Here is a 72,089-nt window from a genome sequence, read left to right as displayed (position 1 = left end):
ATGTGAATCTATCAGACCTTAAAGATAAAAATAAATAAATGAGTACAAGTCTCAAATGTCTTATGTCAGAAAGTAAAGAAGTGCCTGAGAGTAATGAAGACCCACAAAAGGAGCCAAGAGCCAGTTTGAAGGGGTTACCACTAGCCAAATTTGGAAAACTTGAACTTTAAAGTAAATAATGACAACAATAATGGTTTACAACTTTGGATAAAATGAAAATCCATGAGACCTTAATAATATAAATATAAACAAATAAATGGGAGAGAAGGTAAGCTTTTCCTTCCAGTGAATGCCAACCAATAAATGTAGATGGAATGATGGAAATAGGAAATAACCATTTGGCAGCCATCATAAAGGAAGCATCATGATGTCTAACGCTGGTGAGTTGGGGTTCAATGAGGACAGGATGTTGGTATGGTATAATGCTAGAATATCTTACCACAAAATACTTTCTTATAACAGTGGGGGGAAAACCAGTGACCTTGTGGTGGAGAAATATGACAGAAACCAACTTGACAAAGTGCCGAGGCTAATATCGAGGGAGGAGTTAGCATCTTGTGCCTCCTGACATGATGCACCAAGCAGAGCACAGCATCATTGCTGCAGAATCCTGCCAAGAATGCACAGCTCAAGTCTGGCCATGAGGATGCATTAGGCAGTTCCAGGTCAGCCAAGTCAGTAACTTTTAGGCCTTTCCAGGTCATGCCAGACAGAGAAATGCTGAGGATCTATTCCAGATTAAAGGTAACTAAAAAGACATGATAATAAATACAAAGTGAAATGCTGGGCTGGATTCTACACCAGAAAGGTAAAAAAATGACATTATTAGAACAGTTGGGTCTATCAGTCTGTAGAGGGAAATGTATTAATGTTTATTTGTTTGTTTGTTTGTTTTATTTGGAAGATTATTATATAGTTTTTGGGAAAAATGCTTTTTTCAGAAAAATCCAAGGGTGTATTTAAAAATATTGAGTTTGCTGCTTGCCCTTAAATATTCATTTTAAAAGAATAATGACTATATAATAATACGCACTTTATTTTTAATTACATAAGATGGTAGATATAAAGCACCTGGCACATGGTCCATCCTTATTACAAGTTAGTTGTCTTCCCCAAAAGAAAGGGAAGAAGTGTTAAGGCTGTGTCTACCACTCCATCCAAAATAAAGATCAACCTCATGTAAACTCTCCTCAATGTAAGAGAGTGAAGTCCACATGATGACCAAGTCAGCCAACCACCCACAATACCTGGACAGCAGGGATCATGATAGATATTTAGCAATATGCCTGTACAATGATAGTACTTTCTGGATTGCAAAGCACTTTTGAGCTCATTATCACATTTTATCTCCATCGTACCCAGTGAGATAGGCAATTATGATTCTTGTTGCTAGTATTTTTATATTATTGTTACAGTTATTATTATGGTGATTAAATGACCATAGAGAGACTTCAGAGTAGGGCTAAATAATAATTAAAATGATGGTCTACCTTTTCAGGGAGAGAGGGAAAATTGTATTCATAACATGTGTGCAAACATATTGAACCACACACCCTAATATTTTCTGGACTCCAAAGGCATCTCCCAGGTATGAAGAAAAATGCTAGGATTGACACACAGCCTTAGCATGGGTCTGGCCCAACCTGACCTTCACATTCTGGGAATGGGCTCTGTGGCCTTCAGTGTAGAGCTCCCATCTCTCTGGTTTCTACCTCTGCACGTTTGCCTGTGTCATCTCTCTCCTAGGACCCTCCTACAAAATATCACACTTGCTCCAGAATGTTAGTTCTTGAAGTGAGTTTGGAAGAATATGTCTACGGCAACCAGGAAGTTTACAAATAGAGGAATGAAGAAAATAAAGTTGGTTTGAGCAATTCTTCTTGAAATAACAAAGGTCTCTAAACTCAAGACATTTTACTGGGTTTGTCAGGAATTGAGGATTAAAGAAAGAAGCCAAGGGAGCTAGCAGCTCTATGGACAACCAGTATTTATCCATGGATTTACTGATTTATTTACAGCCATTATCCTTAATTTTAACACTTGAGGAGAACTTTTAGTGCAAAGCACTGCTCATGTAGAGAACCCCAAGGCTCTAAGGCATTTAGACAGGCATGGATCCTAACTCCAGTTCTGATGCTGGAAACTTTGAGAGTCAGTTGCCTCTCAAAGTCTCAGTTCCATCACTCAAAAAATGGATATAATGATAGCAACTTCAGGCTAAAATATACACATGCCAGCCCCATCTATTTTATAACCAGTGAGTATCATTGTTCACAAATCAGACATTTCATCATTGAAATGTGCAGCTGGCTTAAACTTGGAATGACATTGCTCTGCTTGATTTTATTGGCTCAAATTTCTAATTGCATTTCCACCTGCCCAGTTTGCCATTTGTCCAGTTGTGTGGTTTACATGAAGCGACACCCAAGATTTCTTGATGCCTATGGCATTGTTTGCACTTCTGGCTTCACTGATTCCCCCACTGGTGGCTGGCCAGGAAGTAAGCAAGAGCAACCCTGGCTCATCTGCCATCAGTTTTTCTTAGTAGAAATGGCCAAATACACAGTCACAGTCATCACAAGGAAACACTGCAATATGAGGTACATGATTTAAAAAAAAAAAAAAAAAATGGGCGGGGGGGGGGTTTGTATCCTTCAAAAGCATCAATGTTATAAAAAAACAAAGAAAGGCAGTGGAAACGTTCCAGATGGGAGGAAGCTAAAGAGACAGGACAATTAAATGCAACCCGACCATAGACTAGATTCTGTACAGAGGGAGAGATTGCTATAAAAAGTCGTCTTTAAATTAACTGATAAAAATGGAACATGGACAATAGATCAGATGAAATATATCATCAGTTGCCTCTCAAAGTCTCAGTTCCCTCACTCATAAAATGGATATAATGATAGCAACTTCAGGCTAAAATATACAAAAGCCAGCTCCATCTATTTTATAACCAGTGAGTATCATATAATATCATATATAAATTTGTGAGGTTGGCAACTATACTGTGGTTCGTGAGGTTGACAAGTGTACTGTACTAGCTCTGCTCTAGTATTTAGTATTCCTAGTATTGTAGTTTAGAATTTAGCATAAGGCAGTATTGAGGGTTAGAGGCCATGATGTACGTAACTTACTCTTAAGTTATTTGGAAAAAAAATGTGTATACATACATAGAAATAGTATATATAAAAATGTGTGCATATGTATAAATGTATGTATTTGTATATAAGTATATTACATATATTTTATAAATTTAGAAAGATAGGAAGAAAGATGAACACATACAATAAAGTAGATGGGCATAAAATTTTCCAATAGGTAGACCTGAGTAATGGTCATTTACTTACTCCTTGCATTACTTGGTGTTTGCAAACTTTTGTAAGTTTAAAGCTATTTCCAAATATAAAGTAGAAAGAAATAAATGGCAGTCCAGTCCTGGTTCCACTGCTGGGTTCTTGAAAGGCCAATGGACAAGAGGAGTTCTGGTGTATCTTTGGACTTCATCACTTTCTTTTTTAATGTCCCAATCTTTGCTAATAATAATTTAAAAATTGCTTAAAAATAGCTGAGACTTTCATGATGCTCTTGAGCAATTCAGGTACTAATTTATATGCCTTGCATGTATTAATTTATTTAATAATGATTCACACACTATTATTCCATGTGATACCTTGAACCCAGTTTTATAAATGAGAAAATTGTAGATGTAAATAAGTCAGTAACTGAGCCTCACCCCATCCCAAGGGAAGTCACCTTGGAGAGGTAGTGGTACAAGAACTCACACCTGTCTCAGTTCTCTTTCCACCCCCCCAGTTAATTCCTAAGACTGGGACAACATTTGATTTACCTCAAGGGCTTTCAGAAATGCAGATTTACAAGTCATTCCTCATTGGTGAGAACCACCAGAGAAGAGAGAGTGGCTCTTGAGTTTCTGGGTTTTGGGGAGCTGTTTGCCACCTCCTTCTACCCCCTTGTACTCCCACATTACCTCCACCCTAGATGTCTTAGTGGCCCATGCACATTCTTCCTAGCCCAAGCTCCTACTTCACTTGGCCCCCAACCTCCTCTGTGCAAACACCTGCATTCAGCAGGCCTGAGTGTCTCTGGGGGTATTGTCTAAAGGGCATCTGCAACAAGCTAATTCCAGATGAAGGGTGAAAAGCCACTATAGGCCACTCCAACCTCTGCCAGCTCCCAGGTGACATGGCATTTAGCAGGTCCAGGGATCCTGTGCTCAACCATTTTTGCACCTTCTTCACTGTAAAATTAGGCCTCTGGTCTGAAAAGCTGTAATGTAGGATCCCATATCAGTAATCAGACACTCTGTGAACCCTTAAATGATACAGCAGAGACACAAGAAAGGCAAACTGATATCTGATGGGGTCAGTTCCAAAAAGGACAAATCACTGTTGGCTGTAGGATGAAAAAGGCCTAATGGAATCAATCAGGCAGCAACTGTCTCACTGAACTCCCCAAGAAGTGGTACCATACAGGGAGCTTGTCTTTAGTTTCTGCCACCAACCCACTAACTGGACCAGCTTTTGTCAAGGGAACCCTTGCTGTTCATAAAGATCCTCCATACCCTTACTCGTCTCCTCCATCCATGGGCACCTTGAATGAGGGCTGGGTGATCAATGACACAGGCTGACAGCCATCTACCAGATAGGGCATTTTGTCCACCTGGTGACTTCTTCACTGTGCTTACCCTCTGCTGAGTGTAGGTGGTCAACATAGGATCTATATGCTTTATGCCCACTCCTGAAGCTTCAACCATGTTTCCAAACTCCTGATCTTAAGATTTTCTACTCCAGCTCTTTCCAAACTCCCAACCAAATCATTCACTACTACCTGGCAATCCAGCTAAACTACCTCAGGCCACTGAGGTGTGTGGTAGGGCTAAAATCCATTTTAAGCCCCTACCAACAGATCCAAGCTTTTCTCCAAGTGTCTTATGGAGCCCCCTCCTCTGCCCCCATGAAGCCATGATATGAGCTGGAGGAGAGATCACTGCAGCAGAGGTAGATGACATAGTGATGGGAGCCACCTGCTCATAACACGCAGGCTTCTACCCAAACCAAGCTAGACAGAATCTCAAATAAAGGTCTGGCAAAATGTATTTGAAACAAGCTGATTGGTACCACCAGGTTTGGGAACCACAGACATGCAGTTACCCAATATTAAGCCCAGGATAGATACAAAGTAAGGCTTCAATACATACAGTAAACAGGTCTTCATCCTCCAAAAGCCTAAAATCTGGTAAATCAATGTTTACAAAAATGCCTCAGAAAAGGTTTGAAAGCTATCACTTTTAATCAATTGATAAACAGAAACTAGAGTGATTACTCACAGATGAGATCATCAGAAAAGGCCAAGACTCCTCTGCAAAGAATAAAAAGAATTTAAATATACAGAGTTCTGGGGATGTTAACACCAGGGACAGCAGGAGAAAATACTCAGAGGTGAATGAGGCCTCAAGCCCAAATGTAAACAGGGAAAGGCAAGAACCCAGGAGCAACCCCAGGAAGCACTGGGTAAGTGCATGCTTGTGTGTGCCCATACAGTGTGATCCTCCAACTATAGCTCATAAAGGCCTCTCATAGCTTTACAAGTTTCATCCCTGCGTAATATTGATAACCAGCACTGCAGATTTTACAAGACTCCAAAATTCAAAATTTTTGCTTCACAGTAGACCAATGTAGCCTAAATTCCAGTTTTAGAAATGTCCTTATCCTATTTACAACCTGTATTTCCAATGCTGCCCATCTCCTGAAATAAACAAAGAATCCAGGAAATCAGAAAAGGGAATGGGGACAGGGGATAGAACATGAGAACAAGAGAAAATCTAGTGTTTACACAAGTTCTACACTTTATTTATCCAAGTTGACCGGGAGGAAAAGCAAGGACCACAGGACAATATCGAAAAGGGAGGCTGCCCTTCTGTGGCTCTGATCTGACCTGTGGCTTCCTAGCACAACCCCAGCGAGTTACTTCTCTTTAAGCCTCAGTCCTCTGTACAACAAGAGATAATGCCCTCCCTCAATGAGGTCCTAAGGATTAAATAGGAAACTGCATGCAAAGCTCCTGACCTGGTATCTGCCTTAAAGTGTTCAATTAGTTTTAGCAACTAGCATCATTTTGATTATGATTGTGATACTGATTGTGACTGAGCAAACTTGGCTCAGAGGGAAATGGCATTGCCCTCCTCCCAGCACCCACAGAATTTAACCAAAATGGCCATATTTTACCTCAAGTTAGTTTTGTTCTGTACTGTTGCCCTTAAAGTACATTAAATGTCACCTACTGAAAACATAAGCCCCATGTCTTATTTAAAATACTGGTTTATCTCCCAAGCATCATGTCTCACTTTAGAAGAGAAATTAGAAATCCATGTTAACCCATTTTGTCCCATTGTTCCAGACATGGAACACATAAAAACATAAAGATAGCATATAATATATAATAAAAAGAACATCATAATAATATCATGATTATAGTATAACATTAATATAATATATATAAGCTCCAGATTTTTTTTAAAAAAAAAATTAGTTGTAGTTCAACACAATACCTTTGTTGTATTTATTTATTTTTATGTGATGCTGAGGATCGAACCCAGGGCCTCACACATGCTAGGCAAGTGCTCTACCGCTGAGCCACAACCCCAGCCCCTAAGCTCCAGATTTTGAACTCTCACCTTTTTTAATATTTCACCGAAATATTCACAGAATTGAAAATCTGGAACTTAATGGGTCAGCTTGTGACTACTGTGTCCATAAATGCCTTATAATGTAACATGAGGTTGAAGTAAAACAATAAAATCCCACATTGGTATACATTTGTAAAGCAGTAAGCACTACCCTTTCCATTGTCTCATTGATACATTCCTTTATTGAAGCACCTTCAGGGGTGAGGGGGAAGCAAGGCCTCTGCTTTCTGGGGCTGGGACCAGTGAGATCCAGCAACACAGCAGTGTGATCTGGATTTTAAGGACAATTCCCTGAGGATGCAGAAGAAGTCTTGAAGAATGAATAAGCTCTCTGGACAGAAAATCAGGGGCATTCCAACAGTGTGTGCAAATGGGAACAAAAGACAGCCTGTGTCACACATGGAGCCTCCATATCCTTGTTCCTGGTAAGCTGTTAAGAAGGTGGCTGGAGACACAGCCAGGGGCTCTCTGTGACTGTGAGTTTGGTTCCTTTACTCAGAGCTGACTGAGCAGCCAGCTAACCAGGCAGAAGAGGTAAACACCCACATCATGGCGTGACTTCTAACTGGTCAAACCAAGCATCTTTAGGCATAGTTTACAAAATAAGGTCAGGAGGAAGGACGAGGACTCCTGGTTTCCATGGCAGGCAGGTGCTCCAGTTTTCTGGAACTGAACACTCACAGCCCAGGCTCCAGCAGTAAGCCAGGAGGGCTGTACCCTTGCTGCTCCTTCTTTGCATACCATTACTTCTTTGGTTCTGTCACAAAGCCCTTGGAGAGGCCTGAAAGGCTATTATAAGCCAGCGCTGGCGGGAGCCATGGTGTCAGCAGGCCAGAGTCCACTCTCCCTGGAGGAGCTGTAGTTCTCCTGCCTGCTCAGAACGATGCTGTGTTGAGGACTAAAAGATCCCTCTTTAAGAAACTGACTTCCTTTAGTCTACAAGCTCTTCTTATTTAGCTGAGGGCCCCTAGCAGCCAGCCAGGCCCCACACAATCTGTAACTGCAGAATGAGCAAATGACACTGATCATGAATCAGATAGGATGTATCCACTTTTTTATCCTTGTAAACATGGGGTTTTTTAACCCCAGTGTCTCCTGGGAGATGACCTATGACCCCAAGTCTCAGAGCATGTAGCTCACACAGGACTGAGATACCAGTTGTCTCTCCTAAGGATGGATCTGTGATTGATCCAGGGAAGGCCACCAAGAGCTTGGGTCATCAAAGCTCTTATCAGGTATTCTGTAACAGAAGACACAGCCTCTGGGACCATGGGCACTAAAGACCAGGAAAGTCTAACCCTGCCAGGGCCCATTTTTGTTAACATGCATCTATCTGAGAAAGGAACCATCCCAAAGAAAACTGAGAGATCAAGAAAGTAAGAAATTGGCCAGGCGTGGTGGCACACACCTGTAATCCCAGTGGTTCAGGAGGCTGAGGTAGGAGGATCTTGAGTTCAAAGCCAGCCTTAGCAACAGCAAGGCACTAAGAAACTCAGTGAGACTCTGTCTTTAAATAAAATACAAAAAAGAAAAAGAAAAGAAAACCCCACTGGGAAGGTGGCTCAGTGGTCTAATGCCCCTGAGTTTAATCCCCAGTACCCCTTCCCCCTCCAAAAAAAGGAAAGTAAAAAAAAAATAATAAGCTTCTTAATACAATCATGCCCGATCTTTCAAGACTTCCTAAATACTTAAATCAGTAAATTCTTTTTTTTTTTTTTTTTTTTTTTTTTTTTTTTGCTACTTGGCAAATGAGAAGATGCTATAGTTTGGATCTGGAGTGTCCTCTAAAGGCCATATGTTAAAAGGTTAGTACCCAGCTCATAGCACTATTGGGAAGTGATGGAACCTTTAAAAGGTGAGGCCTAGTGAGAGTTCTTGGGTCTCTGGGGGCATGCCCTGAAAATGTATGGAGCCCTAAGCCTTTCTCCCTCTTTCAATTCCCAGCCATGAGGTAAGCAGGCTTCTGTCACCATACACTCCACCATGATGCCCTGTGTACCACTGGCTCAAACCAATGGGGCCAATCAGTCATGGACTGAAACCTCTAAAACTATGAGCCAAAATAAACCTTTCCTCAGGTACTTTATACAGTCACAGACAGCTACCTAATACAGGAGATTTAGAAAAATACAGTCTTCCCATTTCTTTTACACCTTCAGCTGAAACAGGACAGTGCTGAACTGGAAGAAAACTTCCAAAGCAATCCTGACATGGGCAAGTTTCCCAAGACACTGTGAGGACAGACCAAAGTTCAAACCCCAGTTCCATTCCTCATCTCCCATATTTATCTCCCATGAAAATGCTTCAGGCCTTCTAACAATGAATACATTGTTCCTAGTCATAAATGACTGCTGCCCTTTTCTAAATTTATAAATTTCTTCAAAAACAAAATTTCATCTTAACTACACCATTGAATTTCTATTTTACTCAATTCTAACTACTATAACCAAATGCCATAGTCTGAGTGATTTAAGGCTATGGTGTGGGAATGTCCCTCCAAAACCCATGTATTTGAAGGCTTGATACCCAGCTCCTGGTGTATTGCAAGTTGGTGGAACCTTTAGGGGTAGGGCCTAGTAGAAGGAAGTTAAGTCACTGGGACCATGTCCTTTAAGGGCATACCTTTCTTTCTCTCTTCACTTCCTGGCCACCATGACCTGAGCAGCTTATGCCATGATGTTCTGCCTCACCAAAGGCCCAAAGTAATCCGACCAATCAGTCATGCTTGGAAACCTGTGAAACCATGTGCAAATAAATCTTTCCTCCATATAACTTGATTATCTCCAATATTTTGTCACAGGCATGGAAAACTAATATACTTAAACAACAGAAATAGATTTTCTCATTGTTCTGGTAGTTAAAAGTCCAAGATTAGGGTTCTAGCTTTGTCAGATTCTAATAAGGACTCTCTTTCTGGTTTTCAGACTACTGCCTTTTGTGTCTTCACATGGTGTAAAGAGTGCTTTCTGATGTCTTTTGAAATAAGGGCACTAATGATTGGACCAAGGCCCTACCCTTATGCCTCATTTAACCAAAGTTTCTTGTAATGGCCCTCTCTTTAAATATGCCCACATTGGGGGGACACAAACATTCAGTCCATAGTGTTTAGCTATGTTGTTTTTATAGTCATTGATGTTTAGGCACTTGCAATATTGTATTTGCACATAAAAACCATTAGAAAGGATTTCTCATTTAAAGATAATGACTAATTAGTTGGATATAAGGTGTCATAGTAGGATGTAAATGTGGATTTGTGAGTTAGGTAATACCAAATGGGGGGAGTAAAGCCAATAAAATCATCTTTGCTAGAGTAAAAAGAATTACAATTGAAGTCCTTGCATCTCTGCTCAAATAGGGCTATGGGGTAATAGTTTTCTGCCACAATATTGTGAAAATTCAGAGATGGTACCCAGTTCAACAGTAGGAAGGCTAAGGAAGGAGAGCCCTGACTGACAGTAAGCAACATGGGAAGAGAGGCCTAAGGCAGTTAGCATGTGCAGTCCCAATGCCCTTTCCCCATATCTTCACATTGTTCTCATAAAGGGATTAAGTAATTTCTTCCCATTTTAATGGGGCCCATCCACAGGGGTACCACTCTCTCTCCTCTCCACCCTCTGCCTCTTACCACCACCCCTCCTATCCACTATTCTCAGTTCATTGCTTGCTTCTTGCATCCATGAGCCTGTGCCTACAAACAGGGCTCCTGTGCCAAAGAGTTTGCCAATGTTTTCCAATTTCTGGAAGGTCTCCTTTAAACCTGCCCAAAGGAAGATTTACAGCTGCTTTAGCCTACAAGTTGGATATTCATCAGCCACGGCAAGATCCGTTAAACCCAGGCTTGGAATACCAATTTCTTTGTATGTCAAAACTACTTTATAGTTTTACTCTGTGAATAAATCTGAGTAAAATCCCATTGGGGCAGATGGCCATGACTCCACTCCATAATTGGCAGGGATTTGGGAATCTAACCTGCTGACAGAGTCTCTGTTCTTTTCCAGAGCCTTCTTTTCTACTCTTCTCTGTGAGCAGCACCACAATTCATCACAGTCATCCATGGCTGGGAGTCATCTCAGCCTCTAAATCACTACTCTCAGTAATCACCCCAAAGTTCTAGGCTTTCCTATCTCTGTTCTTACTGCATTCACCTCTGTATCAACAGAAATAGCTGGAAAAAATACAACTGGTTTTAGAATCAGCAAATAAGTGGCATTCTCTCCTGATGCCTTGGTTTCTGACTGGGTCTGACCACAGCTGTGTGATAAGAGATGGGACAGAGGGAGTAGCCTTCTCAACAAGAAGTAGATGACTCAGTCAAATTAGGATACCTCAAGACGGGCCTATTTACCAATAGGGGGCCCAGGCTCAGAGGAACCACAGGAACATGCAGTCACTCAGGGCTCCTACTATGCAATCCAGTAATCTCTGCTGAAGAAACTAGCTTGGGGCTTTGATTTTCATTTTGCTTGTATTTTTTAATCTAATTCTTCTCAGACTGATACTTTCAGCAAATACAATTTTTAAAATTACTAAGAGAGAGAGAGAGAGAGAGAGAGAGACAGAGAGAGAGAGAGAGAAAGATGCAAAAACATTCATAAAATAAAACCCTTGCTTAGCATACTTAAGGTTCTGGGTTTGATCCTCAGCGCCACAAAAATATATTTTGAAATATAAGCCCAATATTTTAAAGTATTAGAAAATTTTAATGTTTAACCTATCAAATTTCTATAGAAGTCAATAAATTTCTAGTCATAATTACTATTCTTACCTCATCATGAAGATAACCCTGCAGAGAGGGAACCAGAAGAATAAAAAGGTCATCCTTAGTCCTCTTTCCCATCTCTTATCACACCCCTGTTGGTTAGACCCAACCAGAAACCAGGCAGCAGGAAAGACCATTGATACAGGGCATCCATACTCATCAGAGGGTAGAGGGCAGAGGACAACAGGTGGAGGATAGAGCTAAAGGAATAAAAGTGACAGAAAAGATCCATCCCAAAGGCCTCCAGCAACCCAATTCCTACCCCACTTCCTTGGGGTCCAATATTTGATCTATACTAAATTAACCATAGCACCCAGATCTTTTCACCTCTATCCCATGCCTGGGGACCTTCCACTCTTCTGTCTGTCTAGGTCTAGCTCAGGACCAGAGAGATAATAATGGTTTGCAAATGCTTAGAACATTTTTTTTTTACCAATTTTCTTCTTTGTATTGCCAGCCCTATTCCCCTACATGTGGAGTGAGAAATGACCACAATTTAGCTAAATTTTGACTGAGTACTTACAATGTGCCTTACCTTACTAAATTCCAGGTCCTACTGATAAAGAACTAGACACAAGAAGACAAATCCCTGCACTCATTCAGATAAGGAAAACACCTTTATTTGTTTATTTTTTTTTATTGGTCGTTCATAACATTACATAGTTCTTAATACATCATATTACACGGTTTGATTCAAGTGGATTATGAACTCCCGCTTTTACCCCGTATACAAATTGCTGTATCACATCAGTTACCCTTCCATTGATTGACATATTGCCTTTCTAGTGTCTGATATATTCTGCTGTCTGTCCTATTGTCTACTATCCCCCCTCCCCTCCCCTCCCCTCCCCTCCCCTTTTCTCTCTCTACCCCTTCTACTGTAAATCATGTCTTCCATTTGTATTCTCTTGACTTACCCCTCCTTACCTCTTATATGACATTTTGTATAACCCTGAGGATCGCCTTCCATTTCCATGCAATTTCCCTTCTCACTCCCTTTCCCTCCCACCTCTCATCCCTGTTTACTGTAAATATTCTTCTCAAGCTCTTCGTCCCTACCCTGTCCTTGTTTACACCCCTTATATCAAAGGAGTCATTTGGTATTTGTTTTTTAAAGATTGACTAGCTTCACTTAGCATAATCTGCTCTAATGCCATCCATTTCCCTCCAAATTCTATAATTTTGTCATTTTTTAATGCAGAGTAATACTCCATAGTGTATAAATGCCACATTTTTTTTATCCATTCATCTATTGAAGGGCATCTAGGCTGGTTCCACAGTCTTGCTATCGTGAATTGAGCTGCTATGAACATCGATGTAGCAGTGTCCCTGTAGCATGCTCTTGTTAGGGCTTTAGGGAATAGACCGAGAAGGGGAATAGCTGGGTCAAATGGTGGTTCCATTCCCAGCTTTCCGAGAAATCTCCATACTGCTTTCCAAATTGGCTGCACCAATTTGCAGTCCCACCAGCAATGAACAAGAGTGCCCTTTTCCCCGCATCCTCTCCAGCACTTATTGTTGTTTGACTTCCTAATGGCTGCCAGTCTTACTGGAGTGAGATGGTATCTTAGGGTAGTTTTGATTTGCATTTCTCTGACTGCTAGCGATGGTGAGCATTTTTTCATGTACTTGTTGATTGATTGTATGTCCTCCTCTGAGAAGTGTCTGTTCAGGTCCTTGGCCCATTTATTGATTGGGTTATTTGTTATCTTATTGTCTAATTTTTTGAGTTCTTTGTATATTCTGGTTAATAGGGCTCTATCTGAAGTGTGTGGAGTAAAGATTTGTTCCCAGGATGTAGGCTCCCTATTTATCTCTCTTATTGTTTCTTTTGCTGAGAAAAAACTTTTTAGTTTGAGTAAGTCCCATTTGTTGATTCTATTTGTTAACTCTAGCGCTATGGGTGTCCTATTGAGGAATTTGGAGCCCGATCCCACAGCGTGTAGATCATAACCAACTTTTTCTTCTATCAGATGCCGTGTCTCTGATTTAATATCAAGCTCCTTGATCCATTTTGAGTTAACTTTTGTGCACGGCGAGAGATAGGGATTCAGATTCATTTTGGTGCAAATGGATTTCCAGTTTTCCCAGCACCATTTGTTGAAGATGCTATCCTTCCTCCATTGCATGCTTTTAGCCCCTTTATCAAAAATAAGATAGTTGTAGTTTTGTGGATTGGTTACTGTGTCCTCTATTCTGTACCATTGGTCCACCCGCCTGCTTTGGTACCAGTACCATGCTGTTTTTGTTACTATTGCTCTGTAGTATAGTTTGAAGTCTGGTATCGCTATACCGCCTGATTCACACTTCCTGCTTAGTATTGTTTTTGCTATTCTGGGTCTTTTATTATTCCATATGAATTTCATGATTCTTTTATCTATTTCTACAAGATATGCTGTTGGGATTTTGATTGGCATTGCATTGAACTTATAGAGAACTTTTGGTAATATCGCCATTTTGATGATGTTAGTTCTGCCTATCCATGAGCAGGGTATGTTTTTCCATCTTCTAAGGTCTTCTTCTATGTCTTTCTTTAGGGTTCTGTAATTTTCATTGTATAAATCTTTCACCTCTTTTGTTAGGTTGATTCCCAAGTATTTTATTTTTGGGGGGGATATTGTGAATGGAGTAGTTGTCCTCATTTCCGTTTCAGAGGATTTGTCGCTGATATACAGGAATGCCTTTGATTTATGCGTGTTGATCTTATATCCGGCCACTTTGCTGAATTCATTTATTAGCTCTAATAGCTTCTTTGTAGACCCTTTTGGGTCTGCTAGGTATAGAATCATATCATCTGCAAATAGTGATAATTTAAGTTCTTCTTTTCCTATTTTTATGCCTTTAATTTCTTTTGACTGTCTAATTGCTCTGGCCAGTGTTTCGAGGACTATGTTGAACAGAAGTGGTGAGAGAGGGCATCCCTGTCTTGTACCAGATCTTAGAGGGAATGCCTTCAATTTTTCTCCATTCAGAATGATGCTGGCCTGTGGCTTATCATAGATTGCTTTTACAATGTTGAGGTATGATCCTGTTATCCCTAATTTTTCTAGCGTTTTGAACATAAAGGGATGCTGTACTTTGTCGAATGCTTTTTCTGCATCTATTGAGATGATCATATGGTTCTTATTTTTAAGTCTATTGATGTGGTGAATAACATTTATTGATTTCCGTATATTAAACCAGCCTTGCATCCCAGGGATGAATCCTACTTGATCATGATGTATAATTTTTTTGATATGTATTTGAATCCGATTCGCCAGAATTTTATTGAGGATTTTTGCGTCAAGGTTCATTAGAGATATTGGTCTGTAGTTTTCCTTCTTTGATGTGTCTTTGTCTGGTTTCGGAATCAGGGTGATGTTGGCCTCGTAGAATGAATTTGGAAGTTCTCCCTCTTTTTCTATTTCCTGAAATAGCTTGAAAAGTATTGGTGTTAGTTCCTCTTTAAAGGTTTTGTAAAACTCTGCTGTATACCCATCCGGTCCTGGGCTTTTCTTAGTTGGTAGTCTTTTGATGGTTTCTTCTATTTCCTCTATTGTTATTGGTCTGTTTAGGTTGTCTATATCCTCCTGGCTCAATCTGGGCAGATCATAGGACTCAAGGAATTTATCTATGCCTTCACTATCTTCTATTTTATTGGAGTATAAGGATTCAAAGTAATTTCTGATTATCTTCTGTATTTCTGAAGTGTCTGTTGTGATATTGCCTTTTTCATCCCGTATGCTAGTAATTTGGGTTCTCTCTCTTCTTCTCTTCGTTAGCATGACTAAGGGTCTGTCAATTTTATTTATTTTTTCAAAGAACCAGCTTTTAGTTTTGTCAATTTTTTCAATTGTTTCTTTTGCTTCAATTTCATTAATTTCAGCTCTGATTTTAATTATTTCTTGCCTTCTACTTCTTTTGCTGTTGTTTTGCTCTTTTTTTTCTAGGATTTTGAGATGAAGTATGAGATCATTTATTTGTTGGTTTTTTCTTTTTTTGAGGAATGAACTCCAAGCAATGAATTTTCCTCTTAGAACTGCTTTCAATGTGTCCCATAGATTCCGATATGTTGTGTCTGTGTTTTCATTTAACTCTAGGAATTTTTTAATTTCCTCCTTGATGTCTTCTAAAACCCATTGATCACTCAGCAACCTATTGTTCATTCTCCAGGTGATGCTTGCTTTTTCCTTTCTTCTTTTATCATTGATTTTCAGTTTCATTCCATTATGATCAGATAAGATGCATGGTATTATCTCTACCCCTTTGTATTGTCTAAGAGTTGCCCTGTGACATAGTATATGGTCTATTTTTGAGAAGGTTCCATGTGCTGCTGAGAAAAAAGTGTAGCTACTTGATGTTGGGTGGTATAGTCTATATATGTCAATTAAGTCTAGGTTGTTAATTGTGTTATTGAGTTCTATAGTTTCCTTATTTAACTTTTGTTTGGAAGATCTGTCCAGTGGTGAGAGAGGTGTGTTGAAGTCTCCCATGATTATTGTATGTTGGTCTATTAGACTCTTGAACTTGAGAAGAGTTTGCTTGATGAATACAGCTGCACCATTATTTGGGGCATATATATTTATGATTGTTATGTCTTGTTGGTGTATGGTTCCCTTGAGCAGTATGAAGTGTCCTTCTATATCCCTTTTGATTAGCTTTGACTTGAAATCTATTTTATTAGATATGAGTATGGACACTCCTGCTTGTTTCCGCGGTCCATATGAGTGATATGATTTATCCCAACCTTTCACCTTCAGTCTATGTATATCTTTTCCTATCAAATGCGTCTCCTGTAGACAGCATATTGTTGGGTCTTGTTTTTTGATCCATTCTACTAGCCTGTGTCTCTTAATTGGTGAGTTTAAGCCATTAACATTTAGGGTTATTATTGAGATATGGTTTGTTCTTCTATCCATATTTGTTTATTGATGTTACTAAACCTGATTTGTTATCCTCTTTGACTACTTTCCCCCCTTTACTGTCCTACCTCCCATTGTTGGTTTTCAATGTTGTTTTCCATTTCCTCTTCCTGTAATGTTTTGCCAAGGATTTTTTGAAGAGATGGTTTTCTAGCTGCGAATTCTTTTAACTTTTGTTTATTGTGGAAGGTTTTAATTTCATCTTCTAACCTGAAGCTTAATTTCGCCGGATACACGATTCTTGGTTGGAGCCCATTGTCTTTCAGTGTTTGAAATATGTTATTCCAGGATCTTCTAGCTTTCAGAGTCTGTGTTGAGAGATCAGCTGTTATCCTGATTGGTTTACCCCTAAATGTAATCTGCTTTCTTTCTCTTGCAGCTTTTAAAATTCTCTCCTTATTCTGTATGTTGGACATCTTCATTATAATGTGTCTAGGTGTGGATCTCTTATGATTTTGCACATTCGGCGTCCTGTAGGCTTCTAGGATTTGGGATTCTGTCTCAATCTTCAATTCTGGGAAGTTTTCTCGTATTATTTCATTGAATAGACTGTTTATTCCTTTGGAATGGAGCTCTGTGCCTTCCTGTATCCCAATGACTCTTAAATTTGGTCTTTTGATATTGTCCCATAATTCTTGGATGTTCTGCTCATGGTTTCTTAGCAGACTTGCTGAGCTGTCTATGTTCTTTTCCAGTTGAAATACTTTGTCTTCATTGTCTGATGTTCTCTCTTCTAAGTGATCTACTCTGCTGGTAGTATTCTCAATTGAGTTTTTAAGTTGGTTTATTGTTTCCTGCATTTCTAGAATTTCAATTTGTTTGTTTTTTATTACCTCTATCTCCCTGTGAAATTGATCTTTTACTTCCTGGATTTGTTTGTCAATGTGATCTTTCATTGTCTGATTTTGCTGTCTCATGTCTTCCTTGAGACTCCAGATCATCTGAAGCATATATATCCTGAACTCTTTATCTGATATTCCATCTGTTGCAGCTATTACCTCTTCTAAAGTTGAGTTGACCTGCATTGCTTGTGGTCCTTTCTTTCCTTGTCTTTTCATACTGCTCGCGTTTCTTTCTGCTTGGTGCAACTGTTGTGTTTTGAAATTTACCCCCTATTTATTTATGTTGCTCTTGTATACTTGAAAAGTCTCCCTTGCAGGTGCGGGCGGCGGCTGTGCCCCTACTCCAATTGGGGTGACGTGTCTACCACGCTGGCGGCTCTCTGGGCCTGTTCCGGGAGTGGAAGGCGGCTCTGCTCTGTCCCTATTCCAATTGGGGTGTCGTGACTACAATGCTGGCAGGTCGCTGGGCCTGTTCCAGGCGTGGGCGGTGGGCTTGGCTGGCGGGATTCCACCTAATGGCAGTCCCTAACCTCCCTGCTTGCTAATTAATGGCTTCTCTGAGGCGCCACGCCTTCTGTAGCTGCGGGGCAGGCCGCGCGAATCAGTTGGCCTGGATCTCCGGGGTCCTGCTGCTGGCTGTTTTGATGTTGCAAGCTGTTGGAGAGTGGTGGTGTATTCTTCAGCTTTCCCGGATGGTGGCCGCTGACTGCCTGGATGGAGTGTCCGCTGTTTTGATGTTGCACTCTGAAGGAGAGTGGCGGTGTATCCTTCAGCTTTCCCGGATGGTGGCCGCTGACTGCCTCGGCGGAGTGTCCGCTGTGAGGGATGGGACTGTACCGCTTCCTTCCCCTTCTGAGAACCCGTGCTCGGCCCAAGGGTCCGTGTGGGCTTGGCTGGTGGGATTCCACCTAATGGCCTTCCCTAACCTCCCTGCTTGCCAATTAATGGCTTCACTGAGGCGCCACGCCTTCTGTAGCCGCAGGGCAGGCCACTCGAATCAGTTGGCCTGGATCTCCGGGGCCCTGCTGCAGGCTGCTGGGATCCCTGGCACTCTATCATTTTGATTTTTTCTGCTTGCCCCTCCCCCAGCGCTGGCTAGCCAGGTTTCCTTTTGGCTGCTACTGGGAGGAGGGGTTGGAGGTCAGGTGTCTCTGGTTTCCCCCTAGTCTGTATGGAGGCTCAGCTTGATACTCCCTCTCCCGGCAAGCCTAGGAGAGATTTTATGCGAATTCCCGCTGTCTGGGGGGTGAGCTGAATGACACCGACCTGTTTTGATGTTGCACTCTGAAGGAGAGTGGCAGTGTATCCTTCAGCTTTCCCGGATGGTGGCCGCTGACTGCCTCGGCGGAGTGTCCGCTGTGGGGGATGGGACTGTACCGCTTCCTCCCCCTTCTGAGAACCCGTGCTCAGCCCAAGGGTCCGTGTGGGCTTGGCTGGTGGGATTCCACCTAATGGCCTTCCCTAACCTCCCTGCTTGCCAATTAATGGCTTCACTGAGGCGCCACACCTTCTGTAGCCGCAGGGCAGGCCACGCGAATCAGTTGGCCTGGATCTCCGGGGCCCTGCTGCAGGCTCCCTTTATTTGTTTATCCAGTGGTAACTATAATTCTTCCCTGGAATTAGTCTAGGGACATTTAGAAAGCAAAGTTGTTTTTTCCTTGGAGGAGGTCAAGGTGAAAGGACATGTACATAGCACTCTTCGCTGCCCACAAAGGGAATACCTATCTATAGTAGAAGAGTGGCTCAGAGGGAAAAGGACTGAGAAATAAAAAGAGAGCACATTGGACTATATTTGACTCCTGGATCAAGTCAAGCCTTAAGTCTACCCTTGGATTACATGGGCCAGTAATTTCCCTTTTTCGTTTAGGATTATTTGGGATGGATTTCTGTCTCTTGCAACCAAATGAATCCTTACTAATTCAGCACCTAAGTAATGCTTCTGGATATTTTCCTGAATGCCTAGTATATGTCAGAAGCATACTCTGAATACAATGGGAACATACTGTAACATCCATCATGGCAATCCTCATGATAGACACATAAATAATCAAGCAGAACTCACTTTCGTCTATGAATCCCAAGGGCCTTATATGTATTAGATACTCAATAAATGAAATGTTTATGGGAACAATTAATAAGGAATTTTTCTGCTCACTGATCTTCTATACCCAACAGTATATCCAATATATTCCTATGGTATGTATTTATATACCATAGACAGATGGAATGATTTGATATAAAGAAAGACTGAATACAAAGGACCTTCTGTAAGCTAATCTACAAGAAGTCCATGCACCATGAATCAGACCAGCTGCCCAGAACTCCTCCAAGAAAGGAACCCATCCATATTTATGGTGATAGATCATTGTAAATCACAAGGGACCAACCAGTCAACTTTTGATTGACTTAAAGCAATTAATAGTAGTTATACCAGTCAACTTTTGATTGACTTACGGCAATTAATAATAGCTTATACCTTGAACAGTCCTTGGCATTTCTTATATGTAAGAAGTGTTTGTCATATTTGAGCTTCACAATAACCCAGTAAAACAGGGACCCAGAGAGTTTAAATGACTTCCTCTAGGTCATACAGTTAGTGAGAGGCAAAACTGAGATTCAGACCCAGAATGGCTGGATCCAGACCTGCACTTGGCCACTCCCAACACTGGCTAATTAATCTGTGACACTGGTGATTTTTAAAGTCTGAAAGTCTGTTGAAATAACATAGAAAGGTGGGGTAGTAGCAAAAAAAAAAGAGAATCCACCCACCCTTCAGTTGGCAAAAAAATGCTGGAAAGCCTTGTCATGGTTCCATATCTGCCACACAGGCAGGAATTTTTAGCCTGGGAAGAAATTTCATTACTCCTAAAGTCAAGCACAAAGTTGCTACTAACTGCCAAACTGCTAAGAGCCTTACCTACATTTATTCACTCCTCTTACCGATTCTATAAAGAAGATATCATGAGCCTCTTTTCCAGTGAGGAAATGGTGGATTAATGCACTTGAGTTGGACACCATTTGGCTCTAGTAACTCTAAAGCCTGTTCCATTGGGTCATCCCTCAAAAAGATCTGAACCCAGCTCATGCCTAGCGCAGCCCCCCAGCCCTTGCCCTTCTTCAGCCTCTGTTCCCTGCAGGCCTGAGAGTGCTTTCAGATTATACCTGAGGGATGTAATCATATGAGTCCCACTACATGCAAATATGGAAAGTTATACTAATTTAGGGTTGTCTGTGGCATATTATACACTGGGGAAGTTACTTTTTAAAACTCAATATTGGGATAGAAAATTGTCTCACCATCCATCTTTTTCTCAACTGCATCTTGGGACCTTTCTGCCTATCTATTGCCAAGTATTAACCTTGACTTCTTCCAGCATATAGATAAGCAATTTCCTTAGTTCCTTGTCAGTTAACAAACCTGACCGACCTAGTTTTTATTAATTTATTCAGAACCCCTCATCTTACTCAAAGAATTTTTTCTGTTTTGTTGTTGTTGTTGTTGTTGTTATTGTTGTTTCTTCCCTCCCTAAGATGATCAAAATACTTCTGTCCTGAATGAATATCTGTGGTCTTATGGCATGAAAGGGAGAATTTCTTTTAGAATCAGACCAGAGTTATCCAATGCAATTTTTTAATCAACTGAGCCACTTTTAAGCATTGCATTACCAAAATCACCTTCCTCAAAAAAAAATATTCTCTGTCTTTAATAATTTCATTCACAGGGTTGTTGCAAGAATTATATGTGAAAATTACCTAGTGCCAGCTCTGTATCAATACCCTACTAGGTACATACCTTTCTTGAGCTCATTAATTAGCAGTTGTCTCAGCTGGCACACATGCCCTAAGCTCCTCAAGTAACTGCACACTAATCGCTTCCTCTCTACAATCAACCACTAGCCCTCAGTGCATATTAGTATAAAACATAGATCATAAAGCAACACTTACAATGTGATTCAATTTTTTTCTAATAACTTTATATGCAACAATATTAGATTGAAAAAGAAAAATATGCCCATACATTATTAGTTGTAACAACAAGATGGTAGATTTGGGAGGCATTTTTATTCCTTTTTTGATCTCTGTTCTTTAAATTTCCTAAAAAAAATAAAATTAGACATGAGGAAAAAAAAACATTTCAAATGTTAATTCCAAAAAATGTTCTACATCTTAAACCCTGTGTTCTCCCAGTGGACTGAAGTCTAGCTTCCTTCCCCATACCCTGGCAGTTCCTGAATTTCAACCTCAGGTCTATTATTACACCACAGCTCACCAGGGCAGACATCAAAGTGAGAATTAAGAAAAAAGCAAAGGGGAAAAAGGCGAGGTGGATCCCATAAAAACAGAGGGAAGATCAGTAGAGTAGAGGAAGGGAATTAAGGGGGAGAGAGGAGGAAAGGAAAAGGGAGAAATTGCAGAATGAAACTGAGAAGATTATACTATGTATGCATATGAATGTACCACACTGAATTCCACTTTTATTATATCTATCTATAAAGCTCCAATTAAAAATAAATAAATCAATAGAAGGAAGACTAGCAGAGTAGAGGAAGGAGAACAGGTGGAGGGATGAGGGGAGGGAAAGAGGAAGAACTGGGGACTGAAATGGAGCAAATTATATTCCATCATGTATGATTATGTCGCAATGAACCCTGTTATTATGTATAACTTTAATGCATTAATAAAAATTTTTTAAAAAGAATGTGTGACAAGGAAGACAGTAGTGAAGAATTTAAATGGAATTCCTTGAGTCGGTAGGCCCACCAGCACTTTGTCACTTCGGGACTCTGAAGACATCTTTCAGTGAGAGCTTCAACCTCACCCCTATGTTGAGGCACCACCCTCAGAGAAATCACCACCCTTACCCGGACCCTGGTCCCACCCCTTTTCCTGCAATCTGCTCCTAATTTTAAACGCAGTCCCAAGGGAAGACCTCTCCCTGGAAAAACCCCACATTGTGATAAGATGATGAGATTTCAGAGACTAAGTTTTTCTGGACTTCAGTACAATTTCTATCTTTCCTAGCTCAGAGAAATGAGAGCAGAGACCCATTGTGCTGACCAACAGTGATCACTGCTCCCTCCAATCTTCGCAATTAATTCTGTCTGGAATAATGTGCTCCCTGAAGTGATTCCCTGATGCTTGAAGGTAGTATGCATTGTCATAAACAGACCCAGGAGGCTTGAGTTAACTCTGTAAGGATTTCAAAATTACTCCACCCAGAGCTTCAGTCATGCCCAGGAATTGCAGCCCCATTCTCTGAAAATGCAGAAATCAGTGTTATAAAAATAAGGCATTATAGAGACTGTTAGGTGTTTCCCCTTGGGAGCATTTGTAAATATGAAATGTACATGGCTTCAAGAAGCCATACTAAATTAAAACTAAACTTCCACAATCAATGGATTGGGAGCAAATTATTTTGAAGCTACCACTGCACTTTAAGTAAACTGGAATATTTCCTGTAATATCTCCAGTGCAAACTCATTTGCAACCTTTTTCACCAAATTTGGAGTTGAATTGAGCAAATGCTTGCCACATGCATCAGGATTCCTCTAACCCAACTCACTGTGTGGACATTCTCTAAGAAACAGGTGCCATGAGAGAATCAGATTTGCAAAAGATTTAGTGGGAGAAACATTGGTGAAGGAGGAAGGAGAAAGAATAGGAAAAGGTGGGGTGTGCTTTCAGACCATGATGCATATTGAAATCCTGATAAAGGAGAGCCGGAAGGAAGGAGAACTGAGCAGGAAATCTCAGATTCAGCACAGTTTAGTTCTAAGAAAGCTTCAGCCAGGCTGATGGGGACTCTCAGAGAATAAATCTCACAGTATAGGAGTCCCATATCCCAAGTAATGTGCTGGTCCTCATGCCCCATAGTGTTCGCTCACTATTTGGAGAAAGCACAAACAGCACAGAGGACCGAGAAGGGCAGCAGCTGAGCTACCAGTCCACCTGCTGAGTCTACAAGTCAATGTCAAAGCTAGGACTCTAGAGAGGCCAGGATGCTCAGAGAGCATGCTTATCAGCACACAAGTAAGATTATCTGCTAAGGTGGAAAGATCCCATGACTAGGAGAAGACAACCCACTTCAAGTCCTAGCTTTGACATTGACTTGAAACAGGAAGAGTCAAGGCTGCCATGCACTGTGTTTGAAACAATCTTGTCCCCTAAAAATGACTCTTCTGTGACCCTCAATAGGCTCTGTGAAGCCATAAATTGAATACACATGGTAGATTAGCAGTAAACTATTCTACCAACACCATTTTTCTCTTCCAAATGCTATAAGTTTTCATTCCTACTGGTCAAGATAGAAATATCTCAGAAAAAAAATCAATCAATGACAAAATTTTATTTAGAAAATAGAAGTCTATTATTCTTTCATTTGAATGTTTCCAAACAACCAAGCCCACCCTGGGCAGCCCACACAGTGGCTGTTCTGAGGTACTGAAAAAGTTACCATCATCCAGCAAGAAACTCTTTATAGGGTTAGTCTTTCATTCCATTCTGGGTCAATCAGCATCTGAAATTCTGATATAGAAGCCATCCAAGGAGAGCATGGTTGAGCCATCTTTAACTCATACCCAGATGAAACAATTTCCGAAGAAAGGCTGGTCCTCCCCAGTAACCCCTAAAAAGAAATAATATAGAAGTTACTTGAGGTAAAAGAGATGGGATGACTTCAGCCTTTAGGATGTTAAAAGAGAGACGATGCTCACAGAGCATTCTTTTATCACCACTCAAAGTAAGATTTGTCCACTAAGATCCCACAACTAGGAGAAGACAACATACTTCCAGTCCTGGCTTTGACATTGACTTGTAGCATGAGCCTGGACATGCTGACTCAATTTGGCAAACCTGTATGAAGCCTCCATTACATGCAAACTGCTTTCACTTGCTCATGAATTAAATGATCAGGGTTTCTCAACCTTAGCCATATTGAGATTTTGAACCAGATAATTACTTATTACAGGGGGCTATCCTATGCATTGTAGGATACTTAGCAGTATCCTGGCCTTTGCTCACTACATGCTAGTAACATCCCTCCAGTTGTTGGCAACCAACAATGTCTCCAGATACTGCCACATGTCCCTTGGAAGGCAAAATTATTCTTGGTTTATGACCACTGATATAGATATCCTGACTTACCAATCTTATCTGAGTTTGGAAAAGTCAAAAAATATCATCAATTTTTGGAATATGAATTATTAATTTGTATTACTCTACTATTATTACATGCCTACTGTTACCTGGCTCTTTCATATGTTATCACATTAATCTCCATCTTAGGAGATGGGCAGTTTTGGGCAGATAAGGAACTTAAACACAGAGTTTAAGCAACTTACCCAGGACATAAAACTAGTAAGTGGCAGATGCATCATTCAAATAGAGGCAGGACTCCAAAGTCTGTGCTCCTAATCATTTTTATTTTTCCCCAAACATAATAAAAACAAAAGTAAAGCAGCATGTGAAAATGATTTACTGTTATTATTTATTCACCCAGCAATAAAAAAGACCAAAACATGAAAGTCAGAAGTCATGTTCACTGCCAATAATGAAGAGAAGAGGCAGCATTCCCTGTGGGTGATAAAGCCAACCCCTTTCCTCACCCAGGATATCCCTCTTTTTCTAATGTGGCTGAGGCTCTGAATCCTTCAGGGCTGCCATCACTGATGAGAAATGGCACAGCATGGAGGCAGGTGTGTGTGTGGCGGGGGGGCGCCGTCCATTAACAAATCCCATTTTAGGTGGAAGCTGCAAGGCCTCTTTGAAATCATGACCCTACATAAGGTGGTGCAGTTGCTAAAAGGGGTGCCCTCCACACCAGGACCAGGTGATGCACCTACCTTAGCATGACATTCCAATACAGGAAAGGCATCAGGTCGGCTTTCATGAGATACATGGAAAGTCGCTCCTTGCTCTGATCGAAGGGGAAGGTTTCCAGTGGCTGAGCTTTGTAGTCAAACTCCGCAAGAATCACACGGTTGTAGCCAGTCACCAGTGGACAGGATGTATAGCCATCATACTAAAATTGAAATGAGATTGTAGGACTGAGAAGTAGCATTTTTATGGGATTATATACAAACTATAGAATTTATTATTTCCTCTGAGTAGTTACAATGTTTTTCTTTTCTTTTTTTGTGTGTGTGTATCCTAATTTTTTGTATAATGAAAAATATGTTGTGTCACCACAAAACAGTACTGAAGGCAAAAACTAAAGTACTGTATTGAAGAAACTAATTAAGAAAGTGGCAAAATTGTGGGAAAACACCACTTTCACACAGAACAGAAGGTGATAATTGAGACTGATTATTGCAAGGTATACAAACCTTCTTCTTTGGTATTTGATTCTTCATAATCAGAGAAATTGTTCTATCAAGTATTCCTGATTGGGCAGCTATAAGAGAAAAGGAAAAGTCAGAAAAAAATATAAGCTTCTAGATTTTCCATGAAAACTAATTTGCAAATGACTTTAATGTAAACAAGTTAAGAAGATTCTATTTCCCATCACCCTAGAGTGGAACAAGACCCTCCTTAGATCTTGAAGTTCTATTACTAGAGGCAGAGGTGTGTATGTGGGGATGGGAGAGGGTCCTTCAGTTCATCAGAGGTCCACAGGGAAGTCTCTATTGTTTAGAAATTAAAGCACTAACTATCTTCAACAGGATTATAAAGATGGTCTTACTCCAACCCTGTTCCCTCTCTTCCTGGGGGCTGATGGCTGTCAGCTTGGTCTGCGTGCCCTGTGCCCCATAGCCATCCAGGATACCCCTGTGTCCCTGCTCACAGACAGCCTAGATTGGCAGCCCCAGACATATCTGACTCAGTAAAACACTGGGACTTCCACTCTGCAGGGTGAGGCTGGACCAGATGGATATAGATGTAGATCTATATGCATCCATCTACACATTGACCTCTCTCTCTTAGCATACCTACAGATGTGTGTTTTTGTTTTGCAATGACAAGAGCAGAACAGCTGCCTTTTTTATTATGAGAATGTTTGAACACTGCCATTCTTATTTCATCTAACCCATTGTAAATGCTGTGTGTGTGCACACACACAGACATGTGCACGCACACATGTAATATTTATATAGCAGGCAGCATACCAACTCACCATAAATATTTCTGTGTATCTCTGATAGGTATGAGGTTTTAACTCAAGAACAATAGCATTTTTATACCCAAAAATATTAGAGATAATTACTTAATATCATCTAATCCCACTGTGTGTTCAATTCTGAATAATTAAGACTACCAAAAGAAATGAGCAGTACCCAGAGATAAAACATTAGGTTTACTTTCAAGGAAACATACATTGCTTTTATATCACAAAGCTCTCATTAAAGTAACATTAATCAGGAAATTAGGGATCAGAAATTTTTTTCTGTAAAGAAAATATTTACATCTTGTGGGTCAAGACACAAGAAGCAAAGATTTTAGATAACAAAAAAGAAAAGCAACTTTCCACAAAAATCTTGTTGATGAAATTCAAAATATAATAAATTTTTATAATACAGGTCTACTAATTCTCACTAATAGAATAATGAATTTTTTTTTAGAATAAGTAAAACGTTATTGCTATATATCATTGAACTGATCATTAATTGTTCTGTCATCGAAACTGTTCTTAGCCAACTATACAAAAATAGGCAGCAGGCTCTACTTGGCCTGAAAAGTTTAGTTTGATGATGCTCAAATTAAAAAATCAATGAGGATTTTCTTTTTTCTCTAGAATAAAGAGGTTCAAAAAAAAAAGAGAGAGAAAGAAAGAAAGAGAAGGAAACAACTCCACTTAAAACTATTAAATTGCCCACTATTCATTGCCCACTATTCAATATTCAATATTAGCAATATTTCTAAATATAATGTTTCCCTTTTGGAAAACTTTGTCTTTCAGGCCATAAGGAGTCTAGAATCTATACTGAGAAGATCTGAGGAGGCCCCTGCTGCAGGGCAACATGGCCATTTGGTGTCACAGCAGAGAGGTTAGGCCCATGGCCCCAGTAAGCAGCCATACTCCATGCCCAGGCTCAATGTGCAAGTGCACAGGCAAATATGAGTTGTGCTCTTCCCTGTATTACAACCTCCTTCTGTTATGCCAAAGCCCTCAGTTAATCTTTGTTAAGTGCCACATCCTAGTCTTGGCTGTGCTGTGCTATAGGTAATTAAAGGAGACTCCTAGGGCAGAGAGAAGCAGAGAAAGGCGGGAAGCCCCAAGAAAGCCACATTCAACACAGCAAGACAAGGTCTTACTCACAATAGCATAATGGTCTGGAGAGTCTGGGAAGGAATGACTGCAGAAGAAGTGTGAACCTTGCCTCGGGACACTCAGAGGCCTGGCAGAGGGGAACCTAATGAGAAATGCCAACCTCCTTGGAGAAAGCTGGAATAGATATTCACAGATGTGAAATGACAAAGAGCAGCATTCACTGCAATACTGTTAGATATGAAATGGGTTGAAAAGAACCCAAATACAAACCAAGAGTGGATTTGTACAATAGATCTGGAAAAACCATATAATAGAATATAGATTCTAAGAAAGCAGATATAAAAACAACAGGGATGATCTCTTCATGGCTGGAGGAATATAGAAGCTGAGCCAATGGAAGACAGGCCTGAGAGCAAGGCTTTGCCCATTACAAAACAAACTGTAATTTTTGTTCAACCATATTTAATACCATCTACCTGAAATATTGAATTAAATGCATGTTTGTTGGTTGGTGGGTTAGTTGGTTGGTTGGTTGGTTGGTTGGTTTGAAATAAGCCAAATTTTGCATAATCTGGGCCTCTAGTCACAGTATTTCTACCAAATGCGGTAGGCTTGCATTAAGTGAATGTAATTTAAAGTATTGCCCCTCAAACTACATATAAATTATAAAGAAAAAAGGTGGTTTGGCCACAGGAAGTGGGAGGTGTATATCCTTTAATTAACCCAATGATAAGATCAAGCTTCACCAAAAACAAGACAAAATTAGCATAATGGCTCCTGCAGGGCCAGAGGAGATACAAAGATTCCCACCAAAACACTTAACCTGAATCTAGCCATAAGAAAACAACTAGACAATGCTGGAGATGTAAGTCAGCAGTAAGAGAACTTGCCAAGCAGGGCCAAGGCCCCATGTTCAATCAAAAAAAAAAAAAAAAAAAAATAGACCAACTAGACAATTTCTAAATTGTGGGATATTCTACAAGATAACCAGTCTAGATGTGTAGACCCCTCAGAACTGCTCATGTCATTAAAGCAAAAATACAAATTTCAGAAGGCCTGTTCCAGATGAAAGGAGATGGGAGAGTCGTGACAACCAGTGCAGCGTGTGGTCCTTGACAGGACTTAAAGGGGATGGGAGAGCTACAAAGGACATTTTTAGGAAAATTGGAAAAATTCAAACTGGATTATACATATGACATGATTTCATTAAGTAATGTTAAATTTCTTGGACATGATAATAGTCTTGTATAGATATGGAGGAAAATGTCCTTTCTCCTAGGAGATTCAGAATGAAGTACTTAAAGTAAAATATTACCATATCTAAACTGCGCTTTCAAATGACTCAGCAAAAAAGTTTCAATCGTGACAAAGCAAATGTCAAAAGCATTAATAATTGGTTAATACCTAAATGGCATGTGAGTATTCACTGTACTTGCCTTCAAATTCTTCATTGGTTTGAGATTTCTGAAATTAAAAATTTCAGATTTCTGAAATTAAAAATCTCAAACCATCAAATTACCTCTAATGATGAAAAAGACATTCAGAGGCTTTCTTAGAAAGTCTATCTTAACCCATTACATCCCAAGTTTTCAACTCTGTGGATATCTCAATGCAAATGACACAGGTGTATTAAAATAGATTGGAAATCATAACCTAGAGCTTATCTATAATTATATTAATTAATATTATAATATTAGAATTATATTATTATTGTGTGACTATACACACATATTATATAATTAAGTTTTTTATAGGTGGGACAAAATGGGGTTAATGTTGAAGAAGGGAAAGTAGTACAGTATGTTCCACAAGTGTGGAATTCACACAAATGCAACCATACGTATCAGCAGGGAGGTCCATGTTTTATAACATCCAGAGGAGACAGTTCCTGTCTGTAAAGGACACAATCTAAAAGGCAATTCTCCCCATCACTGCTAGAGCAGAACATGGAGGTGAAGAATTTAGTTTTCCAGGCTGAGGCCTTAATCGTGTACCAATCAGGGCATGCTCCACTGTGTTTGTCTTAACAGAACAATTTTCTGGTCTGCAAGCTTTCATTGACTTGCATGTGTTTTCTAGGGAAACAAATGCTTCTCCATTTTTATGGTGTTTCAGGTAAGAGAATAATAGCCAGCCTGTCTGGTGTCAGGGACCCAGAAGGCCAGGGATTTGAGTATGGCAACATAAGAAGTACCAGAATTCTAGAGAGCTAGAAAGTTTAGGGTTCTTTCCCTAAAAACAACTCCTCTGACCTAGAAAAGGCAGATAAAGCAGGGTACTATGGTGCACACCTCTAACCCCACAACTCTGGAGGCTGAAGCAAGAGGATCACACGTTCAAAGCTAGCCTCCACAACTTAGTGAGATCCTGTCTCAACATAAAATAAAAAGGGCTGGGGATGAAGCTCAGTGGTAGAGTGTCCCTGGGTTTAATCCTTAATCCTTTCTTTTTTTGAGGACAAAAAGAAAATTTTTCAAAAGAGAAAAAAGGAAGAAAAAGCAGACAAGATCACACTTTGGGGGGACAAAGCATTCAAAAGTTTACTTCTTCATACCACACTAGGTTCATTGACAACTTGTTTCGGCCTCAGAGAGGTCAAGGTCATTTTTAGGCCACAAAATGGACTTCCATTATTAATATAACACTGTTTGTGCCAAACTTTTGTTTGTGTTACAATGGAGACCTGGAGAGATGTCAGTTTGAGAGGAGATACAGAGCTGGGTATCCTACCTACGGCTGCAGCGGTCTTTGACGTAGGAAGGTTGGTGCAGTCCCCGATCCCAAACACATTCATGTATTTCTTGTGCTGCAGAGTTTCTTTATCTACATCCACCCAGCCAGCAGCATCAGCCACGGGACTTGTCTTGAGGACATCTGGTGGGCTCATCGGCGGTGTCACGTGCAGCATTTCATACTATGCAAAAGGAGAACATCCAAATTTGCATCTTTTCAATCACTCTAGAGCCCCACAAGCTTTCCCCCCACACACCCTCTTTACTCCTTACCTTCCAGTTCTAAGACTTTATGATATAAAACAGAGGTTTATATGTTTAAAACCATAGAAAACCTAGATCCGTTCATAAGCTCTCTGTTGAGGATCCAAGACTATTAGGCTATTGAGTACATTTAATTTTTTATGTGTTTGTTCTCCATCCTGGTTGAACATTATAATCATTAGGGAATTTTTGAACTCCCCGGCCTCGGTCTGCACTCCAGACCAATTAATGAAAATCTCTGCTGGAAACCCAGGAGTCAGCACATTTTAAAAGCTTCCCAGGTGATTCCCTTGCAGCCAGCATTGAAAACCACTGATTACAAGACTTTTGGAGGATTTTTAAAAATTCAGATTAAGAGTAGAAATGAAAGAATAGCTGACCTAAAATCCTACAATCAAAGGAGACACATATCTTCCTTCTTTACAAATTTCCTAGAAGAACAATAACAATTCATTTATCCAAGTCCCTACCTGCAAACTCAACTATCCAGAGAATAGTTGAACCAAAGTAAAAGAGACCAAATTACACAGTAAAGTTCCTTCACCCAAGTGTATATGCTTTGGGCACCTCACTCACAGTCCATTCATTTTTTTTTTTTTTTGAGAGAGAGAGAGAGAGAGAGAGAATTTCAATACTTATCTTTCAGTTTTCGGCAGATACAACATCTTTGTTTGTATGTGGTGCTAAGGATCGAACCCCAGCCGCACGCATGCCAGGCAGGCGTGCTACCGCTTGAGCCACATCCCCAGCCCCCATTCACTTTTTATTTCCATTCTTTACTCCTTTTATTTGTCAATCCACATGTTCATCTGCCTGTACACTCAAACATTTTTCTAATACCTATTCATTGCCAGATGCTAGTGTGGGTAATGAGGATATATAATTAAAAGACCCATCACCCCTGCCTTCTTGAGTACAGAACCTAGCTGGAGAAACAGACCAGAAACTCAATCAATGCAATTGCATTGCAAGGGAATAGGTAAAGGGAGTATTATGGGAACTCAGACAAAGAGATACTGATCCCAGTTTGGGCATCTTTGAGCTGAGCTTTGATGGATGAATGGGAGTTGTATTTATTCAACATTTGTCAATCAGCTACTATATATCAGGTAACTTATTCCAGTATTACAGATATAATCCTTTTTTCCCATATTTTATTCACTTTTACTTTATATAAAATTTTTAACAAGTTTGGTTCTTTCATATTCCAGTCTATAACATTTAAGAGCTGATGAGAGCAGAATCAATCTTTAAAAGTTGCAATTTTCTGAGAGCCACAAAAACTGCAAAAATGATACAGATGGGGGCTGGGGTTGAGACTCAGAGGTAGAGAACTTGCCTAGCATGAGTGAGGCACTGGGTTTGATCCTCAGCACCACATAAAAATAAAATAAAAAGATATTATATCCACCTGTAACTAAAAAATAAATATTTTTTAAAAAATGACACAGGGACTGGGGCTGGGGCTCAGCGGTAGAACGCTCTCCTAGCATATGAGAGGCACTGGGCTCAATCCTCAGTACCACATAAAAATAAATAAAAAAATAAAGGTATAAAAAAACCCCACAACAATCTTAAAAAAAAACGATAGAGATGGAAATAAAAACACAGACCCTTTTGTAAAATGATAACTAGCCCTTCTCATTCCAGTTGGCCCTCTGAACATCACTATATGAGGGCCCTTCAAAATGATGACTCTGAACTGATAGAACCAGATGACCAGGGACATCCTGTGACAAAAGTGCTGAAAAACAAGTGATCCAGGAACTGGCAGGAAGGCTCCCACTGACCAAATCTGGGCACCAAAATAATTAAGGCCATAAATGAATTATAAACTATTGGGGAGTAATAAAAATTCATGAGTCCATACCAGTAATTAAGAGAAGAAAGGCTCTTAATGACAGAATGCCAAGAACCTACTGGTAGAGGAGATGGAATTATGAAGTTAGAAAGCAATAATTTTCTAACCACCACAGTAAAGACTAGACTAGGCAAGTGGTTGCTATGTTTACAGGGAGACTTTAATGAGTACAGTGTTTATATGGTCTTACGGTATCCCCCTACAGACTTTCATATTAGCAGGGTAGAAAATGAATAGTAACTATTCAATGGAAAAACTGGATTATAACTTGATGATCAAAATACACATCATCCATAAAAGGATAATGAACATTGTGTGCATACAAATGAGGTTACCTAGAAGGACACAACCTTGGTTATAAAATGGTCCAGTATAGAAAGAATCACCCAAAACTAATCACAAGAAACTGTAGTCAAACCCAAAATGTGGAAGATTGTATTTTTTCAACAAGTGGTAGAGGGGGACTATATTATTCCAAAATGTCAGTGTTTTAGAAGACAAAGAAATGTTCCAGTTTAAAAGGGGCTAAAGAGACATCACAATTAAATGCAATGCTTAACTATATATTAGGTCCCTGAGGTCCTGTACTGGAGAGGAAAAGTACAGTCAATGCTATTGGGTCAGTTGACAAAAAAAAAATGCATATAAATAGTAGATTAAAATGATGTATCTGTACAAGGTGTGGTGGTACACACCTGTGATCCCAGTGACTTGGAAGACTGAGGCAGGAGGATTATAAATTATAAATTCTAGGCCAGCCTTGGCAACTTAGTTAAACCCTGTCTTGAAATTAGAAAAAAAAAAAAAAAAAAAACAGACTGCCCACAGGTTTGATCCCTAGTATCAAAAAAAAAAAAAAGTATCTGTGCCAAATTTACCAAGTTGAGAACTTCTATGTTTATGCAATAAAATTCTCCTAACTTAGGAAATGTATACTAAAGTATTTAGGGGTAAGGGGGACATAATAATATTTGATATATGTCTCTAACTTATCTTTGGTAAAATTGATAAAGGTGTATAGATAGACAAAGAGTGCTCAAATGATATAACTAAAGCAAATGGCATAAAACACCATAAATGAATCCAGGTAAAACTTATACAATTTTCTTTATGTTCTTTTTATTTTTGCAGCTTCTCTAAATTTGAAAGTTTTCCAAATAAAAGTTTTTTGAAGTTATGACCCTGAGTCATCAGTAGCATTTTTAATGATATTCGGTGTACTTCATTTAAGAAAGGGAAGATATGGGCAATCAATTTTAGAAAGACTTTGAGCTAAAATGCTTAAAATTTGAAATTTTCATGTTCAGAAGACTGATCTTTGATTCACCTCAAAATTCCTTTTTATGGAACCCTTCATTCTTTAAATGCTGAATGAATAATATGTGACTGTGTAATGCTTCCTCACTGCTAACAGCTCTTGCCAGAATGGTGTAAACTAATATTCTCCTCCAGGTTCCCTTACATCTTGTTCTTAATCCTTGTAATGCCTCTATAAAGTACTATCAACACTTCACAGAAGAAACTGAGACACATAAAGGCCAAGCCCTTACAAGAAAACTAGATCTTTCCAGAAAAGGTAGGAGTTCTGCCAGATTCTTCAAGAAGGACTTTGAAATGCTGACTTTTATGCACAAGTGAAAGACATTAACAGGCAGTCTCTTCCACAGGTGAAAGACACCCCTGTTACTCTTGAAGTACTCCCAGCATTGCTTCCTGCTCACAAGAAGGGCTTTTTCTCACAGGCCACAAGTTGAGACTACCATTGTAGCCTGCATTTCAGGAAACCCTCCCTCAGCTCTTTAGGTGATAACTAAAGTGGTGTGGACTCCTATAAACCCAGAGACTCTGGAAGCTGAGGCAAGAGGATCATGAGTTCAAAGCCAGCCTCAGGGGGCTGGGGTTGTGGCTCCGCGGTAGAGCGCTGGCCTCACACCTGTGAGGCCTGGGATTCGATCCTCAGCACCACATAAACATAAATAAATAAAGATGTTGTGTTCAACTCCAACTAAAAAATAAATACTTAAAAAAAAAAAGAAAAGAAAAACAACAAAGCCAGCCTCAGCAAAAGTGAGGCACTAAGCAACTCAGTAAGACCCTGCCTCCAAATAAAATACAAAATAGGACTGAAGATGTGGCTCAGTGGTGAGTGCCTGAGTTTACTCCCTAGTACCAATCAGTCAATCAATCAATCAATCAATCAAGTGGTGAAATATTTTTGGCTGCTTCCAGTGATGTGGTACCAGGAAAAGTAGAGTCAAAGGAATGGGATAAAAGTTCACTTGCCACTAGTAGATAAACCCTCTGCCTCCCACTGACACAGCCTCTTCCAATTTGTTCTTCCCAACCCATTTTGTTCCACCCCCCCCCCAATGCCCTCAGATGCTCATTTTAACCACTCTTCCTTGGCATGTGATGACGGTAGATAGGGACCCAGAGTCTACATCCACGCTCAGGTCAGCAGACAAGACCTCAGGCAGTCACCTTGACCTTGACACTCACTGAAAACACTTGGGTCTCTCCAGGTTTATCCAGGTTCTCAAAAACAGCCTCTTGTTTATCAGCTCGGACTTCAATGAGGTTTTGCTTGTAGTTCACAGTGAGGTTCCTCTCCTGGATGATCTCCTGCAGGGCATCTGCATACTTCTTAACCCCAAAAATTGTTCCAAGAGCAGTGTTAAAAATTATATTGGCCTTGGATCGCTTTCCAGTCTAAAAAAAATGAAAGAAGACAAACAACCAATACCAGAGCATACGTTAGCCATCTGTTTTTTTTTTTTTAAACCCAGATAAGAATTAAAACCCTCAGAAGAAAATTTGTCAGCTTTTTTTGCATCTTTACATCTCTGTAACCTGGTAGGGTAAGGTGTGGGTTGATTCAATGCCTCCTTTTTATTTTCTGCCCAAGACACAACAACTAAGTACACATCCTTGAGTTGGAGGTTTGTTCCACCAAAGAATAGAGGCAAAGGTCAAGTCCAGGTAAAGAAAGATTAGAGCTGAACTGCTTATACATATACTCACCATTCCATCACTCAATAAATATTTACTGAAGTCCTTGAACTGGCCAGGTATTGTTCTGGGTGCTGTAGGAATAACACTGAATAAAAGAGTTCCTACGGCCTTGGTGTTCTGAAGAGGACAGTATTCTCTCATATTCTAAGATCTTATGGCACCTGAGAGAGAACCTTCCTCCCAGGACTTCCAAGACATAGGAGAAAAGAGTTTTGAAAAGGGAACTCCCAGGATGGAAGAAACAGCTGGTTTCCTGCCCTTTCATTTATTCCACTCTTTTTAGGATTCGCTTACCTGGATCTCACCATATGAAGAAGATAGGTGGGTAAGAACCTCAAAAGGTTGTGTCAACCCCTTATGACCCAGAATAAACTTTCTTAGAGTCAGAAATGATAATTGGAGCTATCTCTTCATTCCCTACCCTACAGGGTTGTTACAGTTTACAGAACTCAGGTGAGTCCTGACCAGTGCCAAGTTCCAAATGCACATTCATCAAATCTTCAGTCCCAGCTTCCATACCCCTTCTCCCCATGGGTATCTTTATAGAACCACAGCCTTCTTTGAGTCCTGTCAGTGTCTTTAGTCAAACCACACTTTGATGACCCGAGTGTCCATCTCAGACATGGGCACAGTGGGTGAGAAGAGCTGTCCTCACAATCTCATGCCAGGCATAACTTGAGCTGCAAACATCCACCCTTACACAAAGGGTGTTGGGAAAAAGCTGAGAAAGCCACCCCCACCCAAAATCTCTTTCCACAAAAGTTCAAAGTTTCATATGAACATTTTTTCCTTTAAAATTGGCATTTTACCTTTATATTTGCAAAAATGCATATCAAGAGCAAGAAAATATTCAAAACCTTAAATCTGATTGGAAGCAGTTGAGGATGGCATTATATAGAAAAGTGAATGATTTGCAATTAATTGTCTAATTACAGATATGGAGGTATTTAAACAATCTCTAATATAGTTCCTCAGTGGATTTTTATACACATACTAAAAAGTATGTCATAAAGACTAATAATATGTGATACAACTGAATTGATGGGTACAGTATAATGGTAATCATATTCTTTAAAAGCCTATTGTAAAAAAACTTTGAAAGGACATGTCAAATTGATGACAGGAGCTTTATTAGAGCAAATGGAATATGAGTGACTGTTCCCTTTTTTCTTGTAAACTTCCAATTATATAATTCTGTACGTATGTAATAAAAATTTGGAAATAAAAAAGATTCTATGATAGGGACAAACATGGATTTCTGGTGATCACTGTATTGTCACTGTCTACTCCTCCCCTCTGTGCTGGAGAGGAAGCATACCTTTCTGAAGTAGGCTTCTGATAAATACATGATCTTCTGGGGGGCTCCAGCACACTTCACTGGAGTATTTGGGAAGGTAAAGATGGCATTGCCCTCCTTGAAGTCCTGCAGAGCTTTCCATGTCTTCTCTACGGTCTTAACTGAATAATTGGACCCTATTTTTGGATGAGCAAAACCTTCAGGTAGGCCTTTAATCTGCAACCAAGCACATAGAAAAACTGTTTTTAAACAAAAGTACAAATACCTTTAGAGCCTTGTTCTCTGCTATTTCTACAAATTTTCAAATATTCTAGTACTATTATTAACCCCCAGTATTCACACACATAGAACAGCCAGGTGAGTGAGGGTTCTCAGATCAGAATCTTGGTACCTGAAGCCACCTGTCCAATTGCAGAATGGGTCCAGCCTGCAGGAGCCCTCTACCTCCCTAGCCTGGGACTATGATTTGAATGTAGCTCTTTCCACCTTCAGAGTGAGGGCAGGATGGCAGCCATACTTCCTTTAAAGAGAAGCAGTTTCCTAACTGGGAAGAAGGAGGATAGGCGGGACCAAGAGCCATTTATTTATATTGCTGATAATACCAAACTTAAATTACCTTCCCTTAAGTTGTACCAGATCAAACTCTTGGTAAAGGTAAAGGCAATAAAGTCAGGTAACTGACTTTTAAAGCATGGACTTTAGAATCCTACAGACCTGATCTGAGTCCTAGGTTTCCAATTAATAGTATTATTCTCCTGAATAAATTATCTAATATTTCTAAGCCAATGGGCCTCAAAGATCAGCAGCACCAGCACCACCTGAGAATTTACATGCAGATTATCAGGCCCTACCCTAAACCTACTAAAATCAGAAACTCTGATAGCAGGCCCCCAAATCAACCTCTAGGTGATTCTGAGGCACACTGAGGTTTGAAAAGCTTATATTTAACATCTATAAAATGGAGATTTTTAAAAAAAACCTGCTGCATAGGGTTGTTGGCAGAAGTAAATGAGACTATCCATTTGCAGAGGGCTTAGGAAAATAACATGCACACAGTCAATGCCCCATAAATGGTTTATTACTGCCAATAGGATTGACTGGATGCATACTCTAAATGTTAGAGGGTTCATAGACTGTAGTGAACATTGAGTTAGGGAGACTTAAGCACCTGTTCTCAACAAGGGCAGGTTCAACCTCAACCATCAAGAAACAGTCATCAAAATGGGCTGGTCGCTCCACACACCCTCGGATCTCAAGGAAACCGTGTCATTCATCAGTGTCCTTAATTCTTTACTTTTCTTCATTCAATGTTAAGAACAGCTATTCCTTTGTTACTTATCATTCCTATTACAGTTCATATGATAATAATATTAGCAGTATCAATAATAGTAAGCATTATCATGATTATAAAATCATCTCATGTTTTAATGTTTACAGAGTTTCTCATCTATGCTGGCACAGATATTAACCACACATTATACCTCTGAGGGAGATAGGGAATAGCCCGTAGAACATATGAGAAAACTGAAGCAGAGTAAGGCTAAGAGACAAACCCAGAATCTTACCTAACTAGACACCTAGCCCTCTGATCACCCTCCCAGGGGTCTTCCCACAGGACTTCCACACCTCCCAAATCCAAGCAAAACTACTCTCCAAGAGATAATTAGACAGCTAACCTCTTATCACCTTCATTATTTTTCTCTAGTCTGAAGAAGCTGTTATTAAGGGGAAACATGTCATAAAGTGGTAACCAAGTTCCTTTCAGGAAGGTTTATGACCCCTCATCCATCAGAGTTGCTTCCTGGAGACTTTGAAGCAGAGAGATGCCAAGCAGGGAGGAGAAGGAAGGAGTGAGAGTCAGCAAAGAGATGAGTCAGAACTGCCCTTTGGCTGAACAGTAACAGGCTGTGCTCTGGGAAGCTGAGGACTGTCCTGTCACACAGCGAAGATCAGTGCAGATACCCTATGAAGCTGGCATGAGAAAGAGGCAGAGACAGATGGGCAGAGAGAGGCTGCCTAGGCCCAAGAGAACCCAGACCAAAGATTCCACCCTGCCCAGGGGCCCACCCCATTTCTGCCCTAGAGTTCCATAGACATCTCAATATTTTTATCAAATAACTCCCCCTTCTTTTCTGGTTTACGCTAACCTGAGTAGTTATTTAGTACCATCCAAGAGTGCCAAGCAGCAAGCTAGCCATGGCTAAGTTACTTGCATTCTCTTACCCCCAGTTTCCTCATCTTTTGATCATAATGATAAGAACATCTCCCTCATGAGAAGTTGTAAAGAGTCAGTGTCACACTTCCAGCATGGTTCCTGGCACACTGTAGAGATTCCACAATAATAGCTGCTTCAAAATGCTAAGAATTCTCAGCACCAGTCTCTCAGTCCTCCTCACAAGGCACTGGGGGCCGCTGGGGAACCAGTACTATAGAGATGTGCAGCCTTTGCTAAGTCAACACTGTGGGGCTGTGGGGGAGGTATGGACCTCCCAAAAATAGTTACAATGACATCTTTCTCCATACAGTCTATTCCACAACTTTTCTGATATTATATTAGACATGACCCATGACACCGTGACTCAAAATCGTCCTGCAACATTCTCACCATTGGCTTCTCCAATGAGAAGCCAATGAAACACTTTTAAGTGTAGCCAATGCTACACTTATCTTTGCATGAAACACCCGAGGACATTTTCGCCACCCTCATCCCCCACATGGAATGATTTGGGTTTTTTACTTCAGAGACCTTTCTTAGGCCACCTCAGATGAGACTCTTGCAACATCACATTCCTACAGCTTGTGACCCATGCTTTATGTGTTTCAACTATTTACCCACAGTCCCCAACAATTTCAGGAAATCATAGCAATTACTGATTTATACCATAATGTTTTAGAAAAATAAACTTGAATCTGGTTGTTAGAATCTAGTTCCCAAGCTCACTGAAAAAAAGAGCTAAGGACCTTCTAGGGTAGTGTTTTTACTATGTTTTGGTTTCATATTAAAAAATCCAGCCTCTGCACAACAAAACCCAGATGTCCTTCCAGCAGCTGATGTTCTGCCCTTAAAGTCTGCTTAAGAATTCATAATCTAAATCTTACTTCGAAAGTAAAATGTAATCTTTAATACAGCAAACTCATCCCACAAGTGTGGACATGGCTGCTATTTGGCAAGAATTACTATTAGGGCACTCACATGCTGAACTCTGATTAAAGCTTAAAGCTAAAGCACGTTGTTATCATTGATAGAATCTTAGAGAAGACTTTTTACACCATAAAAGGACCACTGGGAAATAAAACCAGGAGAGGCTTCATTAGATCTTCTTTCTTGTTAAAAATAAATACAAAGCAACCCAATGCAGTGTTTGATCTTGGCATAAGTAGGCCACTGTAACACGGGAACAATTTCAAACAGTACCTTCTCATAGTCCAGCTGGATTCCGAGAGCAATAATAAGATATTTGTAGAAGATCTGCAACACAAAAAGATGTTATTTTAGACCAGGCCTCAAAAAGCAGCAGCCCAACAAATGACTCTGGCCCCAGATGTGTGTGGTCAGTACTATGTTTCCATTTGTCACTATGAATGTCTTGGGGCAGAGGGTAGTGGGTAGGAATGGCAGGGAGGGATGCTCACTCTGACTGGCCATCCTGCCCCTTATCTATGGCCTCTCACCTGACTGCTTTACAAATACTATGTAACCTGCCTGACCTCTGAAAGCCCACCTAGGTTTTACACAATTGAAAAATAATAAATGCTACACTTATTTGTGCAATGCTTGTATATATGCTTTTTTATATTTAGGGGTGAGAGAATGACTTCCTAATCAACTTTATTTAAATCTAAAGACATGAATTGGACCAATATCATAATTGGTAAACTGCTATTTTGAGAACCATTGAAAAGGATGTGATACAGTGTATTTGTTTTTACTTAATGATCTACATATGAAAAAGTCCCCTCTTCAGATGGAGATGTTGTGATTATTCATTAGGAAGATAATAATATACATAAACATTATGATGAAAATGCAGGTTTTTAGGATAAGAAAAAAAAAGGTTGCCCAAAAAGTATGTAAATAGGGTGAAAAGTATAAGAACACCAAAACACTACAGTTGGAGAATGATTAAACTGGACTCAGGAGCCCAGCAAGGAGAAATGGGTTATGATGGCCATGATCTCATACCAAGTGGAGAAGCAAAGTTGGAAGGTTGAGGGAATGCCTGGATAAAGAAAGAAGACACCAAGGTTCAAGAATGCTCAGGTTCATCTGGAAAACCAAAGGGGAAAAGTGGCTGAAAATGTCCTGCCCTGGAATCCAGGAGACTCAGCTCTGAGGTCACCAAGCTTTCCTATGATTTAGTCACCCTTGCCACCAGACCCCAGACCCTCCTGGGGTTCCCTTAGTGCGGTATGCCAGATGTTATAGTACTCACTTTGAAACACAGAAGTTCTCCCCTTCCCACTACATGGAACACTTGTAGAAGATGAAAGTTTACTTCCTATTCCATGTCTTGCTAGAATCTAGCAGGGTCACTAAATTAAAGTGAGGAACTCAGTAATGTTTATTAGATAGATGAATGGATGATTTAAGTTGCTTGTACAAATTATAATTTATCAAAGTAGACAGGTGATATAATTATCTTCATTCATATGCTCTTCCTATCCATAGACAACTGGTGCCTTGAACTCCTTTTTTTTTTTTTTTTTTTTTTTTTAAAGAGAGAGAGGGGACAGAGAGAGAGAGAGAGAGAGAGAGAGAGAGAGAAATTTGATATTTATTTTTCAGGTTTTGGCGGACACAACATCTTTGTTTGTATGTGGTGCTGAGGATCGAACCTGGGCCGCACGCATGCCAGGCAAGCGCGCTACCGCTTGAGCCACATCCCCAGCCCGCCTTGAACTCCTTAATTCTAAAGAGACCCATTGAATGGTTGCCTGAACTGTGTGATGTCATCAGGGCATGTGAGGTGAGAGGTGGCCTGGGATCTGGGGTTGATGACCTAAAGATGAAATATAGGAACACTGTCAACTGTGCACACTTTCATAAATTTATTAGAGTGTAACAGTGATTATTTCCAAGGACTATGAACAGACAACCTTAAGATTATGGGGGAGCGGGCAGATGTGGAATCATTAGGGAGAATAAGCCCTGGACAGTAAGAGAACAAAAAATAAAATAAAATAAAAGCTTTAAGTCTTTTGAATGAGTTCAAGTTTCTGGGTCAGATGACCTAAACCCTAAGGATTGCAAAATCTGGCAGTCAAGACTTTGGAGCAATTACAGAGAACAGTTTGGACCTCACTAGAAGGCTGAATATGGATAACTATACTCTCCTCATTCAGGACTGGGGGAGGACAATCCTGACACTGAGAATTTAGTAAATTAGACTGCTAATCCCTTGAAGAATTCCAAGTTCATCTACTAAATAGATGCCACATGGTAATTTAGAAAAAGAAGAGCACCGACAAGTGCTCAGAGATGATCCACCTGCTTTCAGTCAGCATTCAAGACTGTGCTGCATACAGTGCACACGCAGGAAATATTTCCTTTTCCTTCTTTTCTTGTATTCTTTTTAAAAATAATAAAAGTCCTTGAGCATCCCCCCTGTGCTTGATACTGTTCTAAGTGCTTTCCATGTTTCCATTCAAAGAATATTCATATTTTCAAAGCTGATAATAGGCCAGTAAGGTAGATATTACTATTTCCATTTTATAAATAAACAGAAACACTATTTACTCACAAGTATTTACTGAGCACCTTCCATGTGCCAAATAGCATGCTAGGTCCTGAGTGTACAATGACTAATACATCAGACACAGTATCTGCCCTCCAGGGAAAGAGAAGTCTAGTGGGAAAGAGAAAGTTATCAGATAATTACTAAATCACAGAATGCTGTGATAGCACAATAAGAGGAACCTTGACCCAGGTATGATATGTCAAGGAAGGCTTGCCCAAAGGGGTCATTTCTAAGATAAAGCTGAGTAGGTGTCAGCTAGGGGTAGAGGAGGAAAAGACATTTGAGGAAATGAGAGGCCAGTGCAGCAGGAACAATGTAGAGAATAAAACCAGGTAAAGTCCAGAGAAGGAACAAGTCTACTACTGCGCTTATAGGAACTGTTCCAAATAAATTACTGTGTGGGGGAAGAGTCAGAAACACAGAGTCTGGTTTCCATGGTTCCTTCAATTCAGTCTTTCACCTAGTGGATAAGATAAGAAAAGTGCAAACTAAGAATGGAATGACTGGTAAATTGAATAATACTTGCTAAAGAATGCTGATTAATTTATGCAATCTAAAATAAGTTCTCTAGGGATATATTATAAAATTAAAACTTCAAATGAAGCCATCTGTGGATAACAGCTAGGAAAATTTGCTAATTGGATGACATATTCATAAATCCAAAAGATCCCAACCGGTTGGGAAGATGAACTCAAACAAGAAGATGATATCTTACACGAGATGCTATATGATGACTTCTGAGAGCGTCTATCTATGAAATACTTTTGCTTAATAAAATCCTGAAAGAAAAGTTTCACCACATTGCACCACCTTCTTCCCCAACCTTAAACCAAGACCCTACAACTTTCCTAAGTGTCTGAACCTTGGGAGTAATGAGTAGGGCACAGCCATGAGAATGCTGACAAGTGCTCTCAATCTTAAGAGATAAGACAAGTTCATGGTCCTAAGAGGAATGTGAGCCCAACCACAGAGGTTGTTGAGGGGTCTATGAGGCAGGTTCTGCTGGACCAAGGGCGACATGTGTTACACAAGAGGAGCCCCCTGTGAACAGGAGACTGGCAAGGTAAACCAGTGACTGAGCTCAATCTTGTGAACTAAAAAGAATTCAGTCTGGCCTCCTGGTGACAGGAAAATAAAGAAGTTCTCAACCATTGACAGGGGAAAATATTTTTATACATTTAAACTTTGTATACATTTAAAATTTTAACTAAAAAAAATACATGCACATATATATTTACTTATTGTATATATATATACCTGCCTGTTTTTAAGTAAAATTAATGACAAGTGCACTCTTCTAGGGTATGAGAGGCCTGACTTGACAGTGGGTCACATGAAAAAGACCCAGAGATGTGAACCAGCCTCAAGCTCAGCATGAATCAGCACTGTGGTGACTGTCACTGAAAGGGCAAAGGCAGCTTAGGCAGCATCTGATTGTGGGAGAGAACAATCCCACTCCATTCTGGGCTGTTCTGTGGAGTTTCCTTCTCATCTAGACTCCTGGTTCACAGGGCCATTAACAAGCCAGATGATGTCCCAAGGAGGATAAAGAGGGGAATGAGGGGACCAGAAACCATGAAAGGTAAGGAAGAGTCAAGGGACATGAGGACAGGAGAGAAGTCTACCTGCAGAAAAAAAACTCACACAGAATATAAGAGCCATCTTAACAGAGTTGAAGGGTTTCTGCACAGAAAAGAAAGAAGCTTTTTCTTACACACTAGTGGGCAGACCAAGGAGTAAGAAAGGGATTATAAAGGTAGTAAAATATTAAGAACAATAATACCATGGAGGCCCAAGAAAAAATAAGGAAAAGATTAAAGGAAGGTAGATTCCGATCTGGCAAGAGCAGAACTTCCTAAAATCTGCCTGCCTAAAGGCACCAAGAGGTTCTTTTGTTTTAAATTCAACCCCCACTCCCATGGGCTCCAATCTAATAACTCAACTCCATTTTTTTTTCAATAATGCTCAACACATTCTAACATAGTATATAATTTGCTTATTTTGTCTATTATTCATTATATTTATTTATTATGTCCTCCCTACACTAGGATAAAAAATCCAGGAATGTCAGGATTTTTTGTCTTTTTGGCCACTCATGTATTCCTAATGCCCAAAACTGTGCCTAGTTTCTTGTAGGTGTGTTTAATAAATATTTGTAGAGTGATGAATGGAAACGAGAGAGCCTTGGATCATAAATGCCATAAGGTAGCTACTCCTAATCTAGGTTCAAGGAAAGGCTCCAGAGAATTTCTGAACTTGTTGAAATTAAATGCAAACTATGGTACACATGTGTTTTTCTAGCAAGGGTTTTCATAAGGCACTCAGAAAGATTTATGCATGGCCCAAGAAAAGCTTAAGAAGGTGTATAGCAAATGAATCCTTGCTAAGAAGGGGGAGTTGGATTCAAAACCTTTCAGATTCTCACCAGCTCTTAGATTCTACAACTCCAAAAGTGCCAGACCCCAATTTGAAGGGAGAAGGTACAGATATGAAGGTTGACAACATCCTAGGAGCCCAAGGACCCCAGGAGACTGGAAGAGAGCATCCTGGGCTCAGCAGCGAATGACAGACATGAAGTTGTAGATGGATTCGACGCCTGTAATCTCACTACCCTCTTCAGCAGCAGTTGCTGAAAAGTTTTGACTCCTGAGTGGTGGGCAAAGGAAGAGATTTCTAAATGGGGCTGAGTGATTGTGAGTCTCCAGCTCTGGCAGCAGGCAGGACTCCCCTGGCAACACGTTCATGGAATGACTATTTCCCTACATCCCTTTCCTCTGGGAGGCCAGGTGTCAAGTAAAAAAGACAACTGCTTCCAAAGGAAAGAGATGCCTGTCCTTTTAACATGTAGCAATAGCATTTGTCCAATAAGCACTCAGATGCAAGATGCTATACTAATCAATAGGGTACACAGCAGATGTTCAACAAATACTTGTCTTGGTAGTTTATTTATTAATTTAATACCAGTAAGTCCCTCCATCTGTTTTCCATTTGTCATGCATCTTACCATCTTGTGCAGTGTTTAACACCCATACATACCTGCATACACGCACACATATGCCATTCTTTCACCAGAAAACTGTCCAGTTTGAGAATGATTGTGCACCAATACAAGACACCAGGTTAACAAAATAATCCAAAGGTCCCAGAAGGTTACCTCCTTGCCATTGTCGGTGTGGACACAGTTCTTGTCTGGGTTCAGCTCAACAACTCTAGCTTTGATCCACTCTACACCAGATGGAATCACACTTGCTGTAGGACGACCAGAGAAGGACAACTGTTTGGCACCAGCACCCACCAGTGTCCAAATTGGCTGGTAGAAATGTCTCTGAGAAACAAAGCATTCGGAGAATTATTTCAATTTGAGCCTGACCTAAAAGGTCTTAGTTAAAAGTGTTTGAACTAGACTTTCTTAATTACTCCCTCCTGATTGTTAGAGCACTGTATTTTTTTAAAAAGTAAATTTCATAGTCCAGAAAGTTCTGCCCTGTTTCTATATTCTATTATGTTAAACTCTGAAGGATAGCCACCCAACCCAAAAATTAATCCAAGATCATAAAAAAAGGCATAAGCTATCTTTAATGACCACTGTATTATTCATTGCCAAAGTATGACTTGGTGTTTATATATATAATACATGTATATATATGTATGTGTATGTATATATACGCATATATATGAACACACATTATGAATATATTTATGTGCACAAATGTAAAGAAAAATTAAGCCTTTACATCCTTCCTGAGAAGTATATAGAGACAATGCTGTCTGGGCCACTTCTGGGGAGCCTTGAAACTTCACTAACTTCAAACTGTGTTACCCAAGCCCATGGAGCACTGCAGACACTTCACATTAGCCACTCAAAGTCAATAGGTACCAAATCCTATCCCACAGTGCACTGCCTGCCCAAATTTTCACCATTTTCTGGAGTCCTTTTGTTTCAGATGGTCCAGTCTTGCTATAAGTTAGTTGTGAAAGTTCTAGATTCAGGGGCAAAGGGCAGATTGATTCAGTGGCTTCTGAGGATGCATTCGTAGGGTGGATAAGGGGACAAAGAGTTCTTAGTATTCTAAAGTACTTCAGACTGGCTGGCCAGAGCAGCCAAAACCCACAGGGAGGTGAAGAGGACACAGAATGATTTGCAATCTCCCTATCGCCAGCAATGAGTGTGATGAAGGAGGAGGAGGACAGAGGTCTCCAACTGTGAGAATGCATCAATTTCAAGTCCATCATGAATAGAAAAAAACAACAAAAATACAAGCTCAGATTTTTTTAGACCACAAACATCAGCTCTAGCAATCACTCAATCAGACACAGAAGGGAAGGTGCTAAAAGCCAAACCCCCGGCAGCTTCGTCAAGAGGCTCCTGCACTGTACTTCCTTGAGAGACAGGACAGACATGATTCTGGCTTCTGAGTGTGTCCAGTCCCCAGAAGAGCCAGTCTAATTACAAAGACAAGCCAGTGGGAGACCATCCATGGATTAGCCACAATAGAGCATGAGCCGGAGAACAGCCACCTGATACAGTTTCCAGGCTACTGTCACTTGGAGTGGTGTCCCTAACTGAAGTCACTTTAAAAGTGAAAGTGGCAGAGAGTACTCCAAAGTATTCTCTCCCATTATGGGTCTGGATAGCCTTATTTCTGGTTAGGGAGACATCTTAAGAAGTATGTCTTTCCATCCTACCCTCCCTGTCAAACCGGGTCATGGACTCATGTTGTTTTTTTTCTCCCAAGAACAGAGAGATTCCAGCTGGTGCACACTCAGTTCCTTGGGAAATGTTGTGCAAACAGCCAAAATTTTTGAATATTTTTCCGAAGTTTTTGTACAATCTTAAAATGTTTTTCATGGAACATTGCCTCACTTGATCTTCCTTCATAATATCGACTTCCTTCTCTCCCTTATAATCTGTTTATAATCCACTTACACTTAAATTTCTCAAACCCATTGACAGCCCCTCAAATCACTATCTCTCTTCCAGACTGCAACAGAGATAGAAAAGTACAATGGCAATTGATTTTCCTCTGAACAGTGAGTTGGAGTAGGAGGGTATCATGGGTTGAATTGTGTCTCCCAAAAAGATACGTTCAAGTCCTAAACCCAGTTCCAGTGAACATGACCTTATTTGGAAATAGAATTTTCACAGATGTAATCACATTAAGGTGAAGTCATACTTGAATAGACTACACCCTGAATCAATAACTGACTCCCTTATAAGACCTTATAAGACCTGTGAAGACACAGGGACACAGAGACACAGAGAACATCATGTGAAGGTAAGGAAGAGGACGGAGTGGTGCATCTTCAAGCCACAGAGTGGTAAGAACTATCACCAACCACCAGAAGCTGGGAGGGAAGCATGGGATGAATTCCCCTGCCTGGGTCCCTCACCCAGCCTTCAGAGGGAGTGTGACCCTGTCAATAATTTGGTCTGAGACTTCTGCGAGCTGTGAGATAATACATATCTGCTGTGTGAGCCAACTGGTTTGTACTCATTTGTTATGGCAACCCTAAGGAACACAAAAAGCCAAGAGATCTGTCCTCATTCTCTCCCTCCCTCCACTTTCCCCTAATCCTTTCAGATAGTATTTCTCCTCCTGGTTATAAAAAAGCAGCCTAACGTGAAGACATGCAAACCTGTACCTGACAGTCGCACCCGCATCCCTAACACACACACACACACACACACACACACACACACACACACACACTGGTGTACTCAAAAGGGGAGACTTACCTCGCTGGGCTCCACGATGGCTACATTCTCTGCACCCACTTTCCTCTTCATGCGGGCGGCCATGGTGATCCCACCACTGCCCCCACCTAGTACCAGCACCTCATAGTGGTTCTTGGATGCACAGCTGGCTCCTGTATGCAGCTGGAGGGAGCCAGTCTGCTGAGTGCCTAGCCTGAGGAAGCAGGCAAAGAGCCGGGCACGGGGGCTGGATACCACAGTGACCAGTGGGGCCATCATCAGGCTGGATCAGGCTAGAAGAAAAGAGATGAATTGGTGATGGCCAAAGAAGGACCACTCTGGAATAGAGCAAGGGGAGGCTGATGTCTGGCCAGCCCTCACTGATACCCACCATCTCCTCTCAAGACCACTTTCCCTGCTGACTGGGGTTCTGAAGCCTCCAAGCTCACATGGCTGAAAACAGACAATTGACTAAGCTTTCCTATCTCCCCTTCCTCCTACTTTCAGACCAACTAGGGCTGTGGTTGCACATGGTAGGACCTGCCCTCTAAGAGCTTCCTAAGAACTTGTCTCTACCCATCCTTGTCCATCTGTAAAAACTAGAGTTTACCTCATTGTGTCCATGTGCCTCCCATTTTCTTCTCACACACTCTTTCTTTGACTTTTCAATCCATTAAAACAAATGTGAAAGTCCACAAATAGAGAACTGTAGTACTCCTTGCCTTAAAAGATAACTGTGACCTTGCTGAAGTAGAAATAGTCCATCAATTAACCCACCTTCTGCCACTCAGAGGTCTGAGCATGCTAATCAGAGCCTCCTCGGCCCCATGCAGAGACCTCCTGGCTCTGCTTGCCCAGGGACATGCAATTTAATCAAATCACTGGCTACAGATGCACAAGCAAAAGTCCTCCACGCCTTTAGCAATTTCAACCAGATGATAAAAAAAAAAAAGCCATAAAAGGAGCCCTGCCTGGTATCATAAAGTTATATTTTATGTAAAGAGTCTGCACATGCTGCTGACCAGTCTTTTATTATATCCAATTCAGTAAACAATTTCTCCTTAATAGTTCCTCTGAGAGACCCATTTTACCTTTAGGCAAACATATTTCTATTCTGAAGTAAATGCTTTGGCGAAGAGGAAATTGAGGCTTCTCAGAGATTGGCCTTCACTTCACCCTATCCACAGCACTGGCCTACATCTAGGATACCACAGACTGGCATAATTTGTATAACCCAAGACATCACCCTCTCTGGGTGCCCAAATGTCAACATTATGTTCAGTCATTTGAGTTCAACACTACTTCATGAACCCTTTATTAAAATGCAAATACCCCACTGAGGAACAATGATTCTGGCTGCTAAGGTCACTAACTTCTTAATGGCCATGACTTAATTCCATCATATCCTCTCTGATGGGAGAAGAGGAAAGCTGTATAAGAGGATTAGAGGAAGCAAAAAAAGGGCTAGGGAGGAAGAAAGAGGAGGGGTAAGGAGGAGGAGTCAAAGGTGCTAATTTAAATTAGAATTAAGAATTAAATTAGAATTAAATCAGAGTTGGGGCACCCCTGATGCCAACTATTCCTCAATATTTCAGATCCAAGAAGTGACCCAGAGCTGGGGCAGGAAGGCATGGAGGGAGGAATATTTGGAGGTCCCCAGAAATTGGGCCAGGCTCATACACTGTTACTGTACATCTAAAATCAGTATGATCTTCAAAAAAATAACATTTATTATCTCTTGACCCTGCATTTCTGATCCTGAGGATCTAGTCTAAGAAAATAACCTCTAATTCTAATGAATAAAAAACTGTTATAAAAATATTTCTTACTTATTTATAATATGTTCAACCTTCTGTTAACTGATTTGAGGATTAGACCTCGTTACATCTTGGGCCTAAAAGAACCACTGCAGGCTCCACTCTGGTCAGGGACAATTCTGGTCCCTGGCTGTTTTAACTAGGGTTAATCTATAATTATCTCAGTTTAACAGGGGGGCAAAGAGTGATCTAAATGTCAAAATATTGGGGGAAAGGTCAAGTAATGATGATGAGATGATTCATGTAATATTTTAAAATTATGTTTACAGAGTATATAAAATGCTTATGATAAGGATACAAATGGAAATGCAATATTATCTCAACTGTGTAAAAGAAAATGCACTGAAAAAAGAAAGAAACTCCAAAATCTTAACTGTTTCTCTCTGAATTTTACAATAATGGGTGATTTTTATTTCTCCTGCTTTTCTGTATGTTATAAAAATTTCAACTTTGTAAGTATATTTATGGTAATAAAATCTTTATTTCAGTGATAATAACTATCATTTAAATGTAACATTTACATAGCTTTTTACTTAGGAGTGTGTTGCCATTATCATCCCATTTGACAAATGTAAAACTAAGGCAGGTAGCACTTAAGTAACCTTCTCAAGTTATGCCCAGATACTTCAGTATCAGAGCTTCGACTTTAAACCACTACATTATACTGCTTCTGTGATCTTAGGACAATTATACATCAACAATGTTACAGTTTGGATCTTAAATGTCTCCTAAAGGCCCATGTATTAAAAGCTTGGTCTCCAGCCTGTGGCATTGTTGAGAGGTGGTGGAACCTGTAGGAAATGAGGCTTAAAGGGAAGGATTAGGTTATTGGGGATGTTGAAGGGGATGTCGGAACCCCATACCCTTTCACACTTGTTGAGAGCCACAGCCAAAGCGGCCCCAGCAAACTTCCAGCTGATTGGCTCCTCTGCGGTGATGCTCATTGGGCTGTTTCCCTGCCCTTTCAGACCACGGAGCTGCTCATTGGGGGACTCTTTTGGCTCCGCCCACGAGACCCAGCCAATTGGCCTCAAGAGCGGGAGGAGTGGGGGTTGAGAGGCTGGCTGGAAGAGCCAGTGGTGGCAGTTGGGCTCTGAGGGAATTCCTGGAGAGCTCCTGTGGTGAGGTGTGCGTTCTAAAAATAAAGTTCGTTCCTGCTTGACAAGTGGCTCATGAATTGTGCCCAGCCAGACTGCGGCATTTGGTGGCCCTTACGGGGAACAAACCTGGGACCTTGGCATTATCAACACCCACTCCCTTTGCTTCCTGGCTGCCTAGAGGTAAACAGACTTCCTTCTCCACCCGCTCCCACCATGATGTGCTACTCATCACAGGCCCAAAGCAAAAAGGCCAAGCAACCATGGACTGAAACCATAGGCCAAAATAAATCTTGCTTCCTTCAAATCGATTATCTCAGGTATTTTGTCACAACAACAAAAAATGAACTAACACAAACAACAACAAAACAATGCTTGTGTGATGCTATTAAATGAGGGAGGGGGGTGATATTATACATAACTTTCCAGAAAAAAGAAAACATTTTTCATGATACTGACACCTAAATGTTAGCAATGGTTTTTATATAACTGCAAATAACCTTTTCCTTTTCTTGGTGTGTACTTTTCAAATTTTCTTTAATGAATCCTACATTTTAAATTTTCAAAATTATTCAAATAGATTACTTTTTCTTTTAGATTGAAGAATGGAGAGAATCACCAAATAGGATACTGCTGTTTGTGAGGGAATGAAGAAAATGGTGAGTACACGGTGAATACACAGTCAGCACAAGCGGCCTTTCTTTCTGCACACTCACATAATCACAAAATCACAGCAAAACTCCTCACTTCTCAGAAAAAGAAAAACATTTTTCCATGGCTCTAACACTACTTAGCTCTATGGAAAGAATTTTGTTTTGTTCAGGGGAAAAAAAAAAAAAAAAGACAATATAGGAGGAGGCCAGGCTGAGTTTCTGGTTTCCAGCCATTCCAGCTGAGGTTATTTGACCTCCGTCTTCTCTCAAAATTTACACAAATATTTCCCTCACTAAGTCAAGAAGGCTATTTCTTTTGGCTTATTCCTTCAGTATAAACACAAAGTACTCTGTACCAGTCTTATCGCCTTCATTAATATCAGCCATCAAGCAGAATGTCCTAGCCTTTGCAGTCATATTTCACTTTTTAACTATATACAATCTCAAAACCACAAATGCTTTAGAATAAATGTCTCAAGTTTCAAAACATCCCTAAATCTCAATTACTCTCTCATCCTAACTATGTAACATTATCTAAAAATCCAGATCAGAAAACCCAGGTCCATATAATGTTTGTGAAGAAGAAAGAATATGATATAACACTAAAGACAAAAGAATAATCCAGGGAAATAATGCCTAATCACAATTTTAATATCCCATTTTGGAACTGTCGTATAATAAAAAATATACTTGGTCTTCATTCACCATTTATAGTATGAAGTTCCTAAAACCCTTGCAATTTCCTAACTTTAGGCTATTGAGGTGGCTCAGGGTAGGACCTCTAGATAACTTCAGAATGGAGATGGTTGTCAGAAAAACCAAACATAGGTTGTCATTAGAGGGTTGAAAGTTTGAGCCCGGCCCTTGACCTTCAAGAGGGAAGAGGTACTGCATTCTCAGTTCTACTAAAACTCTTGAACAATAAATAAGATTCCATGAACTTCCAGAATACTTGAAGGTACCAGGAGAGCGAGGTGCTCTGGGAGGACATGGAAACTCTGTGCCCCTCATATTCCTACCATTTGGCCATTCTTGAGTTATGTCCTTTATAATAAATCAGGAAACATGTGTTTTCCTGTGTTCTGGGAGTAATTTAGCTAATTATCAAACCCCAGGGGGATCATGGGAAACCCTGAATTTGTGTTGACCAGACACAAGTGTGGTCCTGGGGGCTCATTTGTGGCAAGTGTCTGAAGCAGGGGCAGTCTTGTGGGACTAAGCCTTGAACATACGGGGTCTGTACTAATTCCTGGAGTTTGGGGGCTCATTTGTGGCAAGTGTCTGAAGCAGGGGCAGTCTTGTGGGACTAAGCCTTGAACATACGGGGTCTGTACTAATTCCTGGAGTTTGGGGGCTCATTTGTGGCAAGTGTCTGAAGCAGGGGCAGTCTTGTGGGACTAAGCCTTGAACATACGGGGTCTGTACTAATTCCTGGAGTTTGGGGGTGGGGCGGGGAGTGCACAGGCCTGGGGATTGAACCCAGGGCCTTGTGTATGTGAGGCAAGCACTCTACCAACTGAGCTATATCCCCAGCCCCTCCTGGAGTTAATGTCAAAATTGAACTGAACTGTTGGTACTGGAGAAATGGTTGATGTTAGGGAAACAAAACAGATATCTGTTGTTAGAAGTGGTATCAGAAAACATCACTCAGCAACCAATAAGAATTTCTGACATTAACCTAAAGCAAGTCTACAGCAACAATCCAAAAAACAGACAATTTATGGAAGTGACAGCCACACAATCTTAACCAGAAGGCAATAAATGAAAGGAAGGCCAAACCTGACCCTGAAATCAGCTAAGAAGAAATAGAAACCCCTGTCAACAAAAACAAGGCAAAAGCACGAAACTAATTTGACTTCTCAGTCATCCCAGAAACCTATATTCTTGTTTATTTAAGAAATAAACAGGCATTGTGGTACATGCCTGTAGTCACAACTGCTCCAGGGCTGAGGCAAGAAGATCACTTCGACCCAATAGTTCAAATTGTCCTCAATAACATAGTGAAATTCTGTCTCAAAAAAAGAAAGAAAGAAAGAAAAAATTAACTACCAATGACACAGAAAGATCCAGCCACTTTATCCCTACATTCTTAAAATGTGAAACACACATTAAATAATTACTAAATACGCCAAAATTAACTTTCATTTAATAAGCGGCACATGCAATATATTTTAAAATTAAATAATGTAATGCTTTTAAGTTAGACAAAAATCCCTCGATTAATCCTAAATCAATTTAGTGCCTCTCTTAAAGGATCAAAGTAAATGCTTTGAAATATCTACAGCATAAGTGAAGTACAACTCCTGCTGATGGAAAGATTAGGCAGCTGCCTGGGTCCCTCCCATTTACATCACTTACTGGCTGGCTCCAGGGTCTGATCTGTGCAGTCCACAGCAGGCCCTTCCTGAATAAACAATACAGACAGCCTGTGTCCAAAGCGCCCTAATTTTGTGTCATGTGACAGGTCACTCACTGGGTTGTAAGCAGCCAGGACACCCAGCTGAATTCCAACAGAGCTGGCATCTAAGCAAGGGTTGTTAAGAGCATTCTTTTTTTTTTTCTCGTAAATTCTGTATTATATAATATATTCTTAATGAAAGATTCACCAACCAGAAAGCTTGTAGTCAAAATTCTTTTGCTATTTTACTTTTGAGGAGAGCGTGTGGTTCATTATAGAGTGTTTTATCTCAGGCCTACCCAGGCTGACCCCACTCTGCTTTAGGTTTCAATAACCACAGGGCCAACTCTTTGGTGGTGGTGGTGGTGGTAGTGTGTTTGTTTGGGCTTGGGTTGAAGTGTTTGTATGTTTGTTTGTTTGTTTATTAGGGGTGGGGGGACAAGGCCTCACTGTGTTGCATGGGCTAGTCTCAAACTCATGGGCTCAAGTCCTACATCAGTCTCCTGAGTAGCTGACACTTTAGGCACATACTTCCTCAGGGCCAACCTTTAACAGATTACCTTTGTAAATCACTTCCAAAACCAAAGAGAAAAACAGATGACAAATAACCTCCAGCTCTCAACATCCACCTTGTCATCTCACCAGATCTGGGCACTGAACTACTAGTTGAGTTCCAGTGGCCTAGCTCCCTGTGGGCTCCAGGGTCTAGGCACAAGTGAGCTTTGTCTACACAGCATGAGTCAGGCTCTTGTCTAGTTGTCTAGGTGATGAGACTCTGGAAAACTGCTCTTCCAGAACTAAGTTCTTCCCTCAGGGGCTTGCCAGCTCAATTAATTCAGTCAGCCCTAAGGCTTATCTCTGCTCTTTATAAGTTTCCCAGTCTCAGGAAATCTGTTATAGCAGTGCAAAACAAACTAGGACAACTACATCACTAGTTAAGTGACAAACTAATTCTTCAACAATTCAGAAAAATGCCCATTGGCTTAATTGTACCCCAAGTAATGAGGTGAAAGGGAGTAAATAGTATAAAATTTTAGTTTACTAAATTAATCAAAAAGAAGTTTTTAAAAGGATGGGGTGAAATGCAATAATAGTATTGGGTTTTGGGGTTTTGGTTTGTTTGTTTTTGTTTTTAGTACCAGGGATTGAATCCACTGGCATTCAACCATTGAGGCTACATCCTCAGCCCTTTTTCATATTTTATTTTGAGACAGGGTCTCATTGAGTTACTTATGGCCCCACTAATTTTCTAAGGCTGGCTTTGAACTCACAATCCTTCTGCCTCAGCCTCCCAAGCCACTGGTATTATTAGAGCTCCCATGCCCAGCTATTGATACAATTTTTAAGAGTCCTTACCTTTTAGAAGTATATACTATGATTCTTATGATCAAAATGCTTTGGTGTTTGCTTTAAAATATTACAGTATTTGGAAATTGGTGGAGATGAAATAAAAATAGGTCATGAGTTAATAATTTGAAGCCAACTGGTAAGGATATATGGATGTTCCTTGTGGTAGTCTATTTTTGTATATATTTCAAAGTTTTCACACACAGAGGAAAAAAAAACTAAAATGAACGATGAAACAAACAACAACAACCAAAAAAAAAAAAAAACCCTGTATCAGAATGGACATTAGCTTTGCTTTCCTGTCATTGAAATATTTTGGATATATTTCAAATGATTACAAGATAAAAACAACACAAAGAATAGCAACAAGACTTAAAAATCACCCCTCCCATGTGCAGAGAATCTTAAAAGATAATTCCAATTGCATGGGGCCCACCCCCAGACTCACACTGAAGTTTTCGATAACACTGAAAAACTGAAGCTCAAAGCACAAGATGATCTTCCAAAAGCCACATAATATCAGCAGCAGGGCCAGAGCTAGAATATTTTTCTGAATGCCCTTTGCAGCAGCAGTGCAGGCATCAGCAGCAGTGCAGGCATCAGCAGCAGCCAGCAAACAACTCACAGTGGATATTATTCCCATTTTATACCGGGGAAAAAGTGAGGCTGAAGGAAACCAGGTATATCCTCCAGACCACATAATCAAAAGAGACTAAAACCAAGGTTCAATTGGAGAAGGTAGAAAAGAATGAAGGAGGACACCAAAAATAAACATTATCACCTTCCCTAATATATGGAAGACACTTTTGGGAATTGCCTCACATGGTTATGGAGGCCAACAGAATCTGTGGTCAACAAGCCAGAGTCCTAGGAGAGCCTGTGGTATAGCTGCAGTCCAAAGGCCAGCTCAGGCACAGGAGAAGTTAGTATTCCAACTGAGTCCCAAGGCAGGAGAACAATGTTCTAGCTCAAGACACTCTGGCAAGAAGGATTCTCTCTGATTCATGGGAGGGTCAACCTTTTTGTTCTACTTTGTTCAACTGATTGGATGAGCCCCACTGGGAAGGGCAATCTTCTTTACCCCATCTACCAATTAAAATATTCATGTCATCTAGAAACACCCTCATAGACAAACCCAGATACTGTCTGACAAAATGCCTGAGCACTAGATGGCCCACTCAGGTTGACACACAAATATAATCACATCCCCTGACTTACAGAAGGGCAGATCTAAATCCAGAAAAATCTCAGGAAGGAAATTGTTTGTGTCACTGATTTATCACTACATTGAGCACCAAGAAAATGTCAGACATTACCTCACGAAGGCTGTTTCCTTCACATGATTTCATTTTAATCTGATGTGCCTGCAGGTAGCTTGTGCAGAACTATTCATGGCACTTGTCAAGGGCACTGCATTGACACCTCATGAAACCAGGAAGAAGCTGGTGCTTCCTCTTCCTGGAGATATTCTTGAGTCCTGGTATTTAACAATCAGGTGTATTGGTTTGGACTTTTCCTGCATTTATGCTGGTTTAACATTTTGGGGCCTTGCTAATAATTCTAGAGAGACCACCCCTCCCAGACCTAGCTAACTCCTGGAGACAGTGCCTGCAGCATACCTTTGATATGTAAGCCAGTCAATCCAGAGCCCATACTGGGATCTACCTCCTTTATCTGGTCCTTATATCCCAGGAGGAATATTCCTCAACTCTAATCTCCCCAGGGACGGGTATCCAACAACTAGGGGCAGCCCCTTTAACCCCTAGAGTCCACTAAATTATTCCAACCAGCCCATTCCAAAGCTAGTCAGCCTTTTCCCCCTGCCTCATAAAAGCCATCATATAGGTATTTGCCCACGCTTTCCCTTCACTTTTCCTGCCTCCTGACCTACCCAGGTGCTTCCCCATATGGCCCTTACATGGCATGTTGAGCCTTCTGTCTCTTAAGAACTCTGAGTAAAAATTCATTCCTTCATGGCAGTCATCTCCTGATCTGTTGGCCTTGCCATAACCAAGTAAAACAAATTCTGGATGCATTTTAATACACTTACGTTGAAATGCATGTGACAACTGTTCAGTCAGATGGAAGATTTTACATGTTTAACAAATTTCTGCTCTGCTCATTCTCCTTACGTATTTGCTGAACTGTCAGGTGGCATTTAGAAAGCAATTTAATTACATGCTACTGAAGAGTGACAGAAAGATCAACAGAATCACAGTGATATAAAAAGTAGAATTTATAAAAGATGGCATTGAACATCTGAGAAGATTTACAAGCTCCGTATTAAAGACACAGCTTGATTTCTTCGAGCTGATTTTAGAAAATGTAAGAAAAAAGATAAACAGAGGGAATAAATGCTAAACAAAAATTAACTAGGACTACTCTGTTGCAAACACACACTACATTTTATGAAAAAGGACTGGCGTCACAGGGGGTAGAGCTGAAAACCACAGAGAATTATTCATAGGCCTTAAAACCTAATATAACTTGTCCACCCAGATTTTGAAACTTTTTTTTTGAAACTTCTTGGGACATGTGACTTCTATTTTACTCCCATTTTCTCCCCTTTTTAACCAGAACTTTTAACTCTATAACTCTATAACTTTTAACTCTATAACTCTATAACTTTTAACTCTATAACTCTATAACTTTTATCCTACACTAAACTACCATTGTACTCTGAAATCAGATAACTTGTATCCTTAGTTTCACAGATCCACAGGTGGACAGGAATTGTGTCCTAGAAGAGACCATGTCCAGAACCTCACCCACACATGGTTTAGATTATTTAGATGATGAAATTGAGACTTTTGAGCTAATGAGACTTAGATTATAATTTGGATGCAGTAATGAATGGAGTCTTTGGAAGAACTTGGACTGGAGTGAACAAATTTTGCATATGGAATGGGTATGAATCTTTGGGAACCAGTATATAGACTATGATAAACCAAATAATCACCCCCTCCAAATATCTCCCAAACCTATAAATATGTTACTTCATGTGGCAAAAGCAAATTTATGGATGTGGTTAAGGACCTTAAGATGCAGAAAGAATATCCTGAATTATCCAAGTGAGCCCAATCTAATCACCTGGATCCTTAAAAATGGAGAACTTTTTCCAGCTGGAGACAAAGGAAGACGTGACCATGAAGTGATGGTCAGAAAAGTGAAATGTTGCTGGCTTTGAAGATGAAGGAAAAGGATGGTAAACCAAATATGTGGGTAGCTTCTAGAAGCTGGAAAGTCTTCTAGAGGCAATGAAACAGATTCTTTAGAACTTTAGAACCCTACAGAACTTCCAGAAGGTTCTACCAGCACCTTGATTTTAGCCTAGTGAAACCTGTGCTACACTTCTGATATAGTAATGTAAGATAATAAATTTTTATTGTTGGATCTGGGACGATACTTCAGTGGTAGAGTGCTTGCTTAGCATGCAAAAGGCCCTAGGTTCAGTCACCAGCACTACAAAAAAATATATGTATTTTGTTAAGCCATAAGGTTTGTGGTAATTTGTTAAATATAACAGCAATAGGAAATATACATCATCTTAATTTTCATAATGGTCTTATGAGTTAAGTACTGTTATTAAAAGATATTGACAGGGCCTGGGACTAGGGCTAGGGCTCAGCAATAGAGCACTTGCCTCGAATGTATGAGGCACTGGGTTTGATCCTCAGCACCACATAAAAATAAATAAACAAAATAAAGGTATTGTGTCCATCTACAACAATAAAGGTATTATGTCCATCTACAACTAAAAAAAAAAAAGTTTTAAAAAAGATATTGACAATAAACCAGGTGGGGTGGCACTGTAATCCCAGCAGCTAGGGAGGCTGAGGCAAGAGGATTGCGAGTTCAAAGCCAGCTTCAGCAAAAGCAAAGCACTAAGCAACTCAACGAGACCCTAAATAAAATACAAAATCGGGCAGGCAATGTGGTTCAGTGGCCAAGTGCATCTGAATTCAATCCCTGGTACACACACACTCCCAAAAAAGATATCGACAATGAAGTTCAGAGAAGTTAAATAGCACGCTAGTTAAATCTAAGAGCTGGAATGAAAATCTATATTTATGGAAGCCAAGCCTAATACTTTTTCTACTAGTCTAAAGGTGATGGAGGGGTTGAAAAATAAATAATTAAATAATCAATTTAATTATAATATTAATATTTATTAAAGTTTTAACAAAGTTCATAAATTTTGGGCAACTACTCCTGAAGAGGTGACCAAAAAGCTCTTGTTACACTCTTGGTAGACTACAGAAGTTTTCTGCCTCTATCACCAACTGTCTGAACCACCTCAGGAATGACCAAAAAAAGGGCCCAGATACTCCACAAGTGACCATGGTGATAGAAGAAATCAGAGTTTCTACCATGATGAAGTTTCAATCTCTCAAGGAAACTAGATGCATCAAAATGTCAACAAATAATTGAGTGACCACAAGGAATTTCCAAGAGAGACAAATAGGTAATAAGACTTACAGAATCAATGTTAGCTGGGGGGACTAGAAAAGTTGGGACCCAGCTGGACTCTGGACCATGGCTAAGATGAGGAACAGCAAAAGACATTTCAGGAAGGTATAATTGTAGAAGGAGGGGAACCAACATGTACTCCTTTCAACTGGGATTCAAGCTTTGGTGATGGGAGGCCTGATGAGACACGTTTTCTATTTTAATCCCTGTACCTAGCACAGCACCTGACACAATGAAGAAGCTCAGTGATATTTGCTTAAAATAATAATAATAATAATAATAATTAAATGATGGGTTTTATTCAATACCTTTATATGTCAGATGTATCCTACACACTGAATGAAGGTAGAACTTCATTCCAAAATAATACTAAGTGCAGAGAAAAATACAAAGCACAAGGACACATCCCCACTCAAGTTAGAGAAAGATGTGCACACATCTAACTATCTCTAACTACCCTTAGCTCCAGTGGCAGAAGCAAAGTGCCATGCAACCAATATGAGCCAAATGCTCAGGATTTGAAAAAGAGTAATCAATGAAAGCTTGGCAAAACAGGTAAAATCTGAAAAGAAAAGACTGGAAGCATTCAATAAGTGGAAATGCTGTGGGAGAGTGCACCAAGAGAAGGGAGTAGCAAAAGTAAAAGAATCAGAGAGGGAGTACTTGCCTGTCAGAACTTTTCCACCCTCTTCTGTGGGTGCTCTGAGCCCTGAGAGCAGATCTCTAAGGTATGCCTAAACTGATCTCCCTCATCTTCTGGCTTCTCACTGAGTTCATCCAAGAGAAAGCATCAGCAGAAGATTAGAGGACAGAAAAAGAGAGAGGTCAGGATACTTATTTCCCAGCCCTTTCCCTGCCTGCCAAGCCCCACCCAAGCCTGAGCAATGAATATATTCTTCAGCTGAAATCCTGGGTTCCTGTAGGGTAGCCCTCTCCTCAGCTGCAGTCCTAACAACTAACTGCTCCCTTAACTTAACATCTCCCCAAACCAATATAACTGCTTCACCGCCTTTGGTGGTTTCCCTTGAGCCTGCTTGCACCTTTGTAAATAGTTATTTCATTAAACACTGAGTGTGCCAGCTGTTACCCAGAGACCTCAACTGATACAATGAGAAGGGCCAGAATGTGTTTGAGCAATGGCAAGCCAACCAGATTTGAGTGAAACTGAGATGACTAGACAAGAAAAGAAATATCTTAACCAGATTATAAAGAGATATGCTAGGAAACTGAGACTTTTCATGGAAAAGACAAAGTCTTGAAAGTGAGAGAACAGAAGGTAGCTAGAAGAAGACAAATCCAATCTCGAAGCAAAATTATTCAGGACGAGAAACAAAACCAGTTGACTAGTTCTGTTACTCAGTTAAGAGTCTATTGCAGTGGTGAACATGAGTGATAAGTGTGTGCCAGCATTAGAAATGTAGATAATAAAAAAAACAGAGAGGCTTGGAAAAGAGAATGGTAAGAAGTGGGATGGGCCCCTGGGAGTAAAACAAGCAGCTGAAGAGAAAAGATTTATATGTGAGCAGAAATAGGGGCATTAGATAAGGGCCCTCATTAGGCTAATTTTGCTACTTGGGTTAGAGATTTAGGAAGTAGAATCACTTGGTATAGAAATTGCCTGTGAACAAAGAGGAAGAGGACATCCTAGGGCAGGCGCATTCTGGGAAGAGGAAGTTTGGATAGACATAGGTTATTAACAGTTATTAGGCTTGAGCTTAATCCTAGACAACCATACTGCCACCTAGGGCTCACAGAGCAGCAACCTGCCCACCAAACCTGCAGACCAAGTTGTGTTTTGTTTGACTCACAGTGTTTTCTTAAAGCTTGGATTAGTTGCTAGCATTAAATATTTGGGAGTTATCACCCCCAAATTTCCATATTTTGGCCTCTTTGACAATAGCAGGCCCACATTCTCACATGGAAATATTTGGCTGGAGCTGAGTAGTCACTAGCCATCTTTGCCCTGCACAAAGTTCCTGTTCACACCCTGCCTAAATGACTCATGGAAGTTTCCTGCCCAGGCCTGGTGTGGATTTGAACCTGTAATCCCTCTAGTGACAATGAGAATTTCTGGAAGTTCTTAATGAAACTAATTTAGCAAGATACCCCGAGGAAAGCTGAGGGAATGAACTGGAAAAATTTGGTTGAGTTCAGCATTTTGAGTGTTTATTATATACCAGGCATTATGCTAGGCACTGCAGAGTCCATGGTGAGAAGAATCTGTCTACCAGATGTGATGGCACATGCCTGAAATTTCAGTAACTTGGGAGGATGAGATAGGAGAATTGCAAGTTCAAGGCCAGTCTCAGCAACTTAGCAAGGCCCTGAGCAATTAGTGACACTCTGTCTCAAAATAGTAAATTTTTTAAAAGACTAAATATAGTGGTGAAGTGCCCCTGAGTTTAAACCCCGGTATCCCAAAAATAAAAAACGAATAAAGAAGAGTCTGTCTAAAAGAGATGATCAGGAATATGAAGATTTGTTAAGTTTCTGTTTCAGAAATGCAGGTAGTGGGTCTAGACAATGGGAACAGAAATGAAAATAAATATGACACACATGTTAGTTATTGGGAATAAAGAAGAAGGAAGAAAGCCCAGTATGGTGGTACGCACCTATAATCCCAGCTACTTGAGGGGCTGAGGCAAGAGGATCTCAAGTTTGAGGGTAGCCTGGGTAACTCAGCAAGACTCTGTCTAAAAATGAAATAATGAAATGAAATAATAATAATAATAACAGCTGAAGACAGTACTGCAAAAAATAAAAAAGAAGAAAGAATGTGAACTATGACACATTACCTTCCTGTACAAGTAGATACAATGAGCTTAGGGTGCAGCAATATTGGATTACTCAAAGTAAAGGTCCAAAGTATGGTGAGAGAGAAGGAAAGGACCTGCCCTGAAAATCTTGAAAGCATTATGCAAGTTGCACCCTTCCTCTTGGCTCACCTCCCCTTGCATACAACAGTGCTGTTCTTGCCTGTGCGTTCAGGAACTGGATTACTATATTACTAGCAAATAAAGAAAATTAAGCAATCTTCACTTAGCCCTGCAATCTACCATGGAGCTCTTCCTCTGGAGCTATTACCACTCCAAACATTTGTTTAAACATTAAGCTTCTCCAGTGCTAGATCATCCAGCTTTACCAGTGCTAGATCATCCAGGAAAGAGAAACAATCATACACAACTCTCTGACGATTAAAGACTTAGAGCTACATTGGGCTTCTTTAGTTCCCCAACTCTTTAGGGACAAACTATGAATTTTCTTCAAAGAATTACTGATTGAGAATTATTAATGAGGACTTTGCAATGAAGCAGTGACTCCCTTTGCTGCTGAGAAATTTCCTGCCAGTTTCCTTAGCCTATACTTACACTATTTTATAATCAGAGAAAGCATTATAATGGAAGGATTGACAATTTCACCAAACTAATATACAATTGCTAAGCAGATAACAAAAATTATATTTTCTGCTTGTGGTGGGAACTTGACTTCTCATGTTCTAGTGTAGGAGTAAGCACACCTTGGGTCTCTTTCAACTCGATCATGCACAGCTGGCTTTTATTTTCTATTTGTTTATTTGTTTGTTTGTTTGTTTAGAATGCCTTTATTTTGTTTATTTTTATGTGGTGCTAAGGATCCAACCCAGTGCCTCACACTTGCAAGGCAAGTGCTCTGCCACTGAGCTGCAGCCCCAGCCCACAGCTGGCTTTTAACCAAGTATATTTCCAATTTCTTTGCAAGGTCTGCCTAAGCCTATGTGTGCCCATGTGCAGTCTCACCAGAGAAGCTTATTATGAAATTAATTTGCTCCCAGTCACACAGCAAGAATCAGCTTGCACCTTGGTTTTCTGAATCTGTTAAATTATCACAAGAAAATTATTCATCAGCCTGAAGAACATTAGGATTCCCTCTCAGAGTCTCACACATAAGGATGCTTTGAAGGATGGAGTCATTGTAAACAGAAACAGGATAACTACTCAAGCATATCATTCCCTAGAATGCAGTGTGTGAAGTCTTACCACAATGAGGAAAGACTCTTTAATTACAAATTATACATCTGCTATTTGAACCTGGTTGGAGAGATGCTAAGTTCACTCCTTCACTGGTTAGGACAGAATCAGATGTACAGATGTAACAGGTGTGTCAGGTTTCCTAATAGCTCACACCTTTCCTATGTCCAACTAGATGACACAGTTTCCTGTTCGTGGTGCAGCTTCGTCTGAGGGTGTGTCAGGAGTCAGGAGTCAGGAGTCCCAGGTTCCCATTCCAGGTAGTTCCAGAAAGGGCTTGGCCTTCATCATTCTGGGCCATGCTATCTTTATCAATGGGAGAAAGAGCTGAGTCTGATAGCTTTGAAGTTCCCTTCCTTCTCTAAAACTTGATGTGCCTCTCAAGGAGAGAAAGGGAAATGGAGGTTCATAGGCAGGCATTCAAATACTTGTTCTAGTAACAAATATAATTGTTCCAATGAGCTGTGAATTTTTATGGCAAAGAATGTCAGGGATTACGAAACCTGCAACATAATCAGAACAGAAAATATACTTCCTAGTCTCTTTGCCCAAATTCCACACCTGCATCATGATCCACTATGATTCACTGGGCAGCTGCTATGGATAGGTGTTTGATCCCAGGCATAATAAAAACATATGAAAAAATCATTTACAGAAGGTTTGATACATGGCTGGCATTTTATAGTGCACAATTTAATTTCTCACAACAACTTTTTTTTTTTGGTGTGGTAGTGGGCATGAACCCAGAGGTATTCTATCACTAAGCTACATCCTTTTTATGCTTTTATTTTTAGACAACATCTCCCTAAGTTGCCCAGGCTGGCCTTGAACTTGCAATCATCCTGCCTCAGCCTCCCAAGATGCTGGAATTACAGGTGTGTGCTACCATGCCCAGCTATCATCAACATTTTATAAATGAGGAAATGGAGGTTGTGAGACTCATTTCTCTGAGTTTAAAATAAGTGGATGTGTCTACTTGGCTTTAAAGGCCCTTCTTGCTCTGTGATTCAAAACAAGCTTAGATTTGATCACCTAGACCTTGAAAAGCCCATCGTTATCATATAAAACAGATGGTCAGAGAATGAGATGGCCCCTTGTGCATCTCAAGCATCATGAAGGTGCTCACAGAAGCACAAACTTACATATCCAAGACTCAGTACTTTCTTGGGGAATACTTACAATCTCAACTCTACACATCGTGGTTGTTAAGACACATTGTTTTCCTATGGAGACACCATGGGCCACTTTGGAACAAATAGCCAAGAACAAGAAAGTACCATAGAATACAATCCATCATATCCCTTCCAGAGGGTAGGATTTGCTCTCAGGATAATTACAGGTATTTCCTCTCCATTGATGTAGATAAAGCTGGGGCTGCTGGCTTCCAAATAGACCAAATGAAAGCTCCCTGAGTGCTGAGCTAGGCTTGGAAATTCATTATGAGTAGGAGGGAGTTTCCTTCCGGTAGTTAAAAATGGTCATTAACACCATCACCTCAGAACCCACCATGTATAAATATAAAGCACCTATTATGTACAGAGCATGATAGCTAGCCTGAATCATTCAATGAAGATGCCAAGTTCTTCTTTTCCTAACAGAATCATGAAGGTGAGTAAGGCTTTAATGACACCAGACAGGATCCAAAGGACCATTCAGAGTGTCTGTGTGGAGTAAAGTCATCCCTTGTGTCCATGCAGGACTGGTTCCAGGAACCCCCACTGATACAAAAACTGGTTAATGCTCAAGTCCCTTATATAAAATGGCATGAAATTTGCATATAACCTACACACAACTTTCATATAACCTACACACAACTACAGAAAGTCAATTGTACTAGACTCTTGTGAGTAAGTAGGCGGCGAGGCAGCCTAGAGCAAGTGACAGAGGTGTCAGAGTCATAACTTAAAAGAGAGGGTAACCATTTGCTAGGAATTCATGACAAAATACCCCAGACTGGGTGGTTTAAACTCTCATAGTTCTAGAGGCTGAAAGTCCAAGATCAAGGTACCAAAAAGACAAGATTCTCTCGAGGCCCCTCTCCTTGACTCGCTACCTTTTTTGTGTCCCCACGTGGCCTTTTATCAGTACATCTATGCCCCTGATGTCTCTTCTTATTCTTATATGAACACCATTTATATTGGATTAGGACCCCACCCTAATAACTTCATTTAGCCTAATTACCTCTTTACAGGCCCTATCTACAAATATAGTCACATTCTAAAATACTAGGGGTTAGGATTATCAACATATAAATTTGGGGGAGGGACATAATTCAGCACATGACATCAGTATTTGCCCTTCACAAAGTTATAGGCACCTAGCCCCAGTGTGTTCTAAAGTTCCTATTCTTCACAAAGTTGTCTCCCCACCCTCTACTCTAATTTAGTACTTTCACAGAGATGGTGGCTGGACCCACTTTTCTGGAGTATTATTACCATCTATACTTATTGGATTATATACACTTTTAAGGCTAGGAATTAAGAAGCAACTAGTTGGGCCAGGTGTGGTGGCACATACCTATAATCCCACTACCTTTGAAGGCTGAGGCAGGAGGATCCCAAGTTGAAGTCCAGCTTCAGCAACTTAGCTGTCTCAAAATTAGAAGTACAAAAAGTGGGGATGTAGCTCTGTGGTAGAGTGACCCTGGGTTCAAGTGTCAGTACCAACAACAACCAAAAAAAAGTGACTAATTGGTTTCAGGCATAGTCTAGGCAGTTTTTAGCAAGGTACCAATCCTGCTCCTATTTACCAACTCTTCAGAATCAGAGAGGAAATTTGTAGTTGGTAGTGAACAAGGAAAGGGAAAAGGAACAGAGGATAGAAGAATGTATAATATCTAGGTCCAGAAACATCTCTTCATGAGTCTGTTTCCATTTCTTCTAAGACATTTCCTGTATTTGAACACATCATATTAACAAGCCTAGATGCAGTCAAGATGGAGAAGAAACTTCTGCAAAAGAATCCTGGTTTCAATCAACACTCAATTTCATTTTCACTGGCAGAACACCGGCCACACAGATCCACACAGAGACCCATGGGCTCTGGCTGACATTTCAAGCACTCTAGTACCAGGTGTGTTTATGTAAATATTTGTTCAGTGAATTAAAAAAGCAGCATCTTACAGTTTAAACAGGGTCAATTCCCAAACCACCAGCTGTCTCTTTGATGAATTTTCTTTTTAGCTGCAGTCACAAGCAACCTTCTCTAACCCATCTATTCATTTAATAAATATTTATTGACGGGCTGGGGATGTGGCTCAAGCAGTAACCCGCTCACCTGGCATGTGCGGGGTGCTGGGTTTGATCCTCAGCACCACATAAAAATAAAGATGTTGGGTCCACCAAAAACAGAAAAATAAATACTAAAAAAAAAAATTCTCTCTCTCTCTCTCTCTCTCAAAAAAAATATAGATAGATAGATAGATATCTTCCAAGTATCAGGTTTGGATTTAATGGTGATAGTCAAAGTTTGGGAAGGAGACAGACAGATTCTAATAAATGGTACTTATTTCACACCTCTGTGCCAGGTAGTACCCCGTTTGTATTGTACAGTGAAGAAGCTAAGGCTCAAAAAAGTTCAAAACTAACATCAAGATGCTAGTTAATAGAGTGTCAAGGCTAGAAGCTAAGTTACCTAACTTTCTGAATAATGCTTTGTACTATCAGGGGATCTCAACCTGGGACCCATGGACTGGATTTTTAAAAAACTTAATTTTCACTAATACCTAATTTAAATTTAATATTTCTTCAATTATGTATGCATGCAGAAGCCACAGCAGTATTAGCAGTTATCTATAACCTTGTCAGCAATAGAAATTTGATATTTTCTTTTATTACAGGTGTCACCTATATTTTGAAATGTTGTTTACATTCTCTACTATTTCCAAATTATGATAGCTATTAGATTCAAAACTTTATAGACCTTATAATTTAATAATGCATTAATTTTAAAGCACATATTATATCATAAATTCTTTTTTAATATTTTGACAAGTATATTGCAACTGGCTTCTTTTATAATCCTCTGCCTTTTATTTTATTTTTTAAAAGTATTGTTCTAAGAAAAGGTCCTTATTCTTCTCAGAACTACCCAAGGGATAGTGACACAAAATGGGTCAAAACCCTGCATTATACCAACGGGCATATCCAGAGGCTTTCTGCTCATTGTGTCTTAGAGAAAGAAGCTAGGTTAGAATTTTGCTAATTAAAAGAAAATGAAGAGGAAAAGAATGAGCCCCAATTCCACCAAAGTCCCTTTATCCCTCTTTGCACTAATTTCCTGTTCAGTGCATGATTTAAATTCCGTCTTCCCGCTGGTCCCAGGCCGCTGCCCCTTGAGTGCCCCTTGGTCTCACTGCCAGTGTGGATAAATGTCTCAGAACTGTGGACATCCATCAATCCAGGACCACCTGAGGCTGTGCACCAACTTCCAACTCGGCGTGGTGCTGAGTGAGTCAACAAGTGGAAGGCACCAGAAATTCCCATACACGGAGATCACGGATACCTCCGGGGGAGGGGGAGGGTTCGGCTAAGAGTGACACCTCGGTTTTAACTGTCCCTCGCAGGTCAGCCTCTCCGGTGTCCCCGGAGATTCCAACACTGCAAGAAAGAAGCCAGAGTCCCAGGAGCTAAGTTCCAGACAAACGCAGCGTGAGCTGCTGCTGTCCTGTCCGGAGGATGGGGAAGGGAAGAGAGAAGCTGTGTGGAGGGTGGGGCAGCCGGGTCTGCGAACTCCCAGCTGATTGATGGTGGGAAGTAAGGCCAACAACCAGCTCCAGGAGTGCCCTCTGTCCGTCCCCCCCACCCCGCGCCCCCCAAAGGAGAACCTGAGATCTGGAGATCTAAAGGTTGTGGGAATCCTCTTACCAAAAGTGACCGAAGCCTCGGGCCACAGCGTTGGCGCTGCAAAAACTGCTGCTCCCTGCTGGGACTGAGCACCTCGGCTGGAGCCCCGCCCGGCCGCCTGGAGGCGGGGAGAAGGAGGCTCCCCCCAGGAAAAGAAAGGGCTCTCCGCAGCCACGCCTGGAACCGCACCCCGGGAGACCACATCCGGGCTTTGAGGAAGAACTGAGGACAGAACCACCAGGAGGGTCTAGTCCACCCAGATTCTGCCAGCAGGGTAGCCTCGGGACACCTATCCCCCAGAGTGCCCAGGAGTGCGGCCCTGTCTGCGTTTGTCAACAGAGAACACTAAGGCCACCTGACGCTCCTGCCCCTGGGTGCCAACAGAGTTGCGCAATCCGGACTGGCAAAGGCAGAGGCATGGCACTGTGGATAGAGCCTTGGCAGTGTGCTGTGGGATCATCCCGTGTGCGCTGCATTTCTCATCTGGTTCTCACCACGAGAGAGAGAGAGAGAAACGGCTTTTCCTGCTCAGCTCAAGGACTTTCAACTTTCGGTCAGAGTGTGAAGTCTGGGGTCAGATGGCTTCCAGCCACTGGCCACTACATCCTGTTCCGTTCCATTTTCTTGACTAGACTTTTTCTTTTCGCTTTGTTCTACTTTTTTTGTTTATTTTGGTTTTGTAGTACTGGGATTTGAACCCAGGGGCGCCCTACCACTGAGCCATATACCCAGCACTTTTTATTTTTTAATTTTTGGTCAATGACCCTCTCCAACTTGCAATCCTCCTGCCTCGGCCTCTGGAGTCACTGGGATTATTTCTTTGTGTACCATGGCGCCAGCTTGACAATAAACTGTTCTTTTTAGATGAAAGCAAAGTGAAGATGAGCGGTTCTCCACTATATCAAATCCAATGAACACTTTTTATCATACAGTGTCCCAAAAGTCTTACTACAGTTTTAAATTTTAATAACTTCAGAAGTGCCAAATGCTAAACTCTTTTTTAGCGTTTGGCACATCTGAAGACCCCTTGAAATTTTAATTATGTTTCTTTTGCACTTTTCGTGAATTTTAATAATTTTTAAACATTTAATTTCAATCAACAATTTTCTGTCTTCAGTCAGTAGGATTGATTACATCCATGGTAAAATCAACATGAACACCACAGCTACAAAAGCAGACTGTAGACTCTCTCCAGCAACTCAATTCCACCTGCAGGAAGAATGGCTTGGGTGGCATGACTTTATGCAGTGCTAAGCAACTCTAGTAAAGGAGCTATGGGTTTTTCCAATAAATCTACTCCTAGAAATTCCAGTATATTAAAGCCCCACACAAATGCTTGTATATTTGTAATTATTTGAACTAAAACTGAATTTCTTTTTACAAACAAAAGCATTTTTTGCATACTTGAATGTAGGGGCAAAGGATGGGGACCAAAAATTCTTCAGGGCTTTGTATGGTACTGTCCCAGACACTTGGTCTCCAGGCTTCCCAGCCTCTAAATGTCAATAAATTGTCTCCCCATTTGCTGAAAAATGAAAATGCCCCTTCCTACATTTCTAAAATGCTTTATCCCACCTCCCAGTTCCACATCCTCCCCATCTAAGTTAGGAAGCTCTGGTTGGGATGGGCAGGTTGCAGATAAAAGGAATTACAGGAAATGTATGCTTACTGGGTACTTTGAGATAGTGACTACAAATCAGATTCAGAATTAAAAAATGTGTCCTGAGCCAATCCCACTAGTTAGGGATTTCACATGTATTCTTTCTGTCGTTTTACCCAAGACACCTCCTTCTTCTACAAAAGACAATACTTCAAAAGAGAACAGAGGCTGAAATTTGCCCATCAGATAGTGAGGAAGACCACTGAGAATTTATTCATTCAGTAGTCATTCTTTCATTTGATGGATATTCTCTGAGTCCTTTCTGGCTCTGGATCAAACAAGCACTGTGTCTGCTATCTGTGCATACACTTGGAAAAAATCAGACTTGATTTCTACCTGCATGAAGTTTGCAAAGTAGTGAAAGTGCACTTAGGGAGGTAGGAAACTAAGAGAAGCAACATTAAAGGGTGGGAAGAGGACATGATAGGAGGTAGAGCACAAGAGGAACCCATTCTTTTTGTTATTTGTTATTTTTAGATATACATGACAGTAGAGTGTACTTTGCCATATTATACATACATGGAATAAAACTTATTCTAATTAGGTTCCCATTCTTGTGGTTGTACATGATGTGAAGTTACCCTGGTCATGTATTCATATACAAGGATAGGAAAGTTATGTCCAATTCATTCTACTGTCTTTCCTTTTCCCCCTTTCTTCCCTCCATTCCCCTTTGTCTAATCCAATGGACTTCTGTTATTCCCCTCCCCACCCTCCCTTGTTGGAGGTTAGCATCCACATGTCAGAGAGAATATTTGGCCTTTGGTTTTGGGGAACTATCTCACTTCAGTTAGCATGGTATTCTCCAGTTCTATCAATTTACCAGCAAATGCTTTAGTTACATTACATTCTTCTTTATGGTTGAGAAATATTTCTTTGTGTATACGTACCACAATTTCTTTATCATTCATCTGTTCTTGAATTAGAATGTGTTCCTCTTGCTAGGAAAATTGGAAATCCATATGTAGTAGAATGAAATTTCTACTACATATTTTACTTTTGCACTTTATGAGTCTTTTTGAGGAATTCAGTTGAAGAAGGGAGCCTAGGTTGATTCCATAGCTTGGCTATTGTGAATTGAGCTGCTATAAACATTGATGTCACTCCATCACTGTAGTATGCTGATTTTAAGTCCTTTGGGTATAAACCAAGGATCGGGATAACTGGATCAAATGGTGATTCCATTCCAAGTTTTCTGAGGAAACTCCATACTGCTTTCCAGAGTGATTGCACCAATTTATATTCCCACCAGCAATGTATGAATGAAAAATTTTCCCCACATCCTTGCCAACAGTTGTTGTTACTTGTATTCTTGATGATTGCTATTCTGACTGGAGTGAGATGGAATCTCAGTGTGGTTTTAATTTGCATTTTTCTAATTACTAGTGATGTTGAACATTTTTTCATATATTCATTGACTAAATTGTATTTCTTCTTCTATGAAGTATCTGTTCAGTTCCTCAGCCCATTTATTGATTGGGTTATTTGGGGATTTGGTGCTGAGTTTTTTGAGTTCTTTGTATATCCTGGAGATTAATGCTCTATTTGAGGTGCATTATTTGAGGTAAAGATTTTCTCCCATTATATAGGCTCTATCTTTATGTTCTTGATTGTTTCCTTTTCTGTGAAGAAGTTTTTTTTAGTTTGATACCATCCCATTTATTGATTCTTGATTTTACTTCTTGTACTTTAGGAGTCTTGTTGAGGAATTTAGTTCCTAAGCTGACGTGATGGAGAGTTGAGCCTACTTTTTTTTCTGTTACGTGAAGGGTCTCTGGT

The 72,089-nt window shown here is 40.4% G+C and overlaps 1 protein-coding gene and 1 long non-coding RNA gene across 5 annotated transcripts; one reads left to right on the top strand and one right to left on the bottom strand.

Annotated features, from left to right (window-relative positions):
- Nucleotides 1-23,561: 23,561 nt before the first annotated feature.
- Nucleotides 23,562-68,986, bottom strand: Sqor (sulfide quinone oxidoreductase). 4 transcript variants are annotated; one of them, XM_026390422.2, is made up of 11 exons: nucleotides 68,672-68,986; nucleotides 68,347-68,404; nucleotides 48,060-48,310; nucleotides 45,477-45,647; nucleotides 40,000-40,053; nucleotides 36,606-36,800; nucleotides 34,775-34,984; nucleotides 30,149-30,332; nucleotides 25,536-25,603; nucleotides 25,053-25,231; nucleotides 23,562-23,836 (listed from the first exon to the last, which is right to left on the bottom strand). In XM_026390422.2, exons 3-11 carry the CDS (start codon nucleotides 48,294-48,296, stop codon nucleotides 23,779-23,781), a joined length of 1,356 nt encoding a protein of 451 aa, XP_026246207.1. In that variant the 5' UTR covers nucleotides 48,297-48,310; nucleotides 68,347-68,404; nucleotides 68,672-68,986; the 3' UTR covers nucleotides 23,562-23,778. The 4 variants fall into 4 exon arrangements, with proteins under 4 accessions (XP_026246207.1, XP_077655579.1, XP_026246198.1 ...); XM_077799453.1 differs by lacking the exon at nucleotides 68,347-68,404 and adding an exon at nucleotides 62,412-62,492; XM_026390413.2 differs by lacking the exon at nucleotides 68,347-68,404 and adding an exon at nucleotides 53,508-53,592.
- On the top strand, nucleotides 51,013-64,674 carry LOC113183929 (uncharacterized). Its single transcript, XR_003300930.2, has 3 exons — nucleotides 51,013-51,251; nucleotides 51,529-51,590; nucleotides 64,601-64,674. It is a non-coding gene; the product is annotated as an uncharacterized LOC113183929 (long non-coding RNA).
- Nucleotides 68,987-72,089: the final 3,103 nt, after the last annotated feature.

This window comes from Urocitellus parryii, chromosome 6 (genome assembly GCF_045843805.1).
Source record: "Urocitellus parryii isolate mUroPar1 chromosome 6, mUroPar1.hap1, whole genome shotgun sequence".
Classification (NCBI taxonomy): Eukaryota; Metazoa; Chordata; class Mammalia; order Rodentia; family Sciuridae; genus Urocitellus; species Urocitellus parryii.
Note: the sequence above shows the minus strand (reverse complement) of the source record. Positions and strands in the feature narration are given on the sequence as shown.

Bases quoted from the DNA above. Each gene is read 5' to 3' on its own strand.
- Sqor (XM_026390422.2), bottom strand. From the start codon at position 48,296: ATGATGGCCCCACTGGTCACTGTGGTATCCAGCCCCCGTGCCCGGCTC. The intron at 45,648-48,059 runs GTAAGTCTCCCC...TTTGTTTCTCAG, and splicing joins CCATCGTGGAGCCCAGCGAG to AGACATTTCTACCAGCCAAT. The intron at 25,604-30,148 runs GTAGGATACCCA...TTTCTCTTATAG, and splicing joins AAAGACCGCTGCAGCCGTAG to CTGCCCAATCAGGAATACTT.